Source organism: Heterocephalus glaber, unplaced genomic scaffold (assembly GCF_053883595.1).
Source record: "Heterocephalus glaber isolate CG9 unplaced genomic scaffold, H.glaber_assembly_v1.0 deba00001586, whole genome shotgun sequence".
In the NCBI taxonomy this organism is placed as follows: domain Eukaryota; kingdom Metazoa; phylum Chordata; class Mammalia; order Rodentia; family Bathyergidae; genus Heterocephalus; species Heterocephalus glaber.
In genome coordinates this window covers 20,427,515-20,494,991 of record NW_028258364.1, presented here as the reverse complement: position 1 = coordinate 20,494,991, position 67,477 = coordinate 20,427,515, and the positions used below count along the sequence as shown (strand labels likewise).

Genomic DNA, 67,477 nt, shown 5'->3' with positions numbered 1-67,477 from the left:
AAGCCTTCGGGGGTCAGCTTTCCATCTCTACCACATCACCTTCACCCAAACCAAAAGTATATTTTTCGAAACATTTGGTCTGAGGTGTAGCTCAGTGATAAGAGTGGAGGCCTAGCATATTCCATTCCCTTGCTTCAATCCCTAGCGCCCCCCCCCAAAAAAAAACAGAAAAAGGAGAAAATTTACCTCATATTCTCCTAAGCAAGTTAACTATTCATTTGTGGAGTTAATAAATGCACATAATTAAGAATGAACAAAGTATACTTAGAAAGAAAAATGAATATCCATATTAAGTGCATATGTAGTTATTTTTATGCTGTGTTTGAAAGCAGGCAATGTCACTATTCACTAACAATCATGTTAGGAAAGTTTTTTAGTACACATTCGTACATGTACACAACACATCTCAATTCCTTTTTTCAGCTCCTTTTCCTTCCCTCTTCCCTCCTTCTCTTGATCTATTTCCCTACTTTCCATTATCTAACTTTTATTTTGCTCTTTATTTATACTTTGAGTTTCTCATAGAAGAGAAACCATGTGGTATTTAACCTTGCGTGTCTGATTTATTTAGGAGAGGTTTCTAATCCTCTCCAAGCTTGAGCTCCTCATCACTAAGACAGATAAGTGCTACTTATCCAAGGTTGCTGAGATTCAATAAAATAACACTCAAAATAACTTAGCATGCATCCTGTCCTAATCTAAGCAAGCAGGACATTTAGGTCTTTTTTCTCTTTCTGTTTTACTCAACCAAAGCACTGACAAGTTTATCACTGATTCTAATTATTACTTTTGAAATAGACAACTACCTACCCAAAAATCCTTCAGTGATTCTCTGTTAAAAATCAAAAGTGCTGGGGCGAGGATGTAGCTCAGTGGCACCATGCCTGCCTCGTAGGCACCATGTTCTGAGTTTGATCCTGGTACCAAAAACAAAAACGAAAAGTCCTGCCTGGGATGTAGCTCAGTGGCGCTGCACCTGCCTGCCAAGTACAAGGTCTTGAGTTCAATCTCCAGTAATACCAAAAAAAAAAATCAAAAGTGCTGCTGGGTGTGGTGGCATACAACCTTCATCCCAGCACTTGGGAGGCTGAGGCAGGAGGATTGCTGCAAGTTTGAGGCCAGCCTGAGTTACATAGTGAGTTCAAGGCCAGTCTGAACTACATAGTGAGATCTTGTCTCAAAAAAAAAAGTTGTAGCCCAGAATCCTGGCTCTTACATAATCTGCTTCCATTCCACCTTTCCCAGCTGTCATATTCAAAAGTTATACCCACTCAAATTTGTCAAAGTCCATGTTGTCAAGGTCAGAAAAGCACTTTGTTCTCACATTTTAAAGTTTTTAACATCAGAATGTGTTTTTCAATCATCATTTAAATCTAACAATATTTCCTCCTTTGATTGGTTTCCCATTGGCTCTTGGCTTCAGCTTATTTCTTATGCTTATGCAGGGACTGCACCCTCTGAACACTTAACATCCCTACCTGTGGAAAGTGGTCAGGCCTTGGCTGAAATGCCACTTCCTCCATGAAGTCTTCACTGACCACTCATCTACAAAGCAATCCCTCAGATTTCCCTCCAGGCGCTAAGTTTGCCTCATATGCAATTGTCACCAAAAGATTTTACTTCCCCCGCCATGCTGTAGGCCCTTAGAAGGGAGAGAACATGTTATTTTCATGTTATAATCCCCCCTGCACCTTTCAAGGTGTTTCATAGCTCAAAGGCATTTACTACAATACAGACCTGTGGTACCACTGAGGTGTATCCACAGCTGACCACCTACAGTTACTACCTGGTGCTGGTGACAACAGCCATGAATTTTATTTCAGGAAATCCAGTAGGCAGAGAATGTGGTAGCATTCTTGAAGAAGTGCAGAATTTTTTTTGTATTTTTTAAAAAAGACATATATCTGCATGCTAGAGTAGTGCATGCTTGTAAGTGCAGCACCTGTTTCAGAGGCTGAAACAGGATGATTTTGAATTTGAAGCCAGCCTATGCTATATAGCAAGTTCAAGTCCAACCTGGACTACATGGTGATATCCTGATCCCAAAAACAACCAAACAAAAGCAACAACAACAGCAGCAGAAACAAAAACCAGGAAAGTAGGGAGCTGTCAGGCTAAAGACAGGTATTTGCTACAATGCTAGGAATGGAAAGAGCATTCTCTGGGGAGCTTCTGGGCATTTGAAACACCCATCCGGGCTTCTTTACTGAACCTCAGTCTAAATGGTGGTCTAGTGACAGTTATTAGCACAGAAGAGTAAATTTAGTGGGGACACATTTTACTGGTCTGATACACATGTAGGATCCCACGGGCGAAAACAATCTGAAAGATAACGACTGTGGATAAAATGCCAGCTATCCGAGCCCGTTTTCTGTTTCAAGTTGCTCAGAATGGAGTTATCGGTACCTGGGGCAAAGGCCATCTCTTCAGCACAACTCAGAAACACGACAGGTCTGAAAGGGACCCTTAAGGTTCTTCTATGGCAGCAACTCCTTGCAGACTGTAGAAAGCATAAGCTAAGCAATGGAGTCATCAGCGACTCCCATGATGACATCCTGGACATTACAGCCCCAGCCGCGTCCCATCTGAATGCACGCGTGGGGAGAACCCTGGTGTGACCAGTGGCAGGACTGCCCAGCTAGACCCAGAAACCCACAGGATCCTAAGAAACAGCGGATTGTTGTTTTAAGTCACAAAATATGTGACGGTTTGTTTGGCAGTAATAAATAACAGATATGTAATACAGGAAACTCATTCCCTCTTCACTTCCTTTACCTGAGAAGGGTTTAAATAGAAGCTTATATGGTGGGAAAGAGAGAGTTCTATCAAAACACCCACACACACTTTATTCCCACCACCAGCACCTGAGCCTTTTTAAACTGCTCCCCCTTTGCCAGTACTCATATCTGCACAAATCATGCATTCACCTAATTGAGCCAAGCAACCCTTCATATCTTTATACTCTGTATTTTCAATTACGTGTTCTAACCATCTCACAGGTAGAATATAATATTTCCATATAATGGGAATTTTTTGGCAGAGAGGGGAGTAGAGTTCTGCATACTGGCCACATAGAGTACATTCTTTGGTCCAGGGAGATATATGAAAGGAACCAAATTGTTACATAAGGCATTGTTCTAAGCCTTTGGCTGTGTCTGTAGCGTTGGCTTTAGCTCCAGATGAAATGCATCAAAATTTGAATCTTGGGGAGCTACAAATAGTAACCCTACATACTGTATTCAATGGCTCTGATGCTTAGACTTCTGTAGCCAGATGTTCCCAAATGCCATCTTTATTGGGCTACATTTTTTGGTTAGCATTCAACAGTCTCTTCCAACATCCATGGCTTAGGTCAGAGGCAAGTGGAATATATCATTATTCCACCCATTATTGCATGATTTTGGCACTACTGTGCCTACTCAAAAGTAGCTATCCAGGTAGCTACTTCCAGAGGGTTGCCAGGCCATCAACTCATTTTAATCACCTTTGAAACAATTTCTTTCTTGCTTGCTTGCTTGCTTGCTTTCTTTTCTTTCTTTTTTTTTTTTTTTGAAACAGGGTCTCAGTATGTATTCTAGCCTGGCCTTGAACTCACTATGTAGCCCAGGCTGGCCTCAGATTCCTTCAGCTTCTGAGTGTTGGGATTACAGACATGTACCACCATACCTTGCAACTTTTGAAACAGTTCGATTCTTATTGTGGCCACCTGTGTGACCTCCTATTATCCAACCTTGGAAATCCCACGGGGCCTGCCTCAACTGCACCTCTAGCACTTGTGCTTCCATAATGTTAACTCATTATATATACATTAGTATTCTCCTATTCCTGACCATTGGCTATTTCCTGGGACTCTATATGCCAAGCAACAAACGAAGTTCTCCTTCCACTGTCATTTACACAGCTCTCAAATCAGCCCGTGGCATGAACTTGCTTTTGCACTATTTGTTTATACTTTCCAGTTTGGCAAACAGTAGCAGACTTTTACTCTGGTGATCCTGCTATATAGAAGCTTTCATGGATAAACCAATAAACATGTTCTATTTTGGTGGAGACTCTTGAAATTTAGACCATTCTGCTACAGATGTGGGGTAATTAGTTGGCCTTATAGCAGAGACACTTTCTGCTCAGGTTTGTGTCATAACTCCCCACAGGACATGACATTTTTTGAGAATTTTGTCGTACAGCTTTATCACAACTTCTCTCTGATATCACCAATGTCATGATAGGTAGTTCAGATCTTAATATGATTTGAAGCTCTTAAGTTATGGTGATTGGTTTTTATTTTTATTAACAATACTACTTGTGTATATATAGTGAGATTCAGTGTGGTATTTCTTTTCTATTAGCTCACATTAATTATACAGAATAAGGGGTCCCATTGTAGCACTTTCCTACATGTATGATATATTTTGATCACATTCATTCTGCTTTTTGCCCTCACTTGTCCTCCACTTCTTTTCTGTTCCCCTTCTTATATTTTCTAAGTCTTCTTTCTGCTTTCATACTATATATATATTTTTGCAGATACTTCATATGATAGAAAACATCTGATACTTGTTTTTTTGAATCTGGTTTATCTCACTTAACATGATGATGTCATTTCTGCCCATTTTCTTACAAATGACATGATTTGCTTCTCTTCGGCTGAGTATTATTCCATTGTGCATATGCATTCCATTTTGTTTATCCACTCATCTCATGATGGTCACCCAAGTTGATTCCTTAACTTGGCTATTGTGAATTGTGCCACAATAAACATGGAATTTGGATATCACTTTAAATCCTTTGAGTACACATGCCAAGGAGTGGTATTGGTGGATCATGAGCTATTTCTATTTTTAGTTTCTTTAGGAACCTCCATATTTATCTTCATAGTGACTCTACTAATTCACATTCCTCCCAAACAGTGTAGAAAGTTTCCATTTTCATGTGAATTGTTTTTATGAGAGCTTAATAGCATGCTGGCTAACAAGTACTTCTAGTCCGTCAGGAAAAATTTTTAAAATACAAAATTCCTAATAGTTGCCACAAGGTGGCAGTATTATATTTCAAAGTCTAATGTGCACGCACGCTAGTGTCAAAAACTTCTGAAGTCCTGTAAATGTTCGGAAATCCTAGGATTTCATTAACACGTTTGGGCCACTAACCATTATATGTTTTCAATAGCTTGCCAAATAGCCTCTCAAGTTATTGTGTCTGCTTTTTTATTAGCAGAGACCTGGAGTGAGAATAATATATTTATTGTTTATAGAATAGCTCTGGTGGCCCAGAGTCATTTTTACATATTTCACTGATAGGGGGAGGTTCTGAGATTTAGCTGGATTAATCAACCATTTGGTTTGTTGTATTTGCCATTACAGCTCTCAAGCTTTTCTAAGTGTCTCTTTCCAAGAGGGAATCAGTGAGTTGGGGAGACTGGGGAAAGGCTATATATATATATATATATTTAATTCCTCCTCAAACAGCTTCTTATTATAGGAAAAAAAGTCCAAAGTTCTCACAAGATATAGAGCTCTCTTTGTCATGTTGTCATGTACTGGCCATGGGGAAGTCAAGTCACTTGAAGGCTAGTGTGGTTAGAGAAGAAAGCAAGGGAGAGAATTGATGATAAATACAAAAGACAACTTACATTCCAAATAACTCCGCATTCACCCAACCCGAGACTCCTGGTTCCTCAGTGCCCTTGCTCAGGAGCAATCTCTTATTTAGACTTCCAGATACATTTTATGTGAGTGCCTATAGGAGTATTCCCTGCACCTCCTTGTTGCCACAAATCGAAGCAAGTAGTACACACTTTTCCACATTTCAACCAGCATTTTAAAAATAGATACCCACTGTGGAACACTAGACATTGAGGTGCTGGGATTGTGGCTATGCTAGGTTCTTGGTATGCCAAACAACTGAGCAGAACACACAGATGTAGAAGTGAAAGCATATATTTATTAGCAAAGATACACTCCTCAGGGTGGGAGTGGGCCGGGGGAAGAGCTGACAGCCTGGAAGAAGCCAGGGTTCATCGCCTATGTGCAGTTTTTATAGGGAGGGAGGAGCTCTTTGAAATGGTACAGAGATTGACTCCAATCAGGGAGAAGTCTCCTCCTTTCTCCCTTCCATTCTTCTCCAACCACACTAGCCTTCTTGCTGTCCCTCAACTATTTTGGATATGCTCAATTCAAAGCCTGTGAACGTGCCACTCTAGAGCCTGGAATACACTTCCTCTGGATTCTCTCACGGCCGGCCCCTCCCTTACTTCATCCAATAAGGCTCAAATGTCACATTACTACAGAGACTTTGCTGAGAGCACTGTATATAATGACTCCCCACACACACTCCCCAATATCCCTTACCTAATTGCCCCTAACGTCCTTAATACCTGACGTACTAAATATTTGCCTGTGAGTTTGCCGTTTGAATCCCTTTTGGAACACTGCCCGATGCATTATAGACAACCCATAAATGTTTACTTTTTTCTTCTCTTTTCATTACTCCTCTTTTTACTTTTTCAATAGAAATAACCGTTAAGGAATGAATGTTGGGTGAATTAATTGGAAATGTTTACTACTATAGGAAAAAGTCCAAAGTTCTCACAAGATATAGAGCTCTCCTTATTTGTCACGTATTGGCCATGGGCAAGTCAAGTGATTTGAGTTCCTTTTCGTCATCGTCGTCCAAAAAATGAGGCAATTCGCGATTACTTCACACAAGTAAGATTTCATGTAGGTGAGAGTGCCTTTGTAACCTTGCCACTATGAGTTACCAAAGCCACGAGCCGTTGCGTCTGTGCTGGCTGCCTAGCAATAGTATAGTAACGATTTCAATATTTATTGTGGAAAAGAGCAGCCTCCGCGACAGCGCTGGGAGAGAGTAGAGTGGCGCTGGGCATGTCTCCGTTGCCAGGGAAACCGTCCAGGCGTCCCTAGAGCAGAAGCATGATGTGCGCGGCCTCTGCGCTGGCCCCGCCTTTAGCGTGGGCAATAGGTGGAGCGCCGGCCAATCGGAAGGGGTTCTGAGGGCGGGGCGCGCGGAGCGGGGAAGGCGGTGCCGCGAGCCTCCCGCACTTCCGGGTCGCGGTGTTTGCAGGGAACGGTCTGCGAATAGCGTCGCTTCCGTTGCCGGCTGTTTGCAGTTGGGGAAACCGAGGCAGCTCCAGCTCCCCCTAGTTCTTCCGCTCCTGTGAGGTGGCCGCTGTTTCTTTTTTCTCACCCTGCGCTGTTTCCGTGCGGCTGCGCCGAGAGTGCGCGGGTTTGCGCGAGCCCCACGGCGTCCTGCGGGAGCGCGGCGGGCGCCCGGCCGGCGGGGCTTTGTGAGCGCCGCTCCCTCCGCCCGGCAGCGCGCGGGCTGGGGTCGGCGGCCCCAAAGGCCCCGGCGCGGCGACTCCGAGGGCTGGGGAGCTGCGGCCCGCGAGGCCGAGGCCGGCGTCCCTCCGCTGGTTAGCTCCGCGTCTTTTGTCCGGGGGAGCGCGGACTAGAAGAATTCGTTTTAGATACCGCTCAGCTCGTCGGTGAAACGCAGACTCTGCCCTGACCTGCGGCGATTTCCAGTTTGCACACCCTCAGGCCCAAGTCCGGAGAGGACGGGTCTGTGGGAATATTTAAGGATGCCCAGAGATGAGCATTTTTGTTAAAGTGTCTCCCCCTCAAGTGTACCCCCCTTTCATTTACAAGCCGAAGTTTATTATAACATCCACTGCTATTAAACTTGTAGGTTTTTGTTTGGATTTTTAAAAAACTTACTAGTATTTCCGCACTTCATTTAATTGAATAGAAAATGAAGAATTAGGGAGTGATTTACTCTATTTTCAACTTGGTTGCTTCAGTTTGTAAGCAGTGTGTAGTGTTTTTGTTTGCTGGCCTCAGCTGGTAACGGGACAGTTGAAACAAATTATCCACGAGGGTTAAGAGCTTATTTCTTATCAAAACGGTTCAGATGTTTAGTATATTTTAATTGTTGCTTAGTTGGGATGTTCAGTCTTAGTTCTCAGATTGAGAAATCACAACAGGAAGCTTTGAAATGTTGTACAGTTGGTTCAAAATGCAGATCATCATACTATCATTCTTTTAAGCCATTAAATAGCTTGACAGGAGTTCTCATTTTTACAGTTTTTAAAAAGTGCTACATTGACATTTAATCCATCATTTAATTAATCATCGTGTGTATATTACACCTGTCATTGTTTTCTTAGACGCCTAATGAAACTAACCCAAAACACAGTGGGTTAATAGACACTAAAAATAATTTGAGATTTGGTGAGTTGGATAAATTGTAATTTTTTTTTCAGTTTTAAATTCAACTTAAGGTCATTAAGCTTGTATTATATATTTCCTTCCCCAGGAAAAAAAATGATTCTTTCTTTGTGGGAGTTCTTCTATGGGCACTTTTTTCGATTTTGGATGAAATGGCTTTTACGACAGATGACTGGCAAGTGTGAATTACAACGAATTTTTGATACCTATATAGGTGCACAAAGGACACACAGGATAGGTAATGTTACTTTATTTTATTTTATTTTATTTTGAGACAGGTCTCACTATGTAGTTCAGGCTGGCCTCGAACTCCTGGCAATCCTCCTGCCTCAGCCTCCCAAGTGCAAGAAAACTGATAAAAATTTAACTTTGAATAGAAATAGTGACAATGTACTGTGTATTCTGGTCAAGTCACACTGGGTTTTGTTAGCTTTGTAATTTCTCTTCGAATCCTTTCAGTTCTAAAATTTTATTACTTTATAGAAAAAGAAACCAATTCTAAGTTTGTATTTGTACAGAGATTTGATCTTATCTGGCTCCCTAAATTTGTCAGTTCCATTGATCCCAACCTGTTTTCTAGAGAAAACTTTCTATCCTTCTATAATCCCTTTTTACAAAAATGGGAAGAGTGAGGTGCTTCAGGCTAGATCCATTTTTATACTTGGCATTATTCATCAGTTTTTTAAATTCTCACTCCTATGTCTGAAAGGACAGTGATTAGGTGTTCAGTGGTCCCTAGGAAAGATTAGCCGACCACAGCCATGTATGGATTGTAAGTGCTTGAAATGTGGCCTGTTTGATTTGAGATGTGTCATAAGTATCAAGTATGCGCTAGATTTCAAAGACAGTAAACATTTCTTCATTGTTTATATTCATTATATGTGGAAGTGATTATTTTGGATCTGTTGAATTAAAATAATTTTACTTGTTTCCTTTCACTCTAATGTGGCTATAGAAAATTTTACAGTACTACTGTGATTCACATTTTCGCTTGCATTATATTTCTGTTGGCCAGCGCTGCTCTGTTATCTTCTGAAATATGGCAGTTTTTCAAGATTTTATTGAAAGTATTACACTAAATGAGAACACAAATGAGTGAGAAATGTGGTTTGAAGTCAGTTTTTAGCCAGGGCAGCAAGACTTGAGAACTGCTACTCATGAGCACTGTATTAAGTGGAAAAATCATGAATTAACCCGATCTCCTTTTGTGTAGATCAAGTGTGGTTCAAATGAGAATCACCCCCATGAAGTCAGGGGACGGGGTGCACCGAGACCACAGGGAAGAAGGGCAGAAAGTGCCTTAGGGCAGCTGGATGATTGAAGCTTTATTACTTTGTCAGTTTTCTCACCTCTGCTGACTGACTTCAACTACTGCCCAGTCTTTTTATTTGCTTTTAGAAGAACAAAGTCCCTCTTTGATAAGAAATCTGTGCAGGCAGTATTGGTTGGTTTTTCATAGTGTGGGGGAACATATATTAAAAGGCTTTGTTTTATTTTGTAACAAAATAAATATTTTTTGATTTTTCAAGTTGCAGAGATAAAGATTATTAGTAAATATGCCACCTTAAAAACAAACAAACAAACAAAAAGCCTAGGGCAAGCACTTCACCACTGAGCCACATTCCTAGCCCTTTAAAAAATACCTTTTATTTAGAGACTGCAACTCACTAAGTTGCTCGGGCTGGCCTTGAACTTGGAATCCTTTGCACTTGGAATCCTCCTGCCTTGGCTTTCTGAGTAGCTGGATTACAGTTGTGTGCCATTGAATTTTTTAATAGACCAGTAAAAATTTTCTTGTCATTCTTGAAACAAGCCAGAAATGGAGGAGCTGTTTTATTCTTTGTCAGATTAGAGGGTGGTTGGCCAGAAAAATGTTTGCCTCTTTGTTCTTGTAGGATTCAGCTTGTTAGCACCTCTAAACATTGACTCCTTAAGGCCAACAAAGTAAGAAAATGTAGTGGAGCGCATTCTCACTGTAGTGTTCAGATGGGTTTCTGGGACCTGACTTAGTTGTAGACAGTTTAGGGATCTACATAGAAACAAAAGATCGTGGAGAAATAAGGTTGGTGTCCCCTTCTGCCTTGCTATGTTGTGTTTGGTTGAGGTTTTCTGAGAGGTCCCTACTTCTCTATACTGTAAGAATAAAACCTTAAAATGTTTGTTATGTTATTCATGTAGAAATGATATCTTTTCAAACTGTGAAAGTAATTTGTTAGTGGTTTGATATTTTTGTTATTTGTTCATGGAGTAAATCACAAATAGCGTTTAGTGGTAAATTTTTTTTTTTTAATTTCAGAAAATTCTTTGACATACTCCAAAAATAAGGTAAGATCATACTAAGGTAATAATTCTAGAAAACTTGAGCATATTTTTTCTTTAAAATAATGCTTAAGTTTTAGAATTATTTCTAGTATCCTGCTAGTGTCTTTGCTATAAAGAACATTAAATGAATTCTCTCTCCTTAGAAGTAATAATTGTTTTCGAAATGTTTTCTCTGTCCATGTGTATGTTTTTCATGCATAGTGAAGCTCCTTGAATAATTCGTCCTGTTCTGAGGTTTTACCCATTTATTTTTTGTCTTAAGAGCTGATAGTGAGCTGGGGATTTAGCTCAGTGGTTCTGGCGCCTGCCACAAGCAAGTGTGAGGTCCCGAGTTTGATCCCCGGTACCAAAAAAAAAAAAAGAGTTGATAGCTTTGGAGAAAGCAAGGTCTTAGGGAGAAAGTATTCTCTAAGACTGTCTGTAGGACTGGTTATGTGAGAGAAGAGGAAGCAACTTTGGATAAAGAAAACCCTGCATCCTGTACTTTTCGGGATAGCCTTAAAAAGTCCTACCTCATGTTATGTAGTTGTTAGCTTTTGCTGTGTAACAAACTATTACAAAAATCTCAGGAGCAAAAACCAATATGTTATTTCTTGCTCATGTTCTCTGGGTCAGCTGGAGAGGCTCTTTAAGCTGGTGCCAAGTTCAGAACTATTAATTTGTCTTTATTATATTACCCAGGTGGGGGATATAGTGGGTACCCAAGGAATGATCTCATAGGAGATTGCTAGAGGCCCATACATACAGCCATATTTTAAGTCTCTTGTGTCATATCCATTAGCATCGTCTTGGTTAAAATAAGTGGCCAAGCCCATTTCCAGAGATAGAGAAATACATATTATGCCCCACAATAAGGCCATGATGGAGGTAGGTGGCTATATAATTGACATACAGGGCAGTGAAAAACTGGGACCAGAAATTGAGTCTACCACATGCTGTTTGTTTCCTGTATTAGTTCACAATTTTTTCTATATATGTGGATTATTTGATGTGACAAAGAGAGTGTGGGTGGTCTCGATCATTGTTTGAAATCCATTAGTAGACCACAATTAGCATTAAACAACAACAAAAGCAGTAGAATAGAAAATATTTAGAAATTATTGGTTATTGAGATTAAATATTGCTTTATGAAATTCTTAATTATGTGTATGTGTGCATCTGTATATTTTTGATGTCTATATGTTTGTATTTGATAATAATGCAAAGAGCTAATTGAGGTAACAAATTTGACTTGCTACTATTGTATGATATTATGAGTTACTAATTTATGCAAGAGTAAACATTAAAATTCTTAGGATTTTTCATTAAAAATATAAATTGCTAATAGTGTTTTGTAGGTTGTACTACAAAGAGAATGATCAACAAGTGGGTAATGACTGAATTAAATCACAGATACTTTTTCTGAAGTTTTAAATCTCAGGCAAACTTGTCAATACATATAGGAAACTATCAATTTAAACACAGCTTTTGTGTATCTTAGATCTCATTTGTATATTCCATTTACTTTTTAGGGAAAATCTCATTCTGATCTTGTGACATTTCTGTTGCCCAAGCCTACATTTTATTGAGTTTAATCATTAATTTTAATCACTTGTTTGACTTTGTGCAAGTTACTCGTTTTCTCACCATGAAAGGTATTAATACCCACATGATTGTTTTAGAATTAAAGACATTGATATGAAAGCAGTCTAAAAGAATACCTAATATTAATAATATTACTGGTAGTGCAGTTAAGCTGATATATACTATAAGAATTTTAGAAGTTTAAAGCATTTATAAAAACCTATTAGATGATTAGGCATTATGGATGATTGCTTGTGAATAAAAGTTGATTTTACTCGAAAAGGCTGATTCCCTGAATAAGTGATCACAAAATGGACTTGGTCAGTTGTGAACTGTTCTACAGTGGAAATTCTTTCTTGGTTGCTAAAAATTAAGTCTCATGTACTTGTTTTTGGATTAGGGACTGCCTATCAATTGTATATCAAGGTCTACTAAAAAAATAAACCACCAAATAGCTGGAAAATGTCTAAATAACTCATGGGTCAAAAAAGAATTCACAGGGTAATACAAAAAGAAAATTGAGCTGACTGATGATGAAAACATAACATATCAAATTTCGTGTATTTCACCATGCCAGTTTTTAAAGGCCTGAAATCAGTGACTTCATCAGTATGTGAAACTGTGAAAAGAAATTAGCCCAAAGTAAGTAAAAGAAGGGATATAGTAAAAATAAAGTAAAAAAAAAATTGATGAAATATAAATGGGCAAAATTTACAGATTGTCAACAATCCCAACAGTTGATTCTTTAAAACGATTAGTAATGTTAATAACCCTTTAGCGGCACTGATTAAATAAGAAAAACTTCAGATTGCCGATGTCAAGAATGATAGAAGGAGCATCATAATAGCAAAGAGTCATTAAAAGTATGGACAACTTTATGTCAATAAATTCTAAAGCTTAGGGCCGGGGATTTAGCTCAGTGGTTCCAGCGCCTGCCTTGCAAGCGCAAGGTCCCAAGTTCGATCTCTGGTACCAAAAAATAAACAAATAAATAAATAAATTCTAAAGCTTAAATGAAATAGGCAAGATCCTTGAAAAACACAATTTATCAGACTAACGCAAAAATTAAAAATCTAGCTGTATACCTAATAAAAATCCATAACAAATTTTTTGCTGAAATCTCTAATCTTAGCTTCACTGGTTAATTCTTATCAAACAAGGAAAGGAAGGAAAAATAATACCTTCTTACAAGGAAGGAAAAATAATACCACTATTACATAAACTCCTAGGAAATGACAGTGGAAAGAAACAAAACACATTTTACACAACCAGTATAACCTTGATACTGAAGCCAGACAAGGACAGTATAATGCATGAAACTTAGAATTCATTATCTATCATGTGTATAGGTGCAGAAGTCCTTAGTGCAACATTAACAAACAGGTTGATTGTAGAAATACACAAAAGGAGTAATACAAAAAGGGATTTTCAAAATCAATGAATATAATTTGTCACAGTATGAGTAAATCAGAAAAAATATAATTTCAGTACGTACTGAAAAATTATTTTGATAGACTTCAGTATCCATTTATGATTTTAAAACTCTTTAGTTTTTATAGGCAGCCCTTGACTACCTATGGAAGGGGCTTCCTATGAAAAACCTACAGCTAATGTGATAGAAAACACCGAGATATGAAATGTTGCCTACATTTAATTGCGAACACAACAAGTGTGTTAGCTCTCTCCTTTTATTCAACATTGTCATAGAGATACTGGATAGTGAAATAAACAAGAAAAAGAAGTCTAAGTCATAATAATTAGAATGAAGTAGAACTTTATTAATGATATAGTTTGAGAATATAGAAAATCTTAGAGAATCTACATAAACTACTAGCATTGTTATAAATATGTTTAATAGTGTCACAGGACACAATACTTCTGTATGATAGCAACAGACTTTTAGACAATTATAGTAAAAGGACAATACCACTTTCACTAGCATCTAGAAATATAAATAGGGAGATACTCAATGAAAGAGACATAAGATTTCTTCACAAACTGTTGGAGAACCTTTCTAAGAAAAAGTAAAATGGAAAGATACATTCATCCATTGGAAGACTCAGTATTATTAAGATGTTAATTCCCAAATTGAATTTTTAAGAAAAAATGAAATGGAAAGATACACTGTTTTTGTAAATTGGAAGACTTAAGTATTATTAAGATGTTAATTCTCAGATTGACCCATGGATTCAATGTAGTTCTAATAAAAATCCCAGCAGACTAAAAGAAACTGACAAGCTCGTTGTCAAGCTTATGCAGAAATGGAACAAACCTAGAATAGTGCAAATAATCTGAAAGAATTAAACTTACACTGCCAGGCTTAAAAACTTTCTTGGGAAATAAAATGAACAAATGAAATGGCAGAAATAAACCACACAGAAGAGGGTTGTATAATTTTTAATGAAGGTGTTAATTCAATGAAGAAAAATTTTCAATAAATTGTACTGGAATAACCATCCATATGGATGGAAGAAAATAACTCTGAATCTCTATTGGTGCTTTTCTTTTACTAAAACAATATGATTTTAGCCGCAGGCAAAATTTGAAATACGTTTGGTTTCCTTTTTTATTTTAATATTTGCTTTGTAGAATTGATTAAATCCCTCAGAAATATACCTCTTTTCAGCTATCAGATTTTTCTCATTCAGGTTTCTTTCGTGTCAATAGATTTTACAGAAAGCAACACAAGTAGTTGAGAGTGAAGTGGACAAATGTGTAGAAGATATAATGAAGGAAAAGAATATTAACCCTGAGAAAGATACCAGGTGTGTTGGTTTCACATTATTATTATTATTTTTGGATTATGTGTTCACAGCTTGTGAGGTGTAGAGATCACATGGTTTCAAAACTTTAGAGCTGAAGAGTTTGTAGACATAATCTAATTCAACTCTCTCACTTCACTGAATGAGCTATTGAGGTCTGGAAAAGTAAATGAAAGCCGCCGGACTAAAACCTGTGTCTTTTGGTTTCCAATCCAGTCCAGTTGTCGTTGTACCATCTGGCTTCTTTGGGGTAGTTTTCCAGTACTTTTCCAAGGTTAAATAACTGGGTACTGTGTCCTTCTTGCCCTTCAAGATTCAGTTTTTATGTCATCCTCTAGCAAAGTCTTCCCTGGGTCCTTTAGTCTGAGGAGCATCACTCTGTCCTCGCCTAGAGCTCTCTGTCTGGCTTTCACCCACTGCACTCCAGCCACCCATGCGCTCTTGTTGATGCGAGGAGGTCAGTGGGGTGCTGGGTTGGTGCACTGCGACATCTTGCATGCCAGGCCAGTACCTTACATGTGGGCCTCTGCTTTTTAAGCACACGAGCTCCACTATCAGAGATATATTGAAGAAGGGTGGAGGGTAGATTTGGGGATGTGTGAGGCTAGTAGAGGAATAAACACAAAACAGGAAAATGAGTCATTTGGGCAAGAAATGACAAAGGCATAAGTATAGCAGGGGAGTTAGTAATGTGAGGATTACTTTGAGGGACATTTTAAAGGTAGGATAAGGGTTTGGGGACCATTTGATGTGTGCATTTGTGCGTGTGTGTGTGTGTGTGTGTGTGTGTGTGTGTGTGTATGTGGTACTTGCAGTCAGACCCAGCACCTGGTGCACACTAGGCAAGCACTACCCCTGAGCAACATCCCCAACCTTTAATGTGTGTATTGTTGGTGAAGAGAGGTGGATCAGAGCTTGGTGTGTTCTAGTTTGGGGAACTAATGTTTAGTGATGTCATTAATAAATTTAGAAACTCAATTCCCTGTTTCTTCAGGGAAGATATGCTGCATTAGGAAAATGCAGATAACCTGTCATGGAGCTATTTGTTATGCTTGAAAAATGAGGTCTGTTGTGGTATCTGGAAATAGAGATTTGGGGATGTATGGGATTCCCCACGGGAAATATGAGAAGGGAAGGTTCAGATCCTCATGACTGCAGAGTTTGTTGTTGCTATCATAGCTTGCCCCCTTTCTAGGTCCCGTTTTATCATATCTTACATAATACTTTGTACATGTTGGGTGTTTAAGAAGACTTTTGATTCTTACTGTATTAAACTGAAAGCCAGGAAATGCTTTTTAAATAGACACATGAATGACAGGTTATGGAGGGCATTACTTTATTGTGATAAAAAAGTATGATCTTAAAAAATAATCGTATCATTTTCAGTTTTAAAATCTGCATGAAGACATGCTTACTACAGATAACTGGTTATAAACAACTCTATTTGGATGTAGAAAACGTGAGGAAAAGGCCATATGATTCTGATAACAAACAACATGAAAAGCTACTCTTAAAGGTAAATTTTTATTTTCTGCTTTTGGAATTATTGAACACTGGAAAAATTAATCAGGCTCGAGCTAAGTAAGGTCTATGTGCAAATTCTAGAGGCTTATTTAGCTATCTAGTTGCTTTGCCTCTTAGAGAATTTTATTATGTCATGTTTCATTGATATGGAAAGATTTTTGTCAACAATATTTATAATTTCATAAACATCATTAAAATGTATTCAAATAAATTTTATTGTAATGCCATTAATTCTGAAATAAATTATAAATTTATAAAAAAAGATCTTTTCAACCAAAAACCTGGATCCATAAAGCTCAGATTTTCACAGTACTTTTTATATAAATTGCTCTTATAAATTTGGCATTATTTTTAGCTACTCTCAAGTTGTGGTCATGTATATCCCTTTACAGATTATTATGTAAGTCTTTTGAGATTTATGGAATGTTAATAGACAAATAATGCAACAATAGATTCAAAAATTAAGAGAGTGAAAAGAAAACTACTTACAACTTTCCTATTTCTTATTACTGAAGTGTAAATATATAAGATAAATGAAGTGCCAAAATTAAAGTGTGTTAGACCTAGTGTAAGCTTTACACATGATCCGGCTTTAGGGGTAGAGGTTCTAAGGCCCAGAGAGATGAAGTGGTTCGCTTTAGTACTAGGTGGTAGGGCCTAGAAAAGAGCAGTTTCTTGCCCATTCTATATGGCTGTTCTAATTGTATTTTTAAATGGTTAAAGAAAATTGCACATATTATACTTGGACATAGGAGTCATTAGGACCAAAAGTCCTATGGAAGGAAACATTGACGATACCTAGGAGACACTAGTTTAAAAACAAAGCTTTTTTTTTTTTCAAGAAAAGTATAACATATACACTTCACCTAATTGTAAAATTAAAGTACAACTTAGTTTTGTAAAATGAGGACAGTGAAAGTAGGTATCTCAAAGGGCTGTTTGTGTGGATTGTCCTTTTATATTTGAAGTGTTTAAAATAGGGTGTGACACTCACTGAGGGTTAACTGCTATTTCTATCCTCAGTTATTTTTTTCATTTCAGACCCTTTCTGTATACAATACCTTTCCATTTGAAAGAGGTAAGATACAAGTGCTAACATTCTAGTCCAGGGCAGTTTATCTTGATGATTCTTTATGAAATTCAGTCCTGGTGGCAGAGAGCCAGTTCTTGGCAGTGATTTACCCGGCATGTGTAACTCAGCCATCTTCCTGGCTAAAAAGCTATGGAATCCATGTTGCTTTAAGTACAGACCTAGGACCACCTTCACTAGACTTAACCAGAGTTAACTGTATTCAGATTCCAGGGTTCTACCTTATCCTTATGAAATCAGAATCTCCGGGGATGCAAGCCAGAAATTGCTTCTGCATACTAAATTTTGAGTTCTATTGATTCTACACTGTAGCTCTCGGGACACACACATTGGCATACACATACTTGCGGAATTCATGAGGAGATGTTAATGTGAACTAATTGCATGTGTTGTTAATAAATGTAAGAACAAGATGAAACCCAGTCCAATGACTAGATTTGGCTTCAGGAAGGTCTTCACATTTTATTTTAGGTAATAGGATGCTTTCATTAGGAGTCCTTTAATCAACAGTGCCGGAAATGGTAGTGAAATGGGGGAAATGGAAGTGGTTTCTATTTTGTGAATTTTCACAAACTTTTTGTTAAATCAACTTCTATAAGTCTGGGGGTTTTTTGGTAGTGGGGATTGAACTCAGGACCTTGCGGTTGCAAGGCAGGTGCGGTGCCACTGAGCTAATCCTCAGCCCTGCAAGTCTGTTTTGATTGACGACTTGTGATACAAAATTTTGAAGCGACTAAATTTTCTTTATTTTGCTTTGATTAGTTTGTTGGTATTTAGTATCTGATAGCTGTTATTAAATTCTCTGTCTCTAAAAGATACTTATTATTTAAAACCAAATCATTTTTTTTAAAAACTGAAAATTTATAAAGTAACTATAATGTAGGTTAGGATATTATGAATTTCATGATCCCTTCCCTCAGACCTATTTTTATTCACCAGATTAGGGATTAATCACCCACTATTATAATATAGCCCGTTGAAATACAGGGCCAATTTCCCTAATACTGTGTTTTTCTCAGGCAGGCAATTAATCAGTTCTGGTATGCATATATTAATTAGTAGATACAAAAATCTCATTGTTTCGGGTTTCTTTGTATTATTTGCTATCTTCTCAAATTCTCTTCTTTATAACAGTCACTTTAGTTGAATATACTACATTTTTTAGGGGAATTGAAAAGTTTTCTAAAAGTCTTTGTTGAACTATGATTTGTTTACAAAAGTTGTTTAATCAAAAGCATGCAATCACTAGTTATGTAAACCATGAGAAGGGAAATATCTTGGTAAATTCAGAACATCACTCATTATTTGTAACATGGAAGCATGTTTTCACAGCTTTGGAATCTACTAATGCCCACAGTAAAGCTAACAGCTAGAATCTCCAAGCAGTGGGCTGACATTGGTTTCCAGGGTGATGATCCCAAAACAGACTTCAGAGGCATGGGCATACTTGGATTAATCAATCTTGTGTAAGTGAAAATAAGCTTTCTTTTCTTTAATGAAATTACATGTAACTTCCAATCTAGTTACATTCTAATAAGAATCGATCTAGTTGTTTCATACTATCTCTGAATTTTAATGAGTGCTAGAGGATATGCTGATGTGCAGCAACACAAGACAATGCATGTGTATGGAAGGGGAGGTTCTTTACTTACTGGTTCTTTCCACTTCCTTTCTTTTCCGGATCCTTGTCTGATACTTCTTTCAGCATTGTGTACATTCTTTTCTTACTAAAAATATCCTCTTGCTTCTTCTCTTTGGGCTCTGATTCCATTAGGGGAAAAATAACTAGATGAGATGATAAAAAGTCACTTCACATGTGTTCTTCACTACTTGTGACAACTGATAAAAATCCTTGACCTTTCAGAGCCAACGCGGACTTACTCTTTCTTTTTTCCTTATTATGGTTGTGTACATGAATGCAATCCCAAAACATGCAACTCAAGTCCTAATTGATAGCCAAAACTATTCTAGAAAGTAATCTGGAAGAATTTCCTCCTATTAGGGATTGCAGATTCTAGTATTTGGATCTGTCCATGAATTATGATTTAAAGACTATAAATGTCTAAAATGAGAGGCCAATTGATTCTGACTATGAAAAAATTAATTCTGAAATTTGAGCTAAATTAAGTGAATTTTGAGAAAAAAATATTTGGGTCAATATCAATAAGGCTATTTTGGAGAAGACTTTTAGAAGACCTTACAGTAGGATTTCAATATCTACAGTTTTTTTCAATTATAAAAATGTGTGATTTCTTGAAATACCTAAACTTTATAAGCATTTATATTCCCAATAACGAATTCTTAGAAAAAAGTGATCTTAATTCTTTAATTATAAAAAATGATATCTCAGCATCTGTCAGAACAAAATTTAGTGTAAAGTTTAAATAATTTAATAAGATTTGACTCTAAACTGAGGTAAGGGATTCTGGTGGACCTTTAAATGACTTTCAGATATTTTCACTCCACTTAGAGGTAGTATTAGCTGATTTGAAAAATGACCATATGTTAGTGGTTATTTGATTGCCAACAGTGTATTAAAATGACTTAAAACATAAAAGTAATTCCACTGTAATTAGGTTTATTGTCCTTTACACATTAGGAGCCAAATACGCAGTTGAGGAACAGGCAAACTAGTAAAACTATGTCATTTATTATTTTTGTATTTCTTGGCCTTTGTCATGTAATCTCAATATATTTTCTGGCTTTGAAGTATATGGATGGTTTGATAAATAAGGCTTCAGTTAAATACGTGGGGTGGATGGAGAAGAAAAAGGATGTGCAGAAAATGAATTCAAGGGAGACTGAAAAAATCTGACTAAATGAGGAAAATGAAAAAACAAAGCAAAAGAATGTGCAAGTAAAGGCCAGAAGTGTATGTAGGAAGGAAGAGTGGTGGAGAGGAAAAGTAGGAGAAGGAAAAAAGATGAAAGGAAATGTCAGTGCAGATGATAAATTCAGCGAGGAAATTGAAAGTTGCTTAAAGATTATTTTAAGAATACTTTCACTTTTTAAATGCTGAGTACTGAATTATATTAAGAGTATTGTATACAAAAATGAAGTATAAACAGTCCAGGGAGCAAACAGAATTGGAGCTTTAGGAAAGCTTTGCCCTAAGCAGGACTTTTACTGTTTGGGGTTTACAGATGTCTCTGAGGATCTGAAGAAAGCTTTGTATATTCTCTCTTCAGAAAATGTACCCACAGAAAGATCTGCACATACTTAAAGGAAATCGAAAGGAGCACCTTCATTCTTAATTGACCCTTCACTCATGGGCATCACGGCCCCTTGCTTCATGGGTTGATTTTGAGCCACTGAAGAAAAATGGGAGCATGTGCTGTTAGTCCACAGAAGAAAAAAATAGAAGAGGAAGATTAGAAATTTTGATACTTTGTGAAAATGTTAGTGATTATGCCCTCTACAATTTAAATGAACCATGGGAATCAGTGTTTTAGTTTATTATTTATCTTCATGTCAGCATCCAGTCATTGTGGGGGGGAGTGTGCATTTGCATGCACCATTGATTATGAAGTGAGACAAAAGTTGAACAGGTTCGGTCCCATCTTTAACAATTCAAGGAGTTTGTGTTAACATAGGTCAGAAAAATGTGTGAACCTTCAAAGAGGTAGCTTGCTCTGTTTCTCCTGTACCTGATGCTTCTGTTTTACTGCCAATAGTTGAGTTGATCAAGTTTTTTTTTTTTTAATTTTTTGGTATAAATGGAACATTATTAACTCTTCTGATTGCACGGAGAATGCTGCTAATCAATATAGACTTAGGCTGTAGTAGAAATAATAAGCTTTGGTGAAAGGAAGAGTGTCCCAACAGGTACATTTTCGAGTGTTTTATAAAAATCAAGCAAGCACATTTTGTAAACATTTTTTTATGTAGAGAGGAAGTCTCTTTTTATGTGATTTTTAAACATATTTTATAATCTTGCCAAAGATCTATGCTTGTCCTGGATAGGCCTAATTCCTTAGGATTATTTTGAGTCACTAACATTTGTGAATCACGGAAGTGATTTGGGATGGAGATTGGGATGATTGTGGCAATACGAGGATTATCATTTCGATGATAGCAGTTGCCTGTGGATAGTGTTATTAAGTTTGAACGACATATGCTCATTTCATTATTTTCCTTAAACATTTTTAGGTATTTCAGTGAAAATTACACCAGGGAAGCTCATCAGATTCTTTCCCGCTCAAATCATCCAAAATTAGGGTAAGCTGGGTAACATTAAATATGATTAGATGATTAAATGCATTTGAAAGCATTTCCGGGTACTTCTTAAAATGATATTATTTTAATAAGAACTTTATAAAGAATATTGCATGAGACATTATTTTTAAGGAAAAATGTGATCATAAACTTTTGTATATACAGTAAAACTTTGGTTCTGTTCATAATCCAAAGCACTTGTGTATTAAAGCAGCAAAAGAAAGACTTGTGATTATGTGCTATTCGTCATGACATATGACTCGTAAGACATCACTTGCTTATCAAGTTAAAATTTATTAGAAATGTTTGCTCATCTTGCAGAACATTTGTGGACCAAGTTACAAATCACAATCCAAGGTTTCACTGTATTTCAGGATATTTTTATCACAACATAAGGGATAGTTATAAAATGGAGATTGAGGGCCTCTATACATTTGTTTTTGAGACTAGATTTGAAAATAGGATTAAGAATACCTTGAAATTAGAAACAGGAAATGAGAAATAGCTTTGAAATTTGTAAAATAAAGGGCAAATTGAGGTCATATTATTAGCTTTATCATTATTTTGTTTTTATATTCTATCTAATCTTTAGGAAAACATAATAATGTTAGATCATAAAAGCAAATATCTTGCTAATGGAGAAGAAAATACCAGACTATCTATGTACTTTACAGATCAGTGAAATTTAGTGAATTTAGTTCTTCTTTGGTTTTAGAAATCACGTGAACAGGACTTTATTTTTATTTCTTAGATTCTATCCAGAAAAATCAATAGACTTTAGAAAACAATATTTTTTTTTTGGTACCAGGGATTGAACTTGGGTCCTTGCGCTTGTGAGGCAGGTGGTGGAACCACTGAGCTAAATCCCCAGCCCAGAAAACAATTTTTTTTAACTATTCTGTTTTATTTTTCTTACTATGTAGAAGTTGCTCTGAAAAATATTGTGTTAGAAATGAAACAGTTACCTTTTACTAATTCCTTACATAATTTAAATTTATTTTATGCACTGTCTGGCTAGCTGGTATAACTAGTAATATTTCTGACATAGGTATTCTTATGCAATAGTTGGAATCAATCTTACAGAGATGGCTTATAGCTTACTGAAGAGTGAAGCCTTGAAGTTTCATCTCTACAACTTTGTTTCTGGTGTGCCAACAATGGAACACTTTCACCAGTTTTACTGTGAGTATTAGAATGAGTCAATACTGGATCTAAGGAACTTTTTAAACCATTCGGAAGGTATAATACCTTTTTAAATTTAATATATCAAGTATAAAACTTATATTTACCATTTTATTATGTAGGATCTTTGAAAGCCAGGAAATAATAGAAGATGAATTCCTAGGAGTATATGGTACTTCACCTTTTATATTTGTTGATTAAAAAATTGTTTAGCAAGGCGGTTTTTCACATTTATGCAAGTTTAGAATTCATGTACTTCTGTAGATATCCAGTCAACTGCAAAATGAATTTTGCATCTTTAATTCTGGTTAATGAATAGGATAGACCATTTACAGATTACTTTTTGTTACTCTTGTGAGGTAAATTAATTAAAGGAGCTTTTGGCCCCTCTCATTTCAAGCGCAGGGTTCCCTGTGGTAGGTAGGGCTCTGGTATAACCACTCCTTATGCAGTCGTCATTATCACTGTGCATGAGCTTTCCCTCTCATGATGTTTGGATCCTAAAGGTTGAATTGAATAGACCCATCTCCTAAAGCTGAAGCTTAGAAGCAAAGCATTCAAATCTGTAGTGTGGCATCCATCTCCAGACACCACTCTGTTTCTCTGTTCCCCTTCATCTTAAAACCTTTAAAATAAGTGCTTTTCATTCCTCCACCTCCAGTTTTATTTCACTTCAATTTAGTTTCTCTCCTCACTTCACTGAAACTCATTTTCTCAGTATTTTTCGTGCCTCATACAATGCCCATGATTTTTCTTCATGTTACTTGATCTTTTAGCAGTAGTAGACATCAGTGACCACACTTCTCTTCTTGAAACATTGTCCTGGCTTTTCTGATGCTGCAGTTTCTGCCTTCTCTGGATTTACCACAGACACCCACGGCCTCACTAAGTGTGGAGCCCCATGGAGCACAGCCCTCAGCTCACTTTTCTCTGTAGCCCTCATTGTCTCCCTGAGTGATCTCATCCAGTCCCTAGCTTGAAATGCCAGTGTGTACTAAGGCCACAGTAGAGAGCTGTAGCCCACATCCTCTCTCCAGCCCCAGCACTGTGTGTTAAGACCTTTTTTCTTCATCTGAGAAAGGATCCTATGGGGATGGGGCCACAAGGTAGAAGTCAGTGTACAGTGTCTTCAGATGGAGGGACAGGTGGTTTTCCTGCCTTGCTGATTGATTGTACTGAAGTAGAGTGAAGATTCTTCACAGGCATGAGGTGCTTTCTTTTACCATCAAAGGTCATCTTTGTTTGGTTACGTACCCTCCTGGCCCCTCACGAATAACCTGGAGATTGGCTGCATGCCTTACCTGCTCCTAGATTGAAATAACAAAGCTAGGTCCAATAATCCTAACACATCTATCTATAAATATATACTGCAAGATGGATTTTTGTACTATAATCTGAAAAGAACCCTTGCCCTCAGTTTGCCTTGCCTCAGACTTAGCCAATCTCTTTTTAGGGAAGCTCAGACATTTTATTGATTTTCATCCAGATCTTCATCTTCCCACCCCCAGCTCACCAGTTCTTTTCTTTCAGTTCATTGCAGTGGAACCGAGGCCCTCTCCCCCAGCTTGTCTTGTTTGATTTCCTGTCCCAAATCTCTCATCCCTCTTTTACCATGGTCCCTGTACTCCTGATACTTTGCCGACTTGCAACTCATATTGTTTTTTCTAATGCAGTATATCCTGTTTGATGCTGCTCTTAAATATAAGACAAAATTTAAAATAATCCAAAAGCACCCTCAAATAAACAATTTCCTGTGTTTAAGTAAATACATGAGGGTGGTAGGTAGGAAAACAGTGCAAAATGTCCTTTGATCTTTATCCCTTAAAGACTGGTCAATTGAGGATCTTTGGGTACTACTGTTGTTTTCCAGTGCCCTCGATATAAGCATCTCAGTTGGGTTCTGTCTGGGAAGGGCATCAAAAGTCCTGTGCAAGATGGAAAAGTAAAGCCCTTTCAGTGGCCTTGTTTCTATCAGTTCAGATCCATGTGAGAGCTGTGGCTCATCCTACAAACAGTGAAGCTTACAGTTTTCAAATTTCTTGAGACATTTTAACGCACACATAGGAGCTCTCCTTTTAAGCAGAAGCTTCAAAAATTAATTTTCATGCCATTTATCAGTAGAAATTTCGTATCTTAAGGTTCTGCTTCTATTCTCAAAAAGAGCCTCTTCTGGGCTGGGGATTTAGCTCAGTGGTTTCACCGCCTCCTGCGCAAGCGCAAGGACCCGAGTTCAATTCCCGCCCCCCCCATATCAAAAAAAAAAAAAAGAGCCTCTTCTAACTAGAATTATAATTCGAAACTTGTGTTTTAAAAAATAGCTCCAAAGTCATTAGTTTTTTTTTTTTTTACAACCAAAAACTATTAATAGATTAGCTTTCATATGTATTTCCTTGTGATCAGTCTTCAGCTCTCCTTTTAATCCTCCTGCTTTTGTGGTGGCTGTGTTTTGTGTAAGGCCTAGGGACAGTAGCGGAACATAGCCTCTTAGTTCCATTGTCACCTTCTTGGCTAGGTGAATTGTGGGCAGGAATCCACAGTCACCCTGGGAAGCTGCTGCCTGCTGGTCCAGCAAGGGCTCCGGGTTGCAGGATGTCCGACTTCCGATACTGCTGTCTAGCATGTCTCCGTTACAGTATGTGAGAACCAAAGGACTTGTGATTTTGTGGTTTCAGAAAAAAATAACACCTCAAGTTTCTATAACCAAAAAGTTGTGCCTCAATAAGTTTATTGAGGGATAATTTTACCCACTGGAAGTATTTCAGTGAGTTTTAATAAACTTAGTAAGTTGGACAGCCACCATCATAATCCAGTGTTAGAACATTTCTGTTACCTGGTAAGACCCTTCGTGCTGGTTTACCATTAACACCTCCCCTTCCTTGTTTTAACCCCTATAGTCAAACCATGCAGAAATGTTAAGTTTAGAACTTTTGTATGGTAATTTATATTGTTTATTTCAAACATCTTATAGTCAAAAGAACAATCTATGTGCTCTATGGAAATAGCTCATTTCCATCACTTTCTACAGAGTTTAAGAGTCTGGGTACCCCTGCCAACTTCCTAGAATTTTGATACCATTTTTTCCTGTAGTTTCCTGATGTTTTATTAAACCAATGTAGCTATTAGAGGTTTGGTTCTTTGAGTCAATCTCGGACACGAACCACGTCACTCTGAAGCAAGAAGTTTCTAGGACTTGAGCAGTTTGTTTCAGCCTGTGAAGCCATTTGAATGGGCCACATTACTGACAGTAATAAAAAAGCAGTTTACAGAACATAAGAGAAAATAGCCAAATCTAACAGGCAGAAATAATAATAAAACAAATAACATATATCTTAAGCTTTGTATGACTTGATATTTCCTACTACTGAGAATATTAATCTCTAAATTCTTTTATCTACATCTCTGTCCAAGTATTAGAGGTAGAGATGAGAACACAGACTCAATTTGTATATTTATGTGTAATTTCTATCTTAGGTGCTATTGTCATTATGTATGTATGTATAAAATAAGTTTTAATGAAATGAAAATAGAACATAGTATTTAAAAATAATTACAAGATTGAAAAGCCTTTTAGAAGGAGCAATGAGGTTCTAATGGAAACAAGTCCAATTTATAATTGTATACGCCGCTTACAAACGAAGTGATTTGGCCACATCATTTGGCCTCTCCGCACCTGTTTCCTTTAGGGGTACAATGGGGAAAGTAGCATAGTCCTGGGGTCATGTAGTTAATGAGAGAAAATGAGCACATTGTACTCACCATAGATGTATTTAGAAACAATTTAAATACATTTGCTTGAACACAAAATAGGGTGGCTATAATATAAAATATGGGTGGTTTTAAATTTACATTTAAATTCACGTATATATATGTTTGGTTTCATGAGACATTTTCAGCATTTTGAGGATTCATTTGGCTAATGAATGAAGATACCGAAAAACAAAAATGTTAAGCCTATTTACAGTTCATGTATTCTTTTCAAAAAGAGACAGTACTAGGACCTGGGAGGTAGCTCAGTGGTGCTGCACCTGCCTGACAAGCACAAGGTCCTGAATTCGGGGGCCGGGGATTTAGCTCAGTGGTGCCGCCGCCTGCCTCGCAAGCACAAGGACCCAAGTTCGATCCCTGGTGCCAAAAAAAAACAACAAGGCCCTGAGTTCAATCCCTGGTACCACACACAAAAAAAGAGAGAGAGACAGTACTGGTAGTCCATTGAAAAATACAAATAACATTTAGATTTAGAAATTAGTATATGTGCTGCTGAAGCGAACACTTAGATTTAGAAATTAAATGGAAACAACTCTCTTGTTCTTTATCCTTGTCCAAAATTTTCTCATACTTTCACTTTTGTGCTCCAACCTTGCCTCTTCTCCAAGTCTCTTTGGAAAGTTCTGTGTCTCTAACATTTGAGGGGTTTGTTGATTTCTAAGAGAAGTAATGAATGTACACTAAATATTTTATTGAAATTACTGTTTATTTTGACCATACAAAATATTTCTTATAAGAGTCTGCAGATTTCTAATAGTTTTTAAATTATTTTTGATTACTGTGTCTTAATAATGGAATTTAAAGGATGGTTATATGCTTTATAAAAGTGTGATGGTTTTAATGTGATTTTAACATTAAGGACTGTTTGTTTTGCTTTTTCTTTAACTACAGGTTATCTTGTCTATGAATTTGACAAGTTTTGGTTTGAAGAGGAACCAGAAAGCATTATGTATTTCAACCTTTATAGAGAGAAGTTTCATGAAAAGATTAAAGGACTCTTAATGGATTGCAATGTAGCACTTACTTTAAAAATATAAATCATCCATAGTAGCTTCTATTTCTACCATATTTTGCACACACAACAGAATTTATATGTTGTAATAGAAATTATCTGATCAATTACACTCTTATATATAATTTCCTACAAAAATACTTTAGAAATTCTATTTAAGAAAGCTAGTGGACAATCAGTGTATGTTTACAATTGTTTATACACTGTCCTCCAAAGTTACCTTATCCTTATCCTTCAGAGATCCCTTCTGTAGAGTCATGTGAACTACAGTTTGGAACTTGGGATTTAGTCTGTTAGTGTAAAAGTATAAGTCAGGTATTTATATTAAATTGGTTGATTAAAATGTGTACAAATCAATTTTCATTTTTATGTATTGTAGCTATCAAGTTGGTATCTTTTTCAAAGCTCTTTAAAATTTTTTTTGTTTTTTAGTCTACAAGTGACAAGTTGTAGTTGCTTAGTCTTTTTATTTCTAGGGTAATTAACAGCAAGAGTAATTTTTTGTTTTTTGATGGGGTTTTTTGTTTTGTTTTGTTTTGCTTAATTGGCAGTGCTAGGGATTGAACCTGGGGCCTCCTGCATGCTAGACAAGCACTCTTCCACTGAACTACACCTCCAACCTAAGAGGAGTTCTTTATGACTTTCTTTGTTTGCATCTCAGTCACTTATCAAAGTCACTATATTAGTAACAAAAGCATAGAGCTATCAGGAAAAAGAGTAGTGAACTCCTTTTTGGTTTCTGGAGATTACTGGAACATAACAGATAATGAGAGAATGACAGTATTAGCTTTTTGTTTTTAAATAACACACTTTGTCAATGTTATTTTGAAGTTTAAAAGTATTTTCTCATTTTCAGAATTTACTTTTTTTCAGTTGTAGGAAAAAAACAGTCTTATTTAGTGCTTTGGTGTGAGGGCCTCTACTAATACAGTTTATTAAAAGAGACGTATTTGCTAAGAAAATCTTGATTGTGTTTGAAGGACAGTTTCTATTAAAGCTGTCTCTAAAACAAGAAAAAGAAGCATTTAAAAATCTCAGTTAAACATCATTACTTTATTTGACTGTTGACTCTTGCTTCTCTTTGTTTTGACTCCATGCTGTTTCTAGATAATGATATATGGACCTTCCGTTAACAGTCTGTGGGATAATAAAGCAGCTTGAGACTGATGACTGTGTGTTTTATATAGCTTTATTCTCCTAAAATCTCAGGAGGACAGCAAGTGCTGTCAAGGATTATATGGGATGAGCGTCTAATGGGACAATTCCTTTCGGTGTGTTTTATAAGTTTGCGCTCCTAGCAAAACTAAAAGAGCTTAAAGCTAGGTGTGGTGGTACATGCTTGTAATCCCAGCACTCAGGAAGCTGAGGCAGGAGGATTGCCACATGTTTAAGGCCAGCCTATGCTATATAGTGCAAGGACAGCCTGAACTACATAGTGGGAACCTGTCCCCAAAACAAAAAACTAAAAGAGCTGAAGGCCAGGAAAGTTCATCTCATTACTATGTTCCTCTTAAATCCTTCAAAACTCACTTGTTAAAGACATAATTTAGTTTGCAACATGATATTTTGCACATTTTTTAATGTGGTATATATCAAGTGTTTAAGGACTAACTTCTATGTGATATAGCAAGACTTAGTACTTTTCAAGTCATTTGCTCATATCCATTGACATACCTCTCCAAACCTGTCAAAAAGTAGTATGAAATAATCTGATTGGAAAATCTCAGATGCAGGGTTAAAACTATTTTTTTCTCAACAAGATAAAACTTTTTTAAAAACCTTGTTCATTTTATTATAATAGTGGAAATTTAACTTTGCAGTATTATAGGAGTTTAATAATTTCTTATAAGGAAACTTTTCAACCTTGGGAATATCTTCACTTAGTTTTTTAAAAATGATCTCATTTATTGTCCAGCTAGAGCTTTATGATGTGTAGCAAAATTCTAACAAGAAGCAGATGTTAATCTTTGATGTTCATTGTATTAAGATGTTAACTAGTCTATGGAAAGCAATTGTTAGTGCTTAATTTTTGTGCTAAAACTGCTCATCTTTGTATTTTGGTCTTTCAACAACTGAGATCTTGAGACTAAACCTTTGTCAGTATGTGTACTTAATTTAAAAAGTGTTTGAAGTATGGAAAAAGAACCTGTTAACTTAGTTGTTCCCTTTCTAGGGAAAAAGAAACATAGTATTTCAAGAAAATGTCCTTATAAAGTTGGTTCAATAATATGTTCTTTAATTTCACCTCTGTTGGAACACTACAGATAATGTTCTGTTTTTGCTTAAAATAATCATTAACCATTTCAGACAATTCTATAACAACTGATCAAAAAGCCACATCAAATTTGAAGATTTAATAGTCTGGAAAGGCATCCTGTCAGCACTTGCACATTAGAATGTAACACGAGCTTTCTGATTTATATGTATTAGTGACATACAAGAAAAGAACAGTATAATTGTTTCAGCCTTCCTACTTTCCCTTTCAACGTGTGTTAAAATTTTATGTAGTCTTAAAATCCACATTTAGAATCTTACCTGTTTCTATAATTAGTAAAATGCCAAGGTAGTGATAAAATATTATTTGGCATTGAAGTAGCAGGAAGAATATTAGTGTTAGCATCAAAAAAGATCAATGTGGAAATGCATTTTTGTATGTGTCAGGTTTAAGAGATTGTGCCAGTGACAACAGTCTAAAAAAGATAGTTGTAACAGTTACAGTTTAAATTCTGAAAGACAGTCTTTAAAGAAATAGGAAAAATTAGGATATGTATAAACCTAGACCAACCTCTTGTAAATAAACGTGATATAAACAAAAATCTGTCTTAAACTGGCGCTATTTACAGTTCAGAAAAGAATCTTTTTCTTTAAAATGCTCCTGATTTTTTTTTCTATTTTAAGAGGTACTTGGATTTGTATGTATTTTTCTATGTCAAAACATATGTACGCTTCACTCTTATTCCAGTGTTCATAATTGTTGATATGCTGTTTCTGTCCATTGAGAACATGCAGTAAAATAGCATTTGGTCTAAAATTTCCTCGAAGGGAAAGTATTACATGAGGATAAAAAGTGGATTTTCATTTTTAGACCAGAAAGTGTTACCGTAGTATCAAGGGACAGAAAAGAAGACATTTGGCTTGTGGGCAATAATGTTTATTATCCTACTTGAAATAATGATTGGGGACCAGCATCAAATATCTCAGGATAAATGGTCTATCCTGCTTTTCTACGAACATGTCTTAGGAGGCTTAATTTCCATTTTCATATATCATCTCACAAGCAATCTTTAAATGAAAATTAATGGATTAGTACCCTGAAAGAAATCATGACTTGTGTTTCTGTTTTGCCTGTCTTCAGCTTTTGATGAGAAAAATTTAAAATGTAGTTCAGGTAAGACCCAAGTACTACATTACTATAACAGAATGATTCTGTTTTTGTTCAAACATTGGAAAATATTTAAGCACTAGTATTCCCTGGAGGAAAAACTGCAAGTTGGCAACTTAAAGAAATTAACTTTTTGTCTACTTTGGATAATTAGTTGACTTCTTCAGTAAAAGCAATAGTGTGTAATGTGATGTCATTTTGTTTGTGATGTTAAGTGACCAAATAAAAAACATGTTAAAATTGTAAGCCTTTCTGCTAATGCTTTTGCTGTCTTCCTGTCCTTCCCATCCCATAAGTCATTTATACATATGAAAATGTTTTCTTATTTAATCTATCATTTTGTTTTAGATAAATCAGAATATACAGAAATTGTTCTTTTATTTTGGTGAATTTTTAACTCAAATGCTAATTATTTTAAGGTATAAATGAATGAGAATAAGTAGTAGGACTGAAAATTTGTTTACTTTTTAAAGAAGCCACTACCTCCATCGCATACTGCCCCATTCTTACATATGGTAGGGATAATTTGAACGGCACTGTACTATTTTTTTTCCTTAACTTTATAATGTAGCTTAGATCTATTTTCATATAAAAAGGGGCCAGGGATTTAGCTCAGTGGTTCCAGCATCTGCCTTGCAAGCACAAGGTCCCGAGTTCAATTTCCGGTACCAAATAAACAAAGAAAGAAAGGAAGGAAGGAAAGAAAGAAAGGCAAGCTCCTGGAGACAGTGTCTTAGCCTGAAAGGAATAAGTCGATAACTTTCAGTAATAACTTTCAATGTGAATGGTCTCAACTCCCAGTCAGAAGATACAGATTGGCAGAATAGATAAAAAATTCAGTGGTATGCTGTAAAGAAGCAACACATTTAATCCCAAAACAGTTTCATACACTAAAAAATCAAAGGGTGAAAAAATAATATTCCATGCAGTGGGAGCCTGAAAGCAAGCAGAGGTAGCTGTCCTATTTTTAGACAAAGTGAAGTTTAAACCAAAATTGATCAGAAGAGGGAAAGAAAGTCACTACATACTGGTTAAACAATACAACAGGAAGAAATAACTACATACAATTTATATATTGAATATTATGTAATGTATATTTACATATGCAATATAAATATTGTATATATATTATATAGTAATACCTTGGTTCACAAATGATTTTGTTTGCAAACAAAAGTGTTTGGCAAATTTTGCTTCTGTTCACAAATGACATGAGGTGACAAACACAACCACAGCCACCTTCCCCACACAAACACAAATGCAACCATCTTCCTCCAAATTGTAAAACAAATTAAGTTCATAAACTGAGGTACCACTGCATACTAATGTACACTGAAAAACATCAACATAGTTACAGTGGGGGATCTCAATACCACACTATCACAAATAGATCAACTAGACCAAAAAAAGAGCAGTTGAATGATATCTTTGTACAAATGAATATCTAGAGTATTCCCCCTCCAACAACACAAGAATACATGCTCTACATGGAGCTTTCTCCAAAATACCCCATAAAGCATGTTTAAATAAATAAATACAAAAGAACTGAAATTATCCCGTATATGTTATCAAGTCACAGTGCAATGAAACTAGAAATCAATGGGGAAAGAAATCACAGAAAATATGCAAATACATAGAGATTAAACAGTGTACTCAAATAATCAGTGGGTCACAGAAGAAATCAAGGAAGAAATTAAACACTTTCTAGAATGAAATAATAATGGCAGTATAACCTACCAGAACCTATAGGACAAAATCAATGAAAGCAGTCCTAAGAGGGAGTCCCTACATCAGAAAAAGTGACCCCAAAATAAATAACCTAATGATGCATCTCAAAGCTCTAGAAAAACAAGAATAACACAAATCCATAGCTAGTACAAGGAAGGAAATTATAAAACAGGAGAAACTAATGAAATTAAGATTTTTAAATGAGACAATAAATCAAAGATTTAGTTATTTATGTCTTTATAAAATAAAATATAATAAACTACAGCAAAAACACTTAATGATAGGACATTAGGATCATATTAAAAATTTACTCCATCACCATCTGTATCAGTTAGCTATTGCCACAAAGTGCAAAACAAAGTCACAACTTAGTTTCATAGAGAAAGCACTTACTCCTCATATATCAGTAGGTTAATATTGGCTGGATTCAGCTGGTTTTAAACCAAGGCAATGGGTTAATGGCCAATTTTGGTCTGCTCCATGTGGGTCTAATTCTGGGACTAATTGACTACTCGAAGCATGTGCTTTTCATAATGTAGCAGAAGCCCAAGAATAAGCCTAATTGCAATCCTTTACTCATGTCATGTCCACCAATCTTTCACTGGTCACGGCAAGTCACGTGGCCAAACCCAAACTTAATGAAGCAGACAGCTGCACCATGTTGGGAGAGGGAAGTGAAATTTGCTGAATAAATCCAAATTGTCACAGCAAGTCTTTTCAACATTATACTAGAAATGCTAGCTTATATAAGTAAGACAAATTGATAGACAAACAAATATTGTTCACACATGATACACATGTGTAATAGAAAATGCAAAATAATTGGCATACCAATTACAAGAGTTTGACCAAGTTGCTAACAAAATCAATATTAAAAAATCTTGGGGCCTGGGATTTAGCTCAGTGGTTCCAGTGCCTGCCTTGTAAGCGCAAGATCCCGAGTTGGATCCCTGGTACCAAAAAAAAAAAAGAAAGAAGAACAACAATATTAAAAAATCTGCTGTGTCTGGTGGTACATGCCTGTGATCCTAGTCCAAGGGAGGCTGAAGCAAGAAGATCAAGTCCAGTGAGGCTAGCCTGGACTACATAGTCTCAAAATACATCCCCCAAATCTATAGCCTAAAGATAACAATAATGTATGATATATTTTAAAAAGCTAGAAGAAAGGATTTTGAATATGCTAACTACAAAGGAATGATAAATATTTCAGTGCTGAGAGTTTAGCTTAGAGATAGAGTGCTTGCCTAGCATGCATGAGGCCCTGGGTTCAATCCCCAGCACTAAATAAATAAATGAAAGATGCTAATCTGACTTGAACATTATGGGTTGCATACATGTAATGAAACATGTATAGTACCGTACCCTATATTCTTCATATGCCAATTTTTACAAAGGAACTACTTAAACTTAAAGCCATAAGAATAATATAAGCACCCAAATGAACCTAACAAAATAAAATAAAACCCAGAAATTACCCACAAATAGGTGGAGATTTAATCATCCCTCCCCCCCAAAATCAATTGCATTTCTATATATCAGCAAATGACAGTAAAAATAAAAGTTTGTGACAGTATTTTATAATATCTACTACCCAGGAATAAATATAACCAAAGATGTGTCACATCATTAAGGAGAAGACTATAACTACTATTGAAATAGATTTTTTTAAATCTACAGGGACATATAGCATATTCATGGATTGGAAAATTATTTTTCCTCACATTGATTTTATAGATTGGATACAATCTATAGAGTCAAAGAATTTATTTTTCCCACCCAGAGTCTATACTTGGAGGGGGATTATGCATATTAAATTGTTCCATAGTATCCAGATTCTCCTGCGATTAACATTTTACCATGCGTGGTAGGTTATTGCAGTGTTAATGGGCAAGCCAAATATCCAAATATATTTAAAGTTTCTGTTCATGTCACTTCTGTTCGTATCATTGGCTAAAGAAAGTTACACAGCCAAACCCAAGACAGGTAATGAGGAAGTATAGACCACTTCCAGGTGGAAAAAGGAAGTGAATATTTGTTGGACAATAATTCAATCTGTCACATCTAGTAAAAACAACAACAACAACAAAAACGCCAAACTTGACTCTTGATAGCTAACCCTATAGAAATGGGTGGTCACTTTATTTACACTGGCATATATGTGTGGGGGCTGAATAATATCCCGTAAAGATAACCAACTCCTAAGCTGCAGAATCTGGAATATGTTACATTGTACGGTAAAAGCGTTTTGGTAGATGTAGGTAAGTCAAGAATTTGAGTATGGGGAAATAATCTGATTATCTAGGCAGCCCCCATGTACTCAGAAGTACATAAGTGGAAGGCAGAGGGAAGTCTGACTACAGGAAAAGATGATATGGTAAAGAAAGCAGAGATTGTGTGGATAGGGGCACAAGCCAAAGAATGCTAACAACCTCTAGAAGCTGAAAGATAATAGATTCTTGCCTCGACCTCCAGAAGAATACAACTAACATAGATAGTACAATTGCGGCTATGGGACCACTTCCTCTCCACTCATCTGAACTTGGGCAACACCCCTCAGCCAACCCTCTCCTTTGTCCTTAGGAAGGCAGAAATAAGAGTAACAAAATCCCCAGGAAATTCCTAACATTCCAGGCCAGGGCAAAAGTGTGTTAGATCTATTGGCATGATATACAATGGCATTTCCTCACCTGGAATGGTTTGTACATATGGACTATATGTCATGCATCTAATTATAACCAAATAAATAATGGGAAGGACATGCACAGTAGATAAAATTGAGATGACTCAGCATCCTGTCAATCAAATTGTCATTTATGTCCTGAAACACCCAATAGGAGGCACCCAAGGTGGGGCACACATCTCCAGAACCTAAGCTTAACTTATTCGTGGTCCATTTCATTCTTCCCACTACCTTGTGCCATTTTTTCTGCTTTTGCTTGCATGAACCCACTTGCTCTGAGTGTACCTTTCCCCATTAACTTCAATAAACTTAGCTGCTGTTTTCTTTACTGCTGTGTACAACATCCAGTTATTTGTTTATAATGCATAAGAACCTGGAACCTATGTCCTGGGAACACATCACCCACTGTACCACAACCTTGTCAGTTCATTTTACCTTTCTGATCTCCAGATCTGTAAGATAATAAATGATGATAATAAACTAATACATATGTGGTAAGAATTCATACCAGCGCTAAAATTAAGCTTGAAACTAGCAACAACTTAAATGCCCATCAAACAACTTAAATGCCTTTAGAATAAATTCTTGTATATTATGTAATAGAATACAGCACAGCACTGATTATCCATGAACTGCTGCTACATGAAACAACATGCAATCCTAAATATATAATATTGGCTAAAGGATGTTACTTATAAAAGAAAACATACTAGATGATTCCATTTTTATACAGTGCAATAATAGATAAACTAGCCATATTACTTAGGGATGCATACTTAACTGGTGAATCTATATAAAAACAGAAAAATAAAAAAGACTTTATCATGAAGGAAAACTCAGGATGGTTGTGAAGGGTATTCGTGGGATTGGGAGGTGGTCCCAAGATGCTTGTAATTTTCTGTTTCTTGAGCTCCACTGTGGTTACTATTGGTTCACTTTGTAAAAATTAATTAAAATATTAATTCACTTTATCACTGTTGTGTATATCCACAGTACAGTGGTGCCTCAGTTTGTGAACTTAATTTGTTTTACAATTTTGGGGAAGATGGCCATGTTTGTGTTTGTGTGAGGAAAATGGCTGTGGTCTTTTGTCACCCTATGCAGAGTTTGTGGAAAGCAAAATTTTGCCTAACACTTTTGTTTGTGAACCTAGTAGTTTGCAAACAGAAGCATTCGTGTATTACTGTATTGCATATTAAAAATACTCCTATTTTTTAAAAGGAAGACAAAAACAAGCAATCCAGATGTCTAATCAAGAGATCTGAAGACCTTTATATCTTACCTTGTTGCTGATAATGGCTTACCTTGTTAAATAACAAAGCACCGTATTGTTTTGCCATTTGCTTTGGATGAAAAATAAAAAATAACTTTATGATGATTCTTGGGCCTCTTGAGTGTTGTTTTTCCAAGGTTGTATTCCCTATCAGATGATACCACTAAAACTTTTGTCATCACCCAGTAAATCTGTACTGTGTCCTACCAGGTGATTCCTTTATATCTCCTTTTGTTACCAGGCAGGCTGACACAGACCTGTAATCCCAGAACTCCAGAGGCTGAGGCAGGAGGATTGCTGCAAGTTTGGGGCCAGCCTAACTACATAGCAAGACCTTGTCTCAAAAGAAAGAAACAAAGAAGAGAGGAAAGAAGGAAGGACAAAAGAAAGAGAGAGAGAGAGGAAAGAAAGGAAGGAAAGGAAAAGAAAGGAAGGGAAAGGAAAGGAAAGGAAAAGGAAAAGAGAAAAACTTTAGTTTCAGGACACAAAAGTTACTCAAGATTGTAATGCCTTTTTCCCTTCCAAAAATTCCTAAGCATCCTGAAAACATACTAAGCCTGCAAATTGGGCTCTGGGCCATGCTTTTCGCCTGTAAATTGTGCTTCCTCCCACATGCCTCCCTCCTCAGTACATCTCTAAACCTCAAACAGATGCAAATGGTTCGCACTCTGACCTAGCCCACCCAATGGGTGGCCTGCCAGATGATAGGAAGACCATGTAAAAACCCCAATCCCAAACCATCATGTACCTTTTCTCTCTCTTTCTTTTCTTTCTTTCTTTCTTCCTTCCTTCCTTTTTTTCTTTCTTTCAATAAACCTTTCTAATCCCTCTCACTCACACAGCCTATGATTTCTGTGATGTCAGTCAGTGAACCTACAACCTACCCCATGGGTGGAGTGACTTGAGGTCTCACATCCTCTTTAGGAGACCTCCTTGGACCCTATCTGATGACAGTGTCACTGTGTGTAGTGATCCGTCACAGTGGTATTTCATCTGAGCCTTGAGAGGATTGAGCTCTTTGTACACCATTTCAATCAGTTATTGGTCAATGATGTGTCCAGAGGTGTGTATTTTCCCTGGTCTTCTATCTTTTTTATTTCTTTGTATGTTTTTTGAGACAGATTCTTGCTATTTAGTTCAGACTGGTCTTGAATTCTCTATGTAATGTAAGCTGGCCTCAAACTTGTGGCACTCCTCCTACCTCAGCCTCTCAAGAGCTGGGATTACAGGCATGCACCACCAGGCCTGGCTTCTCCTGTACTTCTAGTGTGGGCAAAGCTGGCTCTTTTGCTCAGAAGATCATAAAAAAAGAGAGGTGCTGACATGACAATATGAAATCATTCCAGCATGTACTAAAGTACAAAGAATGAAATGCTATATATAATGGACAATGAAGCCACGTAATGCAAGACACTTTTACAGGTAACAAATGGGACAGTGTGCAGTGTGAGGGAATGGAACCTTTATGAGGTGGGCCTGATGGAAGGGAGTTGGATCCTGTGGGTTCCCCTCTCATGAATAAGTGGAGATCAGAATGAGTGGTTTCCTGGAGAAAGAGTTGTTATAAAAAGAACAAGCCTGGCCTCACCCTGCCTCCTGCTTCTGGTCACTCCAAGTGGTCTCTTCTGCATGCACTCCCTGCTTTGTGATTCCGTCCAGAGCTGAGCAGAAGCTGGCACCATGTACTTGAACCTCTAGAGCTGTGAAACCTTTTCTTTACAGAGTTCCCAGCTTCAGGTACAGTATTTTGTAACAGCAACACAAAACAAACTGTTACATCAAGCATGAAGTCAAGAAGAAAAACCACAGCAGTAAATATAATGCAGATCTAATTAAAGCACATAGACTGACGCATGACTTCCCATAGGCTTCCTGATCCTTCTGTTGCCTGTCTTTATTTTGTCTTTAAAAAAAAAGGCTGGGCTTTGTCTTATACTTCTTTCCATCTCTGGTGAACTCATTACTTATCTCTTCAGCATTCAGTTTATAGTCATGAAGTATAGTATATAGCACTAGTCATGCTAATGATCAATTTGGCTTTGTTTGAAAGATGCCATGGAAATTCACTTTCATCTCAGCAGCGATCTCAGACTCTTCCTCTTCTTCCTAAAGGGATCTTCCAGCACCACGATTATGAGATTTTAGGTAGACACCATGACTCTAACACTAACAATGCCCAAATGTATACAGTGCCTCAGATTGGAAGTTCTTACAGATACCACAAGTTACGGCCTGTAAAAATCCAAAGTTTGTGTTAATAACACTGAGTCAGCCTATGCCTATTGGTTCTAAAGACCTCCACTTGCTACTGGACAGTTTTGTATTCAGGTTAACCTCACTCTTACATCCAGGCATAGATCCCAAAAGACAGACTTCAAAAGGTATTAGTGATGCTTTATTGAATACATTAACTGACAATTGTGGTTAATAAATAAAAGGAAACAGTGATATTTTCTTTGATAAATTCATTTTAAAGTATTTAAAAATGTAAGAAGCACTCCACTCAGTTTTCCCTTTCTAACATGTTAAAGTTCTTCATATTCACTCGTAGAATTCCATCCCTAAAGTGATCAATCAAATGCAGTTACTATAGGCATTCATTTGCCATGGTGTACACTGAATGTTATACTTTTCTCTCTTTAAGGCACTCAGAATAAAATAATGCAAAATAATTAGTTTTATTTTTTTTTTTAAAAAAAAAGAAAAGAAAGTCCCAAACTTTCTTACCAAAAAGAATTTAAATTTTCAAATTCCTACCAGAATTTATCTTTTTAGGGTGAAACAAAATAAAAAGGAATGTTTTGGGTTTTATTTTTATTAATGCTCCATCAGCAAAGATTCCCCCATGTATGCCAAATCCTTTTCTGGAAGCTGATTATGTGGCGTAGTCTGTGGGCTGCCTTGACTTCGTCAACTCACGCTTCAGTTGCTCAAAGCACACAAACATAATAACATTCCAGGATGCAAGTCGCAGGAACGAAGGCACAAATCTGGAAAAGCGTGGGCCACCACTCTATTAGTTAGTTTGAAATTCTTAAAGCTAGTAAAGTACAGACAGTTTATGTTTCTTATTTTGCTACTCTTCTGTAGTGAAGATGCTTAAAAGCATCTATTCTTCATCTGTCCTCTGTCAAACATAAAGTTTCCTCTAGAAGTTCCATTCTGCTTCAAAAAACCAAAATCTCAACAATCCCATCTATGCAAATCCATAAATATCCTTCACTGCAACCAAACCAAAGCATAGTTTTCAATAACTCTTTCGTTTTTGTTTTGCTTTACTTGATAACCAGGAGCAAGGAAGCTATGAAAGGAGAAAGCCAGAGGAGCAAGTGAAGAAAGGATGACTAAGTGGACACTGTCCAGAGGCAGGAAGTCAGGATGATCTCCATTTCGGCCACTCTTGTCCTTAAAGAGGCCATTAAGATTTAAATAAGTTTTCATTTGTTTGGCTGTTTATGGTTTTGGGGGGTTATTTTTAAGAATTTTGTTATCTGTGTAGACCAATTGGTTTTTGAATGCCTATTTGCAGCAGTGAAATATTACAAAGGACAAGGATGTCAACAGTTTAATCTGCTTTGCATCTATTCCTAAAAGAATGTAGCCTACAGAAAACACCTCCCGCGGGACTTTTTATTTCACCCCAGATCTCTTGATATATTACTCAGATGCATAGAATTTTTATTGTGAATGTACTATTTTATCCATTTAAAAATGTATAATTTTAAGATGCCTCAAGTGTGTGATTCTATGTATCTGACAACATCATCTGGTTCCACATTCTTGTGTCACCTCAAACAAACTCTGTACCCGTATGTGTCCATCAACAAGTGAATGATAAAGAAAAAATATGTGTACACAATAGAGTTCTACTTAGCCATAAAGAAGGATAAATTTGAGTCATTTGTAGGAAAATGGATACACTGGAGACCATAATGTTAAGTTAAATGAATTTGATACACAAGCACAAACATCGAATGTTTTCTCTTATATGAGAAACCCAAAGTATAAATAATTTAAAGAGTAAAATAAAAGATATGGTAATATGAAATACAGAGATAGACCCTCTACAAATGGGAAGGGGAACTAGAGGTGAAGAGAGGGAGGGGAAGTAGGGGAAGTAAAAAAAATTAAAGTGGGGAAGTAAAAAAAATTACAGTGTGCTATGTACACATACCAAATCCTCACAATGAATGTAATCATTTTGTACAGCAAACATGTATTGATAAACATAAAAAAGAATCTCTGTATCCATTAAATACTAACTTCCCAGGTCCACCACTCTCCAGCCTCAGTAACTGCTCTTCTATTTTTCTGTCCCTTTGCATTGAACTATGCTAAGTACCCCATTTATGGTATGGTAATTGTCTTTTTGTGTATGGCTTATTTTACTGAGTCATAGAATGTTTTCAGTGTTAATCCATATTATATTATGTCTCTCCTAAAAGGTTTTGAAAAGACTAAAATTGTTAAGTGGGTAATGATTAATAACTAGTATAACCATTTTAAGTTAATTTCATAATGTATATTATTGGTATTAATATATCATAAATTCAGATAATCTTGGAACACTTTGAATAATGTGTATGGAACTTATAAATTTTGAGGCATTGCTCTTATTATTTTACCACTAATGTAGTCTTGGGGACCAAACTCGGGCCCTTGCTCTTGCAGGGCAGGAGGCAGAACCACTGAGCTAAATCCCCAGCCCAGCTAATGTAATCTTTATTGGACATGTTCATAAGTTAGTTCATACTATAATTTCTTAGGGAGGTAGTTTCCAATATAATATAATATTACATTATGAAAAATGTAATCTATTGCCCAATAGTGGTTTCTGGGTAAGTGTAGTAATTACCCAAATCACATAATTTTCACCTTTTGGAGGGGGGGTAATACTAGGGATTGAACCCAGCACCTTCACACTGAGCTATATCCCTGGCCCTTTATATATATATATATATTTATTTATAGAGGCAGGGTCTAGCTATGTAGTTCAGGCTGGCCTTGAACTCAGAGGTATGCTCCTGCTTCAGTCTCCAGAATACTGGGGTTACAAGCATGTGCCACAATGTCCAGCACTATTTGTTAAAATTTTGAGACAAGGTCACTAATTCAGTCAGTTACCTAAGCCTGTGCTCCAATTTTCAGTCCTCCTGCATCAGCCTCTGAGAGTTCTGGGATTATAGGAGGAGCTCCCACTTTCACCTGTTGTTTACTTTTCTAGGTCAGTAGCAATGACTTTTCTCTACCTTTGCTTTAATAGAATTTGAAAAACTGAGTCTATCCAGTTAAAATAATGAAAATCAAGTTTTGCTTACTCATAGTCCTCTACTCAGCTTTTTCACTAGTTTATAGATTTCCTTCCTGGACAAGGGCATAATGATTAGAATACGGTCTATTTTTCCAACAGATTGGGGCCGATGGCAAGGTACTGATTTGGAATATACTTCTGGACAAGGCTGGAAACTTTTCTTTTTGGTACCAGGGATGGAACTCGTGTCCTTGCACTTGTGAGGCAGGCAGTGGAACCACTGAGCTAAATCCCTGGCCCTAGGCTGGAAATTTTTACCATCACGGGTTTTTATTTTCTGGCTCAGTGGGATTGGTGAATTGGAAAAATCTGTGGCAAGGAAAAGTTAACACTGAGTCCACTGCATATACCGAGCCTGGTAAGCTACTTGCCAACTCTTTTGATGAGACAGTGTCTCAAAGCACATAAGCACCCTGCACACACCATTAGATATAAGAAGATCATATCCTACCCTTTGAAAAAAGCTGTCCATCGTTCCTTTTTGAGCATGGTCATTGCACAGCTGGGCACACTTATGTACTGTCCTGGTGGAGAATTAATAAATCTAGTTTTCACCACATCCACTGGAGAGGACAGAAGCGTTGTGCAAAACCCAGCGATAAGAGCAGACAGTAAGTGGCAGGGGACGTCATCTAAAACAGAGCAGTGAAGCAGGTCAACACGGACTTTTGGGTGGCTTGTTTCTAGTTACCTGTCAGATCCTTGACAACATGAGGTCAAGATGGATGTCTTGGAAAGAAATAAAATATAGTAAGCAAAGTTATACTTGCACTAGAAGAAGATGGTTAATAGCACACAGGATAATAAATTATAAACCCATTAGGAAAGTAACAGTCTGTTTCCTCTGTGCACCAGGGCCTGGCATAGTGCCTGATACACGGGCGCCTAATGCCTTTTAGTTGCATGAAAGTCATTGTCAAAGGAGAATTTCAATGTGTCTAGAAACTGTTGTTAGAATATTTCTAGGAAGGTATTTTATGGCAGGTGAAATCATTGATGAGCTCCTTGGATAACTGGCTCTTTTGGATACTGTGCAGGATGGACTCACTGCCCGAATTCTAAATAAAGAATACATTTCTAACAGCAGTTCACAGTTTAGTATTAAATGAAGATAGTATTGATATAAAAATGCAGTTGCTTTTTTGTGTTGCAGCAAAACTGCAACACAAACATTTGTTGCAGTACAATTCTTAAAATTTTTTGCTTCTCAAAAAGTTATATCTAATGTTAAAGATCCCTTAATTTTTTTTAAAAGACAAGATGATTTGGAATTAAGGGAAGCTCCAAGATGAAATAATAGAAGTGTAGACGCGTTAATTAGAGACAATATGAAGGTACCTGCTAGTATCTTGTTTCTCACAAGGGCACCCTTCATCAGGTCATATGTTACTAGCTCCGTGCAATTGATGATAATATTTCTCAATAGATTGGGAGTAGTCCCTGGAGAAAAAACAAAAGACTATGTTAATTCTAGCTTATGATAAGGTATTCACTGGATATGTGTGTTTTAAAGATGATAAAAATCCACCTGGTAGTTACCTTTCCAAAGACTTTTCAAGCTTTCTGTTGTTGCTATAATTCGGTAAGCATTGTAAGTCCCAGTGTAGCGTGGTTTGAGGCCATGTAGTTGGCTCTGTGCTTGGAGTCTGACTTTCACGACCTCTGTGGGCTGCCCGATGAATACAGCCACTCCTCCAGTGGTTAAGCCAGCTGCGATCCTACTTCCCAAACTAGGTGTTACTATCCAGAGAAAAAAAAAATATTAAGAAAACCCCAAGACCCCAAAAGTATCCCTGTGTCTTTTTAATTTGTAGTGCTTAGTATTCTTATATTCATATATCTTTTCTACTTCCCTAATCTTTGTTCATATTCATTATGTACTAAAACCGTAGTTGGGTAGAAGATTCTGGTTGTCTGGTTTTTTTCAAGTAAGACTTTTAAGGGAAAAAAATGCTGCCTATTTAAACAGTGGCCTAGTCCTTTTTTGGTATTTAGCTTAGTTCTTTCCTGTGTTTAACTGTGTGTCATCCGTGTCGGTGTCATGTTGTCCCCCTCCCCGTCCCTCCCCTCCCCGTGGGGGGAGGGGGATCGACCTTGCACTTGCAAGGCGGGCGTGGTGCCACTGAGCTAAATCCCTGGGCCTTAACTGTTTTTCAATAGTTCCAACCTGGAGGGGATAAGTCACTATGCTGTTTGGTTTTCCTCTGATCAATGAAAATATTTATCATTAGATTTAGTGGTCTTAAGAAAAGTCCAATGGAAAAATTGTCTTAATATGGATATCAAGTAATATTAGGCTAGCAGGGAATAAAAAATTAGAAGAAAAAAGCTGAGAAAGTGATTTGTGTCTTGAAATTTTGAAAAATGAGCTTATATTGCCCAAGACAGATATCATTCAATAAAATATATATTTATTCCTGTATGGGACTATAAAATTATGGTTCAGTAATATCTACTCATCAAGGACTCTAATTCTAATAATCTTTCAAATTCTGCTTCCTAACTTTGAGAGAGGGATAAATAGAGAGCAAAATAAAAGATAGATAATAGGAAGTAGGGAGGTAGATCTTCCCACTTTTCTGGCCTCATATGCCCACCTTCACTGAAAAAAAAAAAGATCCTCTCTGAGTGTATGTACGTGACCTTCACATGGGTTGAAAGGTCTTTTCTCTCTATCTTGCTTGGATTCTCCCACTGGTCTTTTAAGGCTGGATTCAGGCACTCAATCCTCAGGGAACTCCCTCATGGCCCTGCTCCCACAACCACATCAAATACTCCTCTTCAAGTGCCCAATGTCCTGTGTTGCCTTGCAACACGGCATGTGCAATAGTATGAAGCCAACCCTTACCTGCTGCCCTACCAGCCCCATACTCTGAATGGAGGGTACCTGTCCAGTGTGACAACTGCAACCTGCCCATCTAGCATGGTTTCTGGTACATGGCAGTTCAATAAAACTAAATAAATCAAATAAGCATAACGTAGAGTACTTCTAAAATTTTTCTAATTAATTTGGAGCTCATATTTGGGGAAGGGGGGTGTTCAAATATTTCTTTTTTTTTTTTTTTTTTGCCAGTTTGTTATGAAGACCATTACTACGTAGTTACTCTTTTGAGGGTGTTGGTTTTTTGTGCTAGGATTGAACTCAAGGCCTCCCAAATGCTAAGCAAGTGCTCTAGCCACTGAGCTACACCCCAATACCCCCGTGTTATTTCTTTTAAAACAGAGCTGAGCCCTGGGCATACTCGTCCCTCTCAGGAGCACTCGTTGCTTACTATCTTTCTCCGAGGTGTAGAACTCCTGGACCGTGTCATAGAGGCCGATCCTGAGAGAGGCGAAGCTTATTTGCCTCTGCAGGCCCGCGGGCAGCCCGCTGTATAGTTTCATGGGCCCTTCGGTCTTTGCCAGAGTGGTGATAGTTCCCAGGGCACCTTTATACTGAATACCGCTGGAGATCTGGCTTTCGCCTTGAATCTAGAAATGAGAAAGGTGCAGGTGAGAGGGAAGTGAAACACCGAGTCCTGGTGAGGAAAAATCTACGGTGGCATCAGATGTCCTTACAGAGAAGCCTTAAGCCAAGACTTTTCTCATTGTGCTATTTTCAGCTGCCCTCTCGGCAACCTCTTACCCATCCAGCCCCATGTCTAACTATGGGGAGGGGACCGATGCGCACTGCGACAGCCCACCTCCACCCACCCTCACTCTCAGGACCCCCTACGGCAACTGGTGGGGAGTGCACCTTGCAGAATCAAAGAAGCGGAAAAGCGCTTGGCTTCAAAGTCTCAGCTTAGAAAGCACCGCGCACCCAGATTTGACAGGTGGTCAACCCAGCATCTCTGGCCTTTGTGGTCCTTTCATTAATCCTGGAGTAAGTTCCAGTTTCCAATCTAAAGCATCTCATCCTGGGACAGAGCCAACTTTTTTTTTTTTTTTTTTGAAGGTGGCCACCTGCCCTCCCTAACGAGAAAATAGCAAAACCAAAGCAGGGAACCAAAGGCACGCGAACCACAGTGGTCCCCTCTTGGTCCTGACCCTCCGCGCCCTCCACGCCTGGCTCGCTACCTGCAGGCGGACTTTGGCCGTGTCCAGCGGAAAGGTGATCACATCGGCCAAACAGGCCGCCACTCCGGCGGAGAAGATCTTGACCCCCATGGTGGGGTGCACCTCCGACGCCGTCGGGCTCACCATCGTCCCTCAAGGAGCCAAACAGAAAGAGCAAGAGGGCGCCAGCCCCGAAGGTGGAAATCCCTTTCCTCTTTCCACGTCCCCTGGCCCGCGCAGGAAACCCGCTCTCTGACTCCTGGACCTCGCAGAAGTGGTGGCGGGAGCTGAGTCGGCTGGTCTGGTCCCCACGCAAAGGATGGGAGGATCGCTGCGCCCCCGCCTTCCGCGGGGACCTTTATGCCCGGCCGCACTGGGCCGGGCTGCGGAGGTCTCCCAGGACCTGGGCGTGGGAACGGGCAGGGCGTGCTCGGGTGCCTCTCACCCCGTCCTGCAGCCGCACTTCACTCTGGAGTCCTGGCCCGGCACCCTGCCGTCTGCGCCAAGCCCCGCGCGTCACCAGGAGGGCACACGGGCATCCCTCGAGCCTTGGCGTGGGTGGCACCTTCCGCCACACTTTAGCTGTGCAGCCTTGGCTGGCTGGGGAGCTCCCGAAAGAAGCGCGATCTCAGAGAGCAGCGAGCCTGAGCTCCCTAAGGACCCAAGAGTGGGCCGCTCCTAGCCCCATCCTCGGGCTGCTGAGGCTTACAGCTATCTCTGCTTCCCTTTCCTCTCTTTCTAACTTGACCTACTCCTTGCTCCCCCCATTCTTTTCCGACCGCCGAATTCAGACTCAAGAAAATATGATGCAAAACCCAAGAACATTCTGGACTTTCAAAAGAATAAGTGTTTTGTGCGTCAGTTTTTGTAGGAAGATGTCCAAAGAGATTACAGACAACCTAAAAAGCAGCACTTTGAAGTGCTGCAGCACTCCACAAAACGAAATAACCTTTGCACCTTTTAATCACCGTTTGTAGGAGGTGCGGTGGAAGGGACACCGGCTGGTGACTTGACTCCAGAGGCAGCTTCGGCCACCTCACCAGTTCCGTGACACCGACAAAGCCATCTTTACTCTACCTTGTTTTCAGTCTCCTGTAAAATGTGTTTCCAGAGCTGTCCCAGGTCTGATATCCTGCCGCTCTAATCCTGCTATCTATAGAAATAAATCACTGTAGACAGGGTAGACATTTTCCTACTTCTGTTTCATTACTACTTGTTTGCAGTGCATAACGACAATTACAGTTAACCTGGGGAGTTGGTGCACATGCAGAAAGCATTCCGATTCCTCTCCTCCCTTTCTTTCATTCCCTACTCTCCCCTCCCTCTTTGTTCTTAACAGTTCTTAGTCCCTTTCTCATTTGCAAAAGCTCTACTTTCACAATTTCCCCCCTTCCATTCTTTTTTTCCCATTCCCTTTCCCTTCCCTCTTCCCTCCCTCCATCTCTTATTCCTTTATCAATTTGAAAATGATCTCCCTACTTCCTACTTATTTATTTTCTTTAAGTCTTCATTTTTTTGTATTAAATTCTTTTATTGGTACCTTGTAGGTATACAACACATTTACATTTCTCATTGGGAATTGTACCTTTATATAACGCATCTTGGTTCTTATTTTCTCCCCATTCCTAGCCCTCCCTTCACCCCCTCCACCCTTCCCTATTTACAAAGACTTTATTTCCATTTTTTCCATTTCTCATCATTTTTTCCTTTCCCTTCTTTCCTTTCCCCTGTGCCTCCCACGACCCCTACCCCTTTGGACCTTTTATTCCTATTTTACATTATCGATTATTCATTCTAATCATTGGTACATTTTAGGTATACAATATAATGACATTCATCACTGGAAGTTTGCACCTTTACATAGTCTCTCTTGGTTCTTGTTTTTTACCCTTGCCCAGCCTCCCTTCAACCTCTCCAGCCCTCCCTATTTACAAAAATTTTGTTCCTATTTTTCCATTTTCTCATATTAATCCCATTCCCTTCTATCCTTTCCCTTAGCCCTCCCACTTCCTTCCCCTTAGCCCCTTTTCTTCCTATTTCACATGACCTATTATACATTTAGTCCTTATTTACACTTCCAGTTTCTCACATCAGAGAAACTATTTGGTATTTATACATGTGTGTCCTATTTATTTCACTTAAGAGTATTGCTTCAATGTGCATCCACTTAGATATAAATGTCTCTAATTTCTCATTTTTGATGGCTGAGTAGTACTCCATTTTATAAAAAAACCACATTTTCTTTATCCAGTCTCCAGTTGATGGGCATTTGGGCTGTTTCCAAGTTTTAGCTATTACAAACTGTACTGCCATGAACATGGGTGCACATATATCACTGTGGTATGATTCTTTTAATTCTTTGGGGAAGATCCCCAGCAGTGGAAAAGCGGGGTCAAATGGGATTTCCAGTCCTAGTTCTTTGAGGTATCTCCATACTGATTTCCACAGTGCTTGTACCAGTCTACACTCCCACCAGCAGTGGAGCAGGGTTCCTCTTTCCTCACAGCCCCGCCAGCATTTGTTATTGGTTGATTTCATGATGGCAGCGATTCTTTCTGGAGAGAGGTGGAGTCTCAGCCTTGTTTTCATTTGCATCTCTCGAATGACCAGTGATGTTGAACATTTTTTCATGTATTTATTTGCTATTTCTACTTCTTTGTGTGAGAAATGTCTGTTCATTTCAGATGCCCATTTTTGGATTGGGTCTTTAAATTTGGGAGGTCTGATCTTTTTAAGTTCTTTATAGATTCGTGATAGTAGACCTTTGTCTGAGGAAAAGCAGGTGAAGATTTTTTTCCCACATTGTGGATTGTCTCTTCACACTGCTGGTGGTTTCTCTTGCTGTGCAGAAGCTTTTTAATAAGAAGAGATCCCATTTGTTGATTGTTTGTGCTAGTTCATGGGCAACTGAGGTTTTATTCATAAAATCTTTTCCTACACCGATGTCTTCAAGAGTTCTACCAAACCTCTGTTCCAACTGTTTCAGAGTTTCTATTTTAATATTTAGATCTTTAATCCATTTTGATTTTAGTTTAGTGCATGGTGAGAGATACAGGTCTAGTTTTAATCTTTGGCAAGTTGAAGCCCAATTTTTCCAGCACCATTTATTAAAGAGGCTATCTTTCCTCCAGTGAGGGTGTTTGGCTCCTTTATCCAACAGGAGATGGCTGAGTGTGTCTGGCATTGTTTCTGCATCTTCTAATCTGTTCCACTGGTCCTCAAGCCTGTTTCTTTGCCAGTACCATGCTGTTTTTATCACAGTAGCTTTGTAGTAGAGTTGCAGGTTGGGGATTGTGATACCCCCTGCCATGTCTCTGTTACCTAGAATTGCTTTTGCTATTCTGGGTCTCTTCTTGTTCCAAATGAATTTTTGGATTGTTTTCTCGAGGTCTATGAAGTATGCTGCTGGGATCTCAATTGGAATTGCATTAAATCTATATAGCAGTTTTGGAAGTATGGCCATTTTCACTATATTAATCCTTCCTACCCAGGAGCAGGGGATGTCTGCCCATTTTCTTATATCATCTTCAATCTCTCTTTTCAGAGTGCCATAGTTTTCAGAGAAGAGGTCTTTGATTTCTTTCATTAGGATGATTCCTAGGTATTTCAGTTTTTTGGATGCTATTGTGAAAGGAATTATTTGCCCTATTTCTCTCTCAGTGAGTCTGTCATTGGTGTAGAGGAAAGCTATTGATTTTTGTGTGTTGACCTTGTAACCAGCTACTTGACTGAATTTGGTTATTAAGTCTAGAAGACTTTTGGTGGAGTTCTTGGGGTCTTCTATATAGACTATCATGTCATCTGCAAATAATGACAACTTGACTTCTTCATTTCCTATCTTTATTCCTTTTATCTCTTTCTCTTGTCTAATTGCCATGGCTAATGTTTCCAGAACTGTATTGAACAAGAGTGGTGATAGTGGACATCCTTGTCTTGTTCCTGATTTTAGCGTGAAGGATTTCAGTTTTTGACCATTTAGTATGATATTGGCTGTTGGTTTTTCATAGATGGCTTCTATCAGTTTGAGGTAGAGACCATCTATTCCAATTTTTTGTAGGGTTTTTATCATAAATGCATGTTGGATTTTGTCAAATGCTTTTTCTGCGTCTATGGAGATAATCATATGGTTTTTGTCCTTGGCTCTATTGATATAGTGTATTACATTAATTGATTTTCATATATTGAACCATCCCTGCATCCCTGGGATGAATCCCACTTGATCAGGGTGTATGATCTTCTTGATGATCTTCTGCATTCTGTTTGCCAGTATCTTATTAAGGATTTTTGCATCTATGTTCATTAGTGAGATTGGCCTATAGTTCTCTTTTTCAGTTGGGTCTTTCTCTGCTTTGGGGATCAAGGTGATGCTTGCTTCCAGGAATGAATTTGGGAGTATTGCTTCCCTTTCAATTTCATTGAAGAGTTTAAACAGTAGTGGCAGCAGTTCCTCTCTAAATGTCTTGTAGAATTCAGCAGTGAAGCCATCAGGGCCCAGGCTTTTCTTAGGTGATAAGTTTTTAATTATGTTTTCAATTTTATTGGTTGATATTGGGTTGTTCAGAATTTTTAGGTCTTCTTCATTCAACTTTGGTAATCATATGTATCTAGGAATCTGTCCATTTCTTCTGTGTTGTCCATCTTATTGGCGTATAGGTTCTGGAAGTAGGTATTGATGATCCTCTGGATTTCTGCTGGGTCTGTTGTAGTTTCACCCTTTTCATTCCTAATTGCATGGCTTTGGGCCTTTTCCTTCCTTTTTCTGACAAGGTTGACTAAAGATTTATCAATTTTGTTGATTCATTCAAAGAACCAACTCTTGGCTTCATTGATTTTTTGTATTGTTCTCTTAGTCTCCATTGCATTGATTTCTCCTCTGATCTTTATAATTTCTTCCCTTGTATGAGCTTTGGGGTTGTCCTGCTCTTCTTTTTCTAGAAGCTTGAGGTTCAGCATCAGGTTGTTTAATTGGGCTCGTTCTGTTTTCCTAATATGTGTATTCACTGCTATGAATTTCCCTCCTAACACTGCTTTCATTGTGTCCCATAGATTCCGATATGTTGTATTGTCATTGTCATTTAATTGAAGGAACTGTCTGATTTCTTCTTTAATTTCCTCTGTGACCCATTGGTTATTCAGAAGTGTGTTGTTCAATTTCCACGTGTTTATGAAATTTTTTGAGTTTCTTTTGCTATGGATCTCCAATTTCATCGCACTATGGTCTGATAATATACAGGGGATAACTTCAATTCCTTTGCACTTCCTTAAACATGTTCTATGTGTGAGTACGTGGTCTATTTTGGAGAATGACCCATGTGCAGCTGAGAAGAATGTGTATTGTGATTTTGTGGGGTGGAAGACTCTGTAAACATCTGTTAAGTTCATTTGTTCAAGAGTTGGATTGAGTTCTAGTATTTCATTACTTATTTTTAGTCTAGTTGATCTATTTGTGACAGTGGGGTGTTGAGGTCCCCCACTACAATTGTATTAGTGCATATATGGCTTTTCATGTCTGTTAGTATTTGTTTTATATAGTTGGGTGCACTAGTGTTTGGTGCATAGATATTTATGATTGTCATCTCTTCCTCTTGGATTGTTCCCTTTACAAGGATGTAGTGTCCTTCTTCATCTCTCTTAATTAGTATTGGTTTGAAATCTACTTGATCTGCCAAGAGGATAGCTACTCCTGCTTTTTTTCGGGTTCCTGTTGCATGCAGTATTGTTTTCCACCCTTTAACTTTCAGTCTATGAGTTTCCTTTTGAATTAAGTGTGTTTCTTGTATGCAGCATATTATTGGATTTTGCTTCTTGACCCATTCTGCCAGTCTATTTCTTTTGATTGGTGAATTGAGACCATTAACATTGATGGTTATAACTGAAACATATTGACTTGTCATTGCCATGACTTTTTCTTTTTGTTGGGTTCTCCCCCTTTACATTTAATTTCTTGTTACACCAGATGGGTTCATTCTGCTTTGCTTCCTGGGGTTGTGATCCTCAATGTCTGTTCCTAGGCTATTGTGTAAAATTCTTTGGAGTGCTGGTTTGGTATTCATGAAGTTCCTAAGGTGCTCTTTGTCATGAAAGTATCTTATTTCTCCATCCATTTTGAAAGATAGTTTTGCAGGGTACATCAATCTGGGTTGGAGGCTGTTTTCTTTTAGGGCTTGGAATATGTCACTCCCAGCTCTTCTTGCCTTGATGGTTTGTGTTGAGAAGTCTGCTGTGATTCTGATGGGCTTTCCTTTGTATGTGATTTGTTTCTTTTCTCTGACTGCTTGGAGAACTTTGTTCTTTGGTTGTGTTTCTGGAATCTTAACAATTATATGCCTATGTGTAGATTTATTTTGATCAAGGCTATTTGGAGTCCTATATGCCTCACTTATCTGGTATGTCAAGCTCTTTTCCCCTGCTTGGGAAGTTTTCTGCCATTATTTCTGTGAAGAGATTTTTTATGTCATCTGCACTCTCTCCTGTTTCTTCATTGAGCCCAATCAGTCTTATGTTATTCTTTTTTGCATCATCTAGCAGCTGTTGGATTGATTTCTCATGTTCCCTTATAATTTTGAAGAAATTTTTCTTTTCCTGGTCCCTAATTGCAATCTTATCTTCTATATCTGAAATTCTGTCCTCACACTGGCTCATTCTGCTGTGTAGACTTTCAATGGAGTTTTTCATGTCCTGGAAATCTATTTGCGTCTGTTTTATGGATTCCATTTGTTTCTTATGTTGGGATTCCATCATGTTCCTCAGCTCCTCTCTAGATTTATTAATCATGTCTTGCACTAAGGGCACAATTTCTCCTGTTATCTGAGAAATTATTTCTGATTTCATTTTTTCCAGATCCCCTTTTGTTGCCAGTTCAGTGGGTCCAGGTGGTTGAGTATCAGAGGGTTCCATCTCATTTCCCTTTGGGGTTGCTGTAGGTGATCTGGAAGTCTGGTTTTGAGACTTATTTATGTGTTTTCTTATTTCGACTGGGGCGGGGGGCTGTTAGCACCTGCACGGATTACCTCCTCTGAGCTGGGTGAGGTGGGACAGGGGCCGGGAGCAGCGGTAGGGATGGTGACCCAAAAGCCCTCTCCTATGGGCTGGGAGCAGCCAGAGGGATGGTGGCCGGGAAAGTCCTTCCTCTGGACCAGGAGCAGTAGGATGGTGGCTCAGAAGCTGCTCTCTCTAGGCCGGGAGCGGTGGGAGGGATGGTGGCCTGGAAGCCCCTTCCTCTGGGCCAGGAGCAGCGGGACAGAAGGTGGCCCAAAAGCCCTTTCCTCTGGGCTGGGAGCAGCGGGAGGGATGGTGACCGGGAAGCCCCTTCCTCTGAACCAGGAGCAGTGGGACGATGCCTCAGAAGCCCCTACCTCTGGGTCGGGAACAGTGGGACTCAGTACCTTGGTCTGGTGGTCTGGTGTCCTCTGCGCCTTGGTAATGTGGAATCAGGTGGCTGCCTGTCTGCAGTGGGGTGATTCGGTGTCTGCCGCGTGACTCAGGACCTCGGTAGGGCGTGGGCAGACCTGCCTGTCTGCAGCGGGCTGATTAGGTGTGTGTCTCTTCATTTCATTTTTAAAAAGTCTTTCAAAGTACCCTTTAAAAAAAGAAAGTGGCAAATCATAGAAAACCAGAGAAAGAAAGAGGGAGAAAACAATCAGGCCCCATCTTTCAAGACCACTCAGGTAAGCCAAAGATGCTTTGGATATTACCACGATCCACACACATTCAGCCACCTAGGACCCACTGGTGCTCTATATTGAACTAAGTCCCACAAAGAGTGAATGGAATGAGACTCCTCTTCTCCAGGAGCTGTGAAATAAGACATGAAGGTGCGTATGCTGTTCAAGAACCCAGATCTAAGGGGCTTCCAAGGCAATGTTAATCAAAGGGTAGGCTCTGACTAAACAGAGGGAAGGAAGAGAGTGTGCAGTTTCTTTTCTACAAACACCTGTGGAAATAAAGAGCAATTGAGGCAGGTAAGCAGCATGCATGAAGGTAAAATTGTTAGGGGAAGCAGGGTGCATTTATAGCAATGCACTCTTTTGGCCTGACAGAGAGGGAAACTGGTTGATGGAGAAGAAAAAGAGGAAGGACAAGAAGTAGGTAAGAGACCAGGCTGTAGAAGTCAAATGAAGAACAGATCTGAAAACCTATTCTGAGTGTAGATTCATGTTATCAGTTTGTTCCTGTGAAATCCTTGTGAAGTGCTCTCAGGTAAATGTCACTTTTAGTCTGACAGACAATAGAGCTTTACAAAATATTACATGTGGAGTCAAAGAGTTTCAAAGATGACTCCAAGCTTAAGAACATGAGAAGCAGGCTCAATAATGTTGCCAACTGATTGTTGTGAGGCAGTTCTTAAGGGGAGGTGATTTAATGGGTAAAAAGATGGCAACAACTTCGGAAGTCATGGCATTACTAGGAGAGACTAGTGTTAATAGAAAGCTACTATAGGAAAGTGCATAGACCTTGCTGAGACAGTCAGAAGTCACAGCTTGGAGGTACTGGGTGTCAATGGTATGAATGTAATGAAAAGATGTACTCTACATGGGAATAAGTACAATGCACTGGGAAAAGGTGACAAGGGCTAAACATAAAGGAACCTGGAGTTATGGTCTGGAAAGAATGGCTGGTCAAAGGTAGAGTTAGGACAAGAAATAGTAGCATGTGTACTCCTAGAACCTGGTATTTGAGACTATAATGAAAGAAGGGCTGAGTCTTAACCAGGGTCAAGTTGGGAATAAATGTCAAGAGGTCCAAAACAAACAAATAGCCTACTGGATTTGGTTCTAATACTCTCAGAGATGCTAGGGAATGCAGCTTTGGTGGAGGTATGAGAGTGTGAGGCTGGTGGTCAAGCAGAGCTTGAAAATGTCCCATGTGTGACTTAAAAATGTGAGTGGGAAATCAGTCCTTGATAACTCCAGGAAGCCTCTGTATCAGATCCCAGCTCTCACCCAAATCCTATCCCTGAATCTTCCACAGTGCTTCTATCCAAGATTGCTTTAAACACAATTGCACATTCAAGCCATTTGTCCTGTGAAAGCAGTGAGGGCCCGTGTTCTTTCCTTCTGCACCTGGCAGGCTTCAGAATGCTTTGGCTGGTTGAGTAAGGCAGAGCTGATGCTATGTGACTACCAAGGCTGGGTCATAAAAGTCCTTGCAGCTGCTGTCTTATGCCTTGGAACTCTTGCTCTTGGAGCTCTGGGTTGCCACGTAAGAAATCAAACTTTCTGGAGGCCATCATGCTGGAGATGCCTTATGGAGGCATTTTTATTCCTTCCTACCGAGGCATCAGACATTCAAGTGCAGTTATCTTGGACTCTCCCAATAAACCACCTGTCAAATGAATACCACCAAGTGATCTCATCAATGTCAGCAGAACAGAAGAATCACTTAGTGGAGCCCTGCAGAGACTTCTGACCCACGAAAGTGTGAAATATAATAAAATAGTCGATATGTTAGGATAACACTAGAGAGCCAGAACACCACCTCCGCTTGCTTGGAATTGGGACAGCCAGGCACTCTCTTTTTACTCATTCCTCCAGCCCTATCTTAAGGATGAGAAATTGGATGTGGCAGGTGGGTGTAGAGTTTTTAGATTTGGACTATAAAAGGAAGTTACAATATATGTGTAGAAGAAGCAGGGTATGCTAAAATTGCTTTTGTTTCCGTAAAGCACATGTTTGCCTGTTTTAAAGGCAGAGTATGACAAGCAGGAGGCCAGCTGCTCTTAGAAGAGGAAGAAATAAGAGACATAGCTCTATTATCTGAGGCTGTCAGGAAGAATGACACCAGGTCAGTCTGAGCTATTAATCCGGGGTCAGACACAGTTAGGTGAGAGACTTCTCTGGGAGACAGTGTCAGCACAGCTCAGTGGTGCCTGAGCACTTCCAAAGTGCTGTCTACAATGCTGGCTGCGAAGGGTCAAAAGAGAAGCACAAGGAGACTTCTGAGGTCACAGAAGTTCGAGATTGAAAATGCTTGTGGATTCCAAGAAGCAGGTTTACCTCTTTGCCTCTGTAAGGATCTGGGAAGTAGGAGAAAGTTTGTCTCAGGTTGAGAGAACAGTAGGGGAGAGGGTGGCATCCCCAAAGGGTCAGATTTTTGCTCTTCTGGCACTAAGAAGTGGAGAGGTTGAGAATAGTGCAGTGTGAGCAAGGGTGACTGACCTGTAATATAGCAAAAGAGTGGCAGCAAGTTCCAAATGTACTAAGTTCCCATTTTCTTCTTTTAAAATTTAGAACAATATTAACAGACGCACATTCTCTAGTTGTCATCCATCAGGAGCCACTGAACAAAATGTGCTCAAAGTACAAAAGCGTAAAAATGCTTTGCATCTCTCATTATTTTCTCTTTAGCCACCAGTGCTACAAAAGTGGTGCAGTTTTGTAGATAAATGCACAAATAACAGAAGAATCCACATATAAAAGAAGAAATATATAAAGGAAGAAAATATAAACATATAAAAGAAGAAATATAAACTTTAAAAATATGAAGGGGGCATCTTTCACCTAATAAGTTCATCTTTCACCTCCTAAATTAATACCTTAGTCCAACCAGTGTTATCATTATTATAAAATGTACACATATTGTACATTTAAATTTAATACTATAAATATAATTAAGCCATGAGTGTTATAATTAACATTAAGAATATTAAACACATAATATCAGTTCCATATTAATGATGGCATCATACATTGATGTGATTCTTTTGAAAGAAAATTGACAACATGAACTGAGCTGAAAAAGGTCTATATTCTTTGATCTGGTAATTTTTCTTCTAGATGTTCACCCTAAAATAAGTAGCCTAAATAGCTAAGATTCATGCATACAATGAAGCATATTGGTGCTGAGAAGTGGAAATTACCAGCAGACAGATCTTTGATAATTATAATAAAGGGTCCAATAGTCCATTGTGTGGAGATGGATGTGATACTACTTTGAGTTATGCATTCTTTATCACTGCAGGTATTACATTTTAGGCAGACTGGTGTAATATTAATTCAGAGTATTAGATTTATTGTCAGAAAGATGCAGATTTGAGTCTGCATTTGCTATCTTTGTAATCTCAGGCAACTTTAATCTTTTTAAGCCTCTGTTTTCTTGTGTCGAAAATGGACACAATAATTGTAGTGACATAGAGAGGATACAATTACAGAGTACTAGTAGAGATCTTAGCACTATAACCCGAGTGGGCCCTGGAAAGGGGAAAATAAATGACTGTTACAATTAAATTCTTTATTCATACCGTTTGATGACAACTAAGGGTCTCACTGAAAGATGAGAAAGGTCCCTTCATATTCTGAGATCCTATGAGTCTATGGTTCTGTGGCCCACTCTGGGACAGTTGGTAAGTAGGTGAGCATGACTGGCTCCTAGGTCTCTTTATTGGGGACAACCAGGAGGGACAGGAGGGTGAAATGGGTACACCCCAGCTGAGGGTCAGTAAGCTCCTACCGCATGGTGACTGCTGGCCTTCTATTCAGATGAGAACTTGTTGCCAGGTTGGAGGTTACAGACTTGTTTCATGGAGCTCTCCTTCCATAGTGCCTCCTTGCTGATCTCCCTGACAAGGGGAAATTGCAGGGTAGTGCATGCGCTGCCTGGAAGGGAGGACCTGGTGAAAGGTGAAGGATTGCAGCCCAAGCGCAAACATGACAGACACTGGGGGAAGGAGCAAAGGTGAACTGATGTGACATTGGAAGGCTTCTTTGGGTTTGTTAAAGTCAGCAGGGGCCTGTTCTGAAGAAACCTTGCAGCCTTCGTGTGACCAGCTATTGATCCTGAGTTTCTGGGAGAGATGAGGCTCAGACACCAGGAAAAAAAGATGAATTTAACTTCAGCTATTGCAGGATGGACCAGGGAAGAATAAAGAAAAGAAATCATTACTTTTTTTGTGTGTGTGTACCGGGGATCAAACTCGGGTTCTTGCGCTTGCGCAGCAGGCAGAGAAACCACTGAGCTAAATCCCTGGCCCAGAAATCATTACTTTTAACAGTCTTGAGCAATTATGTGGAAGGCAGATTATGAGAAACTTTCCAAGGAAATCCACATCTGAGTGGCCCAGTGTGCTGTGTTTGAAGAAAAAGAACAAGAAGAAACGTGGAGGGTGGAGTGTGGACTCCTCCTAATGTGCAGATATACTTGTGTGCTTATATGCCAAAAAATCACTCTCTTGTATACTTCCTGGTTAAAATAACCGTTTTTGAAGGACATAATGCGACTGACCTAAAATATCTGAATCTTGCAGACAAGAGAATAAATCCTCCTTTCTATTACTTTCCTGGGATCTGTAGAATGATCTTTAGCTTGCTCTTCAGGAAGGATTCTTCGTCCTCTTTCCCAGGCTTATAATGAAGTAGATCACCTAGATGCTATCCTTTGATATTGTGTTCTCCTCTTTCATGTTTTGGGGCCTTTTCCTTTTGAGAGATGTGCCTCCTTTGTTAAGATCCTTTGCTAAGAGTACTCTTGCTTGGCATTTCTTGGGAGGATATGAAGGGAACTGGCATTTGGGGTGTTTCTCTACTGCTCAGACATTCTTGGGAGCTACTGTCTATTTCATGGATGTCTAATTCCACCCATATTTGTATTAGTTTAGTAGTACATGTATTTAGTATATAATCTTTACATTCCTTGTGAGAAATTGATACATGTATGTAACACATTTTGCTTCCTTTTTTTGCTCCCTTTCCCTTCTCTTCCTTCCTCCTCAACCCACCCCTTGATCCTGCTCCCTTTTTTCGTTTTGTACGTGCTTGCAGTACATAATGTTTGTGTTCCTTGTGTGGAGTTGGTATATGTACATAACACATACCTATTTCTTTTTTTCACCCCTTATCCTTTTCTTCCCTCCTCACTCCCTCCGTCTGTTGATCCCCTTCTCCTTTGAGAACACTGTCTCACTACTTCCTATTATCTATCTTTATTTTGCTCTTTATTTTTACTCTGACTTTCTCATTTAAGAGAAACAATGTGACATTTAAGCTTGTGTGTCTGATTTATTTCACTTATCATTATTGTTTCAAGGTGCATTAATTTTCCTGCAAAAGACTCAAGTTTATCTTTCTTTATGGCAGAGTAATACTTGATGGTGTATAAATAGCACATTTTCTTTATCCATTCATTTATTGATGTAGACATATGGGCTGGTTCCATGATTTAGCTATTATGAACTGCACTGTTACAAATATGCCTATGGAGATATCTTTGTAATATGATGTCTTTAACTCTTACTGGAAGATGCCTAGAAGGGGAATAGCTGGGTCAAATGGAATTTCTAGTTTTAGTTTTTTGAGGACTCTCCATACTGGTTTCCATACTAGTTTACATTCTCACAAATAATGTGGAAAGGTTATTTCCTCCCCACCACGTACAGCCTCTCCAGCATTTGTTGTTATTTGATTTCTTGATGATGGTCATTCTTTCCAGAGTATAATAGAATCTCAATGTTGTTTTAATTTGTATTTCTTGAATGGCCAGCAATGTTGAGCGTTTGTTCATGTATTTATTGGCCATTTGTATTACTTTTTCTGTGACGTGTCTATTCATTTCAATTGCTCATTTTTTATTGGGTCCTTTATTTTGGGGTGCGTACTTTTTTTGAGTACTTTATATATTTTAGATATGAGTTTTCTGTCTAAGGAACTGCTGGCAGCAAATTTTTCCCATTCTGTGGGTTGTCTTTTCACTCTGTTGTTTGTTTCTTTTGGTATTCAGAAGCTTTTTAATATAATATGATCCCATTTGCTGTTTCTTGGAAATATTTCTTGTACAACTAGGATTCTGTTCAGAAAGTCCTTGCCTATGTCTATGACTTCAAGAGTTTATGTGTCTTGTCTTCCAGTAGGGTGAGTGTTTCTGGTTTAACATTTAGTTCTTTGGTCCATTTTGATTTTAGTTTAATACATGGTTAGAGATATGGGTCTAGATTCAATCTTTTGCATGTGGATAGCCAGTTTTCCCAACACCATTTATTTTTTCAATACTTTTTATTAGTACATAATGAATACATTCATCATGAGGAGTTGGTGCATGTACGTAACATATCTTAATTCTTTTTACATCCCCTTTCCTCCTCACTCCCTCTCCCTTTATCTATTGGTTGTCTTGCCATTTGCAAAAGATCTATCTCCTTTTTTCCTATTATTTATCTTTTCTTTTGCTCTTCAGTTTATTAATACCATTTACTTAAAAGGCTGTCTTTCTTCCAGTGTGTGTTTTTGGCCCCTTTGTCAAAGATCAAACAGTTATATGTACTTGGGGTTGTTTCTGCACCCTCTCTTCTTTTCTGTTGAGCTTCACATCTGTTTTTGTGCTGGTACTATGCTGTTTTCATCAAGTCCAGGACTGTGATGCCTCCCACTTTTCTCTTTTTACCTAGGATTGTTTTTGCTATTGTGGGTCTCTTCTGTTTTCATATGAATTTTAAGATTTTTTTTCAGTTCTCTGGAGAATGCTGTTGGAATTTTGATTGAGATTGTGTTAACTCTGAATATCAGTTTTGGAAGCACTGCCTTTTTTACTATATTGGTTCTGCCTATTCAGGAACAGGGTGTGTCTTTCCATTTTCTGATGTCCTCTTCCATTTCCTTTTTCAGAGTACTGTAGTTTTTGTTGTAGAGGTCCTTATATTTATCAAATAGATCCTGCATACACTGTTGTAACATCTGAGGAGAATGGACATCCTAATCAGTGCTTATGATTTAATAAGGCGAGTACTGTACAGTACTAAGCCGGTACCCCCGTGCTTGGGAGTCAGAGAAGAGGAGTACCTGTCCTGCCTGGACATTTGGGAGGTTTACTGAAAAAGGTGCAGATGAAGCCATGTCTTGAAAAGCGAGTAGGAATTTCTCAGGCAAAGAGAAGGGGGCATGGAGAATAGGAAGCAATGTCATCATGCCCCTCAGATGAGCCCGCACAGCCAAGACATGCAGTCAAGGGCGATCACAGTACGTTGAGATAAACAAGTATCCCTTTGGTATTTCTGGATCCCAATTCCGAGCTGAAGAAAGAAGCTGTAGGAGGATTTGCCAAGGGGCTGGAGGTGCGGCTCCAGCCGGCAGAGAACTCCCTCTACCTGGGAGGGTTGCGGAGGGGCTTGGACACCAAGTGACCCGGGGTTCCTGGCTTTGCGCTGGCCACCGATTCCTGACAAGCGTGCAGCCACGCCTCTACGGGGCTCCGCCTGCCTCTTTCGCCTGCGGGGCAAGGGCATAGCAAATCGCAATGCGGGCCACGTTGGAACTCATCAACCCAGCGCCCCTGCCTTGGTGATCCGGAAGAAGGACCCATCAAAGTGCAGAGGATCCAAATGCGGAAATGTCCGGAGATCAGAAAGACGATGAGGGGCGCATAAGGAACCAGGAGAGTCATAATGAACGAAGAAATGCCATCTGTGGTGTTAGACACACCTGCTAGAGACAGCAGAACGCAGAACACTCAGCAGGTACTAGTATACGGGCAGTACCTATGTATTAAGAGATCCCGAAACTAATCCAAGGAGTGTGACTATCTTTTCCTGAGAGAACTGTTCTTTGCAGCACCGGCAACGACAAGCAAAGCTCCCAGTAGCCTGGTATTCTTGAGACTGTATTTGAGGAAAACAAAAAGAAAATCTTCGTGATAGAATGTAACAAAACGCCTGCCAGAATGTCACAGAGAAGTATTCATCGACCTTTAACTTTTAGGAAATAGATTCATTGTATTTTCAGGAATCTGTATATTTATGCAGAGTTATTAGTTGTCTATCTGCCTGTATTTTGGGCTTTTTACATAATTTCATTTACTACCTAGATTGATCTAAAATCCATTGTTTCTATATTATTATTTCTTTTTCTTGTATCAACTTGGTTTTGCAGTCCTTGCATTTGTTTTGGGAGATCTAGCTATCTACCTATCAAAGTCTGAATTCAAAGATTAATTTTTACCCATATCCTTTCTATAATGTGATGACTTGCATATCGACAGCTTTGTAAGGAAAAGGTGTAAGGGTCAAATCCTAGAGGTAACTGAGTTATGATCTTTATTTATTTATTTGAGACAGGGTCTCCCTATGTTGTCCAGGCTGACCTTGAACTATGTAGCCCAGGCTGGTCTCGAACTCAAAGTGCTCCTCCTGCCTCAGTCTCCCGAGTGCTGGCATTACAGATGTGCACCACCACACCCGACTGCAAGTTATGATCTTACCAAGCAGAATTGTTACCCTGGTACAGATAAATGGGGTAGTTGGAGAAGCCAGGCTCCTGCATGGTCTCCCCCCACCCCCCAGGCTACATGGAATCAACCTTGACTCTGGAAGCCTTCCTCACCAAGAGATCAAGAGCACAAGTTGTGCCTGGAGTGTGGCCTTGTAAGGGAAGATCTTCCTGTTTCGCATTCTGCATCTGTTCCTTTGTTCTGCTTAAGCACGTACATTCCTGCCTTCATGCTACAATTTTAAAATAAAGAATTTTAAAAAGGGCTGGAGATATAGATCAGTATGAAGGCCTGTGTTCTGTCTCTCGTACTACAAGCACACACACACACACACACACACACACACGGCTACACACTATATGGCATTTTGGAAAAGCAACACTATAAAGAGAAGAGGTAAAAAAAAAAAGAGAGAGAACAGATCAATGGCTTCCAGGGGAGGGGAAGGGCTTGAGTAGGAAGGGCTTGAGTGAAGAAGGTTTTGAAGGATGACAGAACTCTACTTTCTAATGATTATGGTGATTACAGTACTACAAATTTATCAAAACGCATAGGACCATATGTACCAAAGCAACTTCATTTTACTATGTCTGAATAAAAAGAAGCTTAAAATGCTAAGTAAATCCTTAAATCAATTGTCATCAGACCTAGAACAAAATTAAAAATCTTTACTTTGTCTTCTGAGGCTCTGTATAATTTGGCTACTCTCTACTTTTAATTTTTTTTAAAATTATTTTTATTAGTATATGTTTATAGTAAATAGTAGTTACATTCATTATGGAGAGTTGGTACATGTATACAACACATCTTAATTCTTTTTTCATCCCCTTGCCTTTCTCTATGGTTTCTGACTCCTCAGTTTTTGTTTTTGTTTTCACATTTGTCTTGTTTTGCAGTACTAGGGCTTGAACCCACAGCCTCTGCACTGAACTACATCTTCAGCCTTTTTTTCCCTTTTCTTGGAGACAGGGTCTCCCTAAATTGCTAAAATGCCCAGAAGGCACTCAATTGGCCATCCTGCTGCCTCTCACCCTTCCAGAGTGCTGGGATTACAGGCGTATACCACCACACCCAAGATTTCTAATTCTTATAACAATCCTGCAAGGCAAGTGTTCATTATTCCTATTTGATCAAAGAAGGAACTTGCCTAATTTCATGTAATATAGTAATGCTAGGACTCAAATTCAAGCCTTTCTGTCTGCCCAAGACCTTCCCAATGTAGTGTACTGGCTCCCATGTCATTGACAAGACCCCATGTCAAGACTCCAGTCTCAGAATCACAGGGATTTTCCTGGCCTCCAAGGGAAGGTAGTGCTTCCCCATTGTGGGTCCCTATGCTGTCCAGGGGTAGGCTCAGCTCGGGCAATCCTCCCCCATAAGAGAAGGGACACCACAGGCAGGCTGACTGCATGGCTGGAAGGCAAAGGCACCAGGGTGCTCAGTAACACACAGGGAATGCTGTTTGATCCTTTCCTTCTCATAACTAGTCTCTAGATTGGTTCTACACTTGTGGTCACCAGTTGATTTACAAGTAGTTAATTAAAATTTTATCAACATCCATTTGAAAAAAATTCCTTGAAATATTTTTGTACCTGGCAATGTAATTATGGTTCCCAATTTCTCCCCTCCAACCTTGCTAGTAGCTCCTATCCAGTCTTCTTGGCTGGCTCCTGACCTCTTTTATCACAGTGGAAGTTAATATTTCTCTAGGTAAAAGCTAAGCCTATATTAAATACAAGTCCTTTTGCTGTAATTATGGGTGGAAACAAAACCAAAGAAGCAGAGGAAGACAAGACAGGGATAAATGATCAGTGACCAATGAAAGCTTTATATTTTTTGAGATAGGATCTCACTATGCAGTCCAGGCTGGCCTTGAACTCTCAGTCCTTTGCCTCAGACTCCTGAGTGTTGAGATTACAAATGGGCACTCCCACATCCAGCTTCCAGTGAAGGCTTTAACAGTGGGCCATCAGGACCCCCTACAGTCCAGGAGAACTCAAGTGCTAAGGAGACTTAGACTGACATTGGTGCCTCATTTCTGCCCTCCCAGAAACCTTCAGAAGGTCTGGCTTTTCTCTGGCAGTTGTCCTGCAGCTTCTGGGGCCACCTGACTTTGCTGGACTGGAGCACTTGCCAGTGGAACTGTTTGACCTCCCTGAGTGCTGGCTCTACAGGCATGTCTCCTAGAGGTTGAGGGCTAGCCATTTCTTTCTGAATCTCTGCAAGGAGGGCAGGGAGAGGGAGGCCATGACGGTGTGGCAACTGTGCCCAAGTTTAAAAAATCCTCTGGGGTTTCTACTTGAAATTGCTAAATAAGCATCACCAGAACTGACCTCGAAGAAAGGGGTCAAAACAATCTTGATTTTTCTATAGATTGGTGAGCATCATTTGTCTGTTTGCTTGGGGTTTTTTGTTTGTTTGGGGTTTTTTGTGAGACAGGGTCTCACTATGTAGTTCAGGCTGGCCTTGAACTATGTAGCTCAGGCCGGCTTTGAATTCATGGCCAACCTCTTGCCTCAGTCTCCCAAGTGCTGGAATTACAGCCATGCGCCGCCATATCTGGCTGCCATTTTTTGAGATCGTATTTCCCCCAATGTTCTCCATTATGACCTTCATTGTAAACAAATGTTTCATATATGAATCTATTTGTGAACTTTTTTTCCCCTAGTCCATCCATCTACTATATTTGCCTGACCTTTGTCAATTCCATGCTGTCTGAATCTTTATAGCTTTAAAATAAGATTTGGTGGTTGATAGTTGTATAACCCTGCTATTTAAGATTGCCTCATCTATTCTAGACTCTTTGCATTTCCCATAAATTATAGAACCAGCTTTCATTTCCACTAAAACAAAACAAAATAAACACCTACTAGAAGTTTAGTTGGGATTACATCCATAGCTGGATTTGGGGAAAAATGGATGCCATTATAATACTCAGTCTTCCAATCCATGAAGATAATTTCTGCCTCCATTAATTTAAGTTTACTTTCCTTCAATAATGTTTTATAATGATCATTGTAGAGGTCTTAACACATATTTTGTTGAATTTATTATGAGATTTTTAAATGTTATTGAAAGTAGTATGATATCTACATTTTCTTTTTCACTTGTTAGTTGCTAGAATGTAACTTAAAATTAATTTTTAAAATATTGATTTTATCCAGCAACCACATAAATCCACTTATTGATTCTCATAGTGTTGGATTTTTTTGGTATACATTATCACATAATGTACAAATAATAACAGTTTTGTTGCTTGTTTTTTTGTCTTTACATTTTTGTTTTCCTTGTTTATTGCCCCAGCTAGGACCTTCAGTATAACATCAGAGAGAAGTGTAAATAGCTTCATCCTTGCCTTTGGCCTGTCATAGGAGAAAAAGTATTTAATATTTTTCTAGGTGTTGGAGGAGATGTTCTGCATGAGCCATCTAGATCAAGTCTTTCCGTCATGATTCTCAAGTTTCCTATATTCCTACAGCTATTGTTTCCTGATTGACCTATTAGTAATTGAGGGAAGCTCTAAACATATCTTCCTACGATTATAGATTTTCTAATTTTCCCTTTATTTCTGACAATTTTCACTTTTTATATGGGGCCATTTTTATTAGATAAACATAAATTTTAAGTTATAAATCCTGAAGGACCATCCCTCTTATTATTGTGAAATATACTTCTTTATCTGTTGCAGTGCTTTTTGGTTTACTTGGAGTACAGCATATTGTTATAGCCACAGCAACATATGTCTGTTATTTGCATGGTATAACTTCTATTATTTTACTTTCAACATGTCTGGGCCCATCTATTTGAGATATATCTGTTATGAGGAGCATATAGTGAGATTCATTTGTATATAGTTTGAAAATCTTGGTCTTTGGAGTGTTTAGTCTATTTACAGTCACTGTAATTAGGAACATATTTAGACTTAAATTCATCATTTTATGATTCGTTGTCTATTCCTAGCGTTTGTTTTTTCTTTCTTCTTATCTTTTTTTGGATTATCAAACTTTTATTATTATTGTTATTATTCCTTTCCCCTTCTGTTAACTTGCTACACATTATTTTACTATTCTTTTATTAGTTTTTGTATTTTCTTTTATAGAGTTCATAACATGTACTTTAAATATTCAGTGTTTAAAGTTGAATAATCATAATACTTTCAGAATACACAATTTCCTTAGAACATTTGAACTCCATTTACTCCTCTGGTATATTTTGTGCTATTTTTGCCATGTATTCAACTATATGAACCCATAAGACATTATTATAATCACTCTGGAAAGTCAATACCTGTTTAGATTTGCTTACATATTTACCCTCACTAGTGTTTGGTGTACCTTGTTGAATTTTTATGTTTTTAATTTAGGATCACTTTCCTTCTGCTTAAGGAACTCTCTTTAATATTTATTTCAGTGTATGTTTGTTGATAATAAAATATCTTGATTATTTTGTCTAAAAAAATCATTATTTTATTTTTCCATCTTCATTTTTGAAGAATATTTTCATTGAATATAGAATTTTAGTTTGTTAGTTACTGTCTTTTGTTACTGTAACATTTTCATTCTGCTGTCTTTTGGCTTCCATTGTTTGTGTAGCAGTGACTATCAGTCTTTTTGTTGTTCTTTGAAAAGTAATTCCCACAAAAACTTCCAAAATTTGGCTTGTATCATGAATTTTCAGCAAATTTATAAAGTCTAGATGTAGTTTGCCTCATATTTGTCCTACTTAGGATGATTTGTACTTCTGCAACCTGATGTATCTGGTCAATTTGCAAAATTCTCAGCTGTTTTCTCTTCAAATATTGCTTCTGTCCATTCTCTTTCCCCTCTTCTCCTGGGAGTCTTAAATTTTACAATTTTTTCCTAAGTCTCATAATTGTTTTATACTATTTTCTGTATTTTAGAACTTTCCCCTAAGCCTCATATTTATTCCATGCTATTTTTCTGGTTTTTGTATTTTGGGCCTTTACCCTAAGTTCTATATTTATTTTATACTATTTTCTGTGTCTTCTATTCCATTCCCCTCCCCTTACTTCTGTCTGGACATTTTCTATTGATCTATGTTTAGTCCATCAACATCATTTTCTGGCCGTGTCTAATCTGTACAACTTATCTATTGAGGTTGACTTGTTATTTTTATCTATTATAACATTTTAATTCAATTCTTATTCCATTTCTTTCATAAAATTCTTCATCTTATTTA

At 38.2% G+C, this 67,477-nt stretch overlaps 2 protein-coding genes and 1 long non-coding RNA gene across 6 annotated transcripts; 2 read left to right on the top strand and 1 right to left on the bottom strand.

The window, feature by feature from the left end:
- The first annotated feature begins 7,023 nt into the window (after positions 1 to 7,023).
- Positions 7,024 to 31,306, top strand: Elmod2 (ELMO domain containing 2). Of its 4 annotated transcripts, none has more exons than XM_004875404.3 (9): positions 7,024 to 7,178; positions 8,332 to 8,481; positions 10,540 to 10,568; positions 14,796 to 14,893; positions 16,277 to 16,406; positions 18,837 to 18,970; positions 21,654 to 21,722; positions 22,768 to 22,901; positions 27,558 to 31,306. In XM_004875404.3, exons 2-9 carry the CDS (start codon positions 8,340 to 8,342, stop codon positions 27,701 to 27,703), a joined length of 882 nt encoding a protein of 293 aa, XP_004875461.1. In that variant the 5' UTR covers positions 7,024 to 7,178; positions 8,332 to 8,339; the 3' UTR covers positions 27,704 to 31,306. The 4 variants fall into 4 exon arrangements, with proteins under 4 accessions (XP_004875461.1, XP_012924979.1, XP_004875462.1 ...); XM_013069525.3 differs by having other exon boundaries at positions 7,049 to 7,173; XM_004875405.3 differs by lacking the exon at positions 7,024 to 7,178 and adding an exon at positions 7,377 to 7,700.
- Positions 31,307 to 39,118: 7,812 nt separating this feature from the next.
- Ucp1 (uncoupling protein 1) lies at positions 39,119 to 46,703 on the bottom strand. The gene is made up of 6 exons (XM_004875407.3): positions 46,112 to 46,703; positions 45,325 to 45,523; positions 43,592 to 43,792; positions 43,391 to 43,492; positions 42,504 to 42,684; positions 39,119 to 39,731 (listed from the first exon to the last, which is right to left on the bottom strand). The coding sequence occupies exons 1-6, from the start codon at positions 46,235 to 46,237 to the stop codon at positions 39,617 to 39,619; spliced, it is 924 nt and encodes a 307-aa protein (XP_004875464.1). The 5' UTR covers positions 46,238 to 46,703; the 3' UTR covers positions 39,119 to 39,616.
- A 14,623-nt stretch (positions 46,704 to 61,326) lies between these two features.
- LOC147823435 (uncharacterized) lies at positions 61,327 to 62,562 on the top strand. The gene is made up of 2 exons (XR_015443942.1): positions 61,327 to 61,529; positions 62,127 to 62,562. It is a non-coding gene; the product is annotated as an uncharacterized LOC147823435 (long non-coding RNA).
- Positions 62,563 to 67,477: the final 4,915 nt, after the last annotated feature.

Bases quoted from the DNA above. Each gene is read 5' to 3' on its own strand.
- Elmod2 (XM_004875404.3), top strand. From the start codon at position 8,340: ATGATTCTTTCTTTGTGGGAGTTCTTCTATGGGCACTTTTTTCGATTT. The intron at 10,569-14,795 runs GTAAGATCATAC...TCGTGTCAATAG, and splicing joins TGACATACTCCAAAAATAAG to ATTTTACAGAAAGCAACACA. The intron at 14,894-16,276 runs GTGTGTTGGTTT...TATCATTTTCAG, and splicing joins AACCCTGAGAAAGATACCAG to TTTTAAAATCTGCATGAAGA.
- Ucp1 (XM_004875407.3), bottom strand. From the start codon at position 46,237: ATGGTGAGCCCGACGGCGTCGGAGGTGCACCCCACCATGGGGGTCAAG. The intron at 42,685-43,390 runs GTACCTTCATAT...GCTCTGTTTTAG, and splicing joins GAGAAACAAGATACTAGCAG to ATGACGTCCCCTGCCACTTA. The intron at 39,732-42,503 runs GTAGGATATGAT...ACGCTTTTCCAG, and splicing joins TGGACAGCTTTTTTCAAAGG to ATTTGTGCCTTCGTTCCTGC.